Genomic DNA, 60,299 nt, shown 5'->3' with positions numbered 1-60,299 from the left:
ATCTAATTAGATAAAAATAAAAATAAAAAAAAATTAATGAGATAAAAAAAAATGAGCGTCGGAGCCCGTGGGCCCCACCGTCATCGCAGCCCATCGCGTCGGGCCCATCGCCACGCGGGGCCGCCATCAGGGCATGCAGCCCCCGCCGACCGTCTGTGGCCCACTGCCGAGATGCGGGGGCCGCAGACGGCCGGCGGCAAAGGAGAAGGGAGAGAGAGGAGAGAGAGGAGGGGCGCGGGGCCCGCCGTCGAGGTGCGCGGCCCGCCGTCGGGGCGCGCGGCCCGCCGCCAGCCGTTTGTGGCCGGCGGCCGAGGAGAAGGGAGAGAGAGAAGAAGAGAGAGAGGAGGGGGTCGGGGCCCACTGTCAGGACGTGGGGCGCACGGCCCGCCGCCGGCCGTCTGTGGCCGGCGGCCAAGGAGAAGGGAGAGAGAAAGGAAGAGAGAGAGAGAGGAAGAGAGAGACGAGGGGGCCGGGGCCCACCGCTGGGGCCTGCGGCCCGCCGCCGGCCGAGACCTCGCCGCCGTGCCGCCGGAGAGACGCCGGAGAAGATGAGAAGCGAGAAGGGAGAAGGGAGAAGGGAGAAGGAGAAGAGGGAAAAGGAAGGAGGGGAAAAAGAGGTTTGGGGAGGGGAAAATGCCATTCTCTTTGGCGTTTTCTCCTTTTTTTTTAATTTTTTTTAATTTCTTTAATTATCTATTTATAATCTTTTAATAAATAAATTTAATTAAATAATAAAAATAATAATTTAAATGATAATTTTTAATTTAAATTAAAATTAAATTTCTTTAAAATTTATTTTTTTCTAAAGATCAATTTACAAATTTTTTTCCATATTTTTTCTCATTTTTTAACTTTTTAATGTATTTATTTTTTGATCAAAATTTAATTCAAATTAAAATTTTTTAAGTCACATTTATAAAATACCCTAAAAAAAATTGTAATTAATTTAATTTCATTTTATTCTTTTATGAAATATTTTTTTATTTATAATTTTTTTAATTTTAATTTTTAATTTTTAATTTTAATTTTCTTCCATTTTTATCTTTTTGACATTCTATTACGTATTTTTTTTTCTTTATTTAAAATATTTTTTAAAAATTATATTTAAATTAATTTAGTTATTTAAAATATTATTTTTATATTCAATTATAATTTTAATTCTTATTTCTTAAAATTAAAAATTATAAACTTTGTTCTTCAATTACAATTATAATTTCTATTTTTTTTCAATTCTTTATCTTTTTATGAAATTTTTTTAGGTCATTTTTAAATTTTTTTTTGAAACTTTTTTAAATAAATTAATTTTAATTTGAGAAAATAATTTGAAAAAATATTTTTATTTCAATTAATCTTTAAAATTTTATTTTTTTTTAAATTTTAATTTATAATTCTTATTTTTTATGATTTTTTAAAAATTTTTATTTTTTAATGCTACATTTTATTTTATAAATTCTTTTTAAAATTTTTTTGACAAACATTTGAAATGATGTTTTTCAATTAAATTTTAAATTTTTATTTCTTTAATATTTCTTTCTCTTTTTTTTATTTTCTATGATATTTTTTATTTTTAAATTTCTTAAAAAAAATTTCACATTTTTTAAAAAAATTTTGAAAAATAAATATCTAAATTAATTTTTTTTTGAATTACAAATTTAAATCTTTATATTCTAAATTTCAATCAAAATTAAAATTTTAATTTATTTATTAATTTCAAATTAAAAAAAATTCCATTATTTTCTGATTTTTTTTTTTTTTGGTGGGAAAAATTGAAAACGCCATTCAATTGGCGTTTCTTTTTTTTTTTTTTTTTTCCGAACGATGCCATCGTGGAAAGCAGGATGACGTGGAAGGAGAAAAAACGTCATTCAAAATGACGTTTTAATCTATTTTGATATTTTATGCATACTAAGGCTTCTTTTATAGACAATTATGTCTTACTTTGTACGCAGGCTAAGGACTAAAATATAAATGGCCTTCTTAACAAGGGAATGCAAAGTAAAATTTTCATCACCAGACCTTGATTGATAGCAGTTTTGTAACACCTATGAAGTTTTGACTGTCACAGCAGATCAACCGTTATGCAACCAACCTATAAGCTTGCATAGCAGATTCATAGCACCTTAAACTTTGGAGCAAGATATATCTTTATATGTCACACAAAGTCATAAACGGGAGGGTTTTACTCATCTTAATTAACCATTTGTTAGGGAGGACATGCATGGACGCAACTTACGTTAACATCTGATTTAATAGCAAACATCGTTTTCTTTGCATTTTGATATAGTCAGCACACGGGTGCAAAATAAGGGTGGAAGGAATAAAAACCAAACACAAAGAACAAACCACATTACTGAGAAAATTTATCGTTATCAAGCCAAGCTAGTGGTTACAACCCTCTCCGGCGAGAGGAGGTTATGTTTGAACTTGGAGAGATCTTTGTCCCAGCATATGGCATGAGCAACTCCTTCCTTGATCATTTCTATTAAGTAATTGGCAGTCCTCTCGCCATTATTCTTGAAGTAAAAATAAAAAAAGCACATAGTGTTGGATAATTTTGTCATGAAGCAAATAACTTTTCGAATTGAAAATGGAATATTGATAGAATTGATTGGAAAGAAACGCAAACTTGTTGAAGTAGAACTATTTCATCGTGATGTCCAATAATTGATTGGCCGATAGGAAGAGCAACAGAGTTTAAGGGGTTCAGATGGGCCATAACATCGATGCCTTCTCCTGACCATATCGAGCTGCCTCTTTCGTCAAAGATCTTATGCTTGGAATGCGTTCACACTAGCATATTGTTAGAGGAAAGAAGCATTTGGGCACAATGGGACCAGAAGTAGACAGACATATCCAATATAAAACATAAAGACCAAATGCTCATCCCATCTTTCTGGCTTGGTCGGTTTTGATTTCACTATCTTGCCCTCAGGTGCAACAGCTCCTCTAAGACTTCATTGGACGTCTGTTTGCCAACTTTTAAATAATTTTAGATGGTTTCCTGTCAATTATTTTAATCTTAATTTGATCATCTCAATTTTGTTTCCTTCATATCCTAGCCTAATGATCTCAGCATCTACATCTTTGAACACACAAGCTTTTACAATAATCAGTCTTGCCTATGCTCCTAATCTATATTTTAACTAGAATAAACCCTATTTAGGTCCCTAATATTTTACATTTGAAAATTATGATTGGCACATGCCATGATGCATGTATAAGAAACAACATGGATGGCTATGAATATCAACTGACTAAACATGTCCTTTTATGCAACTAGTATATGCTTTCCTACCTTTTGTTGCTCCCGGAAAAAGGAAAATGAGGGAGGTTGGAGGGTGTGATGATGGAAAAAAAAGTAATCTGGCACATAAGACTCCTACCATTGGGAGGATCTTAAAAGGATCATACGTACATGACCTAACCCTACATGTGGAGAGGTTGTTTCACCTCCAAGTTACATGAAGCAATCTTACCCTTGCATCAAGACTCACCTTCTAAAATGTATGGCGACTAAACAAACCAAAATAGTGTCCTGGCGGCTTGGGCGCTGGTGTTCGAAGTGGCACTGGTCCTCTGGAGCTTCGACGGTGCTGGGATGACGTACTTACTCAATGTGGTGGAGAGTGACATACCTTTAAGTTCGAATCAAACATTCTTCACTGGAGAGAGGGCCCTTTGGGTTCGCTCGGAGAGGGTCACTACGCCGGTCCGCCCCCCTCCCCCCCCCCCTCCCTTTCTGTTATCCAAAAAAAAAAACAAACCAAAATAGTGTTGTGAATAAAAGATCATGAATTACCTCTTTGTAACATCCAGCATAACTCATAGGTGGGCAACCTTAGTCTGAATATTTGGTAAACAAAATGAAGGTTTCAAGGGTACAATGTGATGAAATGAGAGTCCAAGAATCTTACTTGGCAGTGCTAGTGCCAGACACCTGGGACAAATGTAAGGGAAAATATAAATGGTTATGATCATATAAGATGAATCATCCAAAACTCCCCCACCAAACACAAGAAAAGGTAATTCAACAAGCTAGCAAACGCACTCCAATTTTTTGGCCTGTGCATACTTTTTGTTTCTCCTTTAACAAAAGGAATTAAGCAGTGAGACTTTGATTTAAAATGACTAGTGATACAAACATTCACTTGAGGAAGCATCAAAGGCCGTGATTCAGCTTCTAACAGATGCCCGATTTCTAGCTGGAACATTCTCGTCAAGCAAATTTGCAAAAGAGAAAAGTAACTGGGACTCTATTTTCAATAAAAGGAGTAATGCATCAAGTGCCTCTTGTACGACATCCAGTAGCGCACCTTTTGCCACGGACAAAGGGTTATGGTCATGATCTTTAAACTTAATTTGTATCATTATAATTAAAGTATGGATTTAGAAGACATTGCTGAAAATTATGTAGGATTTGTGAATTGTACCGTCCATTTAAGCATAGTCTTATATCAATCAAATACCATCTAACCCAAATTTTGTTGAAAAAATACAAACTTTTTCACTACTGTTAGAATGATTGGACTGAAAATCTAATAAGATTCATGGATTAGACCAACACAAAATGCGCTAGCCTATATTCACAAGTATAGAGAAATAGCTTTAGAATGGGCTGACCCCAATTCTATAGGATAAAAAATCTCCACAGGTCTTTCCTTCTTTCTATAAGATTTGGATCAACACGTTCTAAAGTTATTTCTAGACATTTATGAATATAAACCTAGCTCAATTTATAATTTTATAATATTCTTGATTATATTGGTCCAATCTATAAATTCTATAGAATTTTTAATTTAATTATCCAAACAGATCTTAAATAATTTTTTGAATACCAAAAATAATAAAATACTCAGATAATAAAAAACCCGAATCTACATCGTGACCTAGCTGCAGGGTTTTGAAGGGCAGAGAGTAAAAAAAAAAAAAAAGATAATAGTTCTACATAACAGTTGCCAACTTGTTTCTAAGAAACAATTTTACAGCATTGTTCCATCGATCAGGACAGTGTGTCAACGAGTGACGAATTGAGGCGTTGAAGTCACAGTAACCTATGCTTGAAGAACTCCCCAATAGAATTTGATAAACCCTTGGTGGCTGGGACCCCAGAAAGCACTTCATATGGCGGAATGATAGCCGCCCAGACCATTAGTTCAACCAACCGCGCTGAGGCCTTGAAGACTCCCTTTATCTTTAATCACGATAGATTGCCAAAAAGAAAAAGCTAAAAAGAACAAAAGGAAATCATGTTAGTGAACTCCTCTGAGGATACATCATCCCCAACAGAGGCTTTTGGAAAAGTTTGTTTTATCAGAAGTTTTCATGCTGCTGCTTCAGCTAAAGCTACAGGGATGGCCCTTCAACCACTTAATGGATTCACTGCAGCTCAGAAAGATGGATTCTCCACCAGTGGAATTCATCAATGACATATTGTTAGGAGAGGAAATAAAATTATCATGATTTAAGCTAGAACGTTTGTCGAATTCATGCTTGCTTTCCTGATTTGATAAAGTAATTAGACATAAGTATCCTAAAGTTTTTGATAAATCAAAATCTTCTATTGGACACTTTGGACGGTAGGTCTATGATTAGTCGTAGTGCTATCCTCAAATGATAATCCAAGTGTCTTTGATCGCATAGGAGACTAATAAAAGTAGATACCATGTACGTGGCAATTTGACCAAAGCACATACATTAGGTATGCATCATATCTAAGATTTTCTATTGTTTAATAACATTTGTTTACCAGGGTCCAAGAAAGATTATATACTCCAATGAGTAGGACTGCAATGAGGAAGATTCCATGATTCTTTCATTGGAAGGTGAAGACCACATGGTATTTTAGCATTTAAAAAATGAGGGAAAAATCAGATCAACTTCCAGCTGATTCTTTTTCTTGTCTCTGCATATTAGAAAGAGTATCATATGAAATGAAAGCGAAAAATAGCCCACTAGAGCATAAGATTCACGCAGCCTTTGCGCGGTCTCCAAAATATTGATATGAAATTGCAAGCTTGGAGATGATTTTGATGGATTTATCGGAGAATCTATCAACTCATTTGGGACTGTAGCTGCAATCTAGACATATTCTTGAATTAAAGCATCAGAAGTTTTTAGCTATGTCTTGGCTATTGTGCACAAAATAATAGATATGGGGAGAAAAGCCTTTCTAAGGGATGAAAGCAGTTTTTGAGGTAGAGTTTGTTATTTCTGAGTACGAGTTAACTGAGGAAGGCAAACCTGTTGAACCTCAGCAAATCACTACTGTGAGGATGACCTGAATTCAAAACTATCTTCACGTCCGAACTGCTCTTGTCACATGGTAGCCTCCAATAATGCACTTATTAACTAGGCTGACTAACACCTGCATTTTATAGTTTTGTTTTAGTGAGACTATCACAAAATTTTCTTGACATTAAAGATTTAATTCCCCAAGATGGGTATGCTCTCATTGCATGCAAGACAAAAGTTATCTTAATACATCCTTACTATGCCATTGACTCCAATTGACTCCAGCTGTTATGCCAGCATTTTCCCAGAGTCCTACTGTCTTAATCATTCTTGTTATTTATACAATTGATCAATCACCCTGTTCAGAAAATTTTATGACTTTCTGCAACTAAGCGGGGCACTTCACAGATGGTATTATATCATTACTGAACAGAACTCATACTGTACCCTTAGAGAAAGATTTGTAATGAACCAATTTTCCCAACCGCTAACTTTATTTAAAGTGTTTGTGTTTGCTTACCATCTTCAGAGGATCTGTTATACATGATTACAAACTAAATAATCAACTGCATATCAAGTTTTTGAGTCTTACAACAAGATTTTTGTTGGCAAATCTTGACAGGATTCCCTTGAGGGAAGAAAAGGATGGCACTTTATACCGAGAACCATACCTCCAGTGCAAATTAAGACTTCTATTCCAAGTTTCCAAAAGGTTTTGTTGAAAAAATCTGGACAAAGCTGGCACTGTATACATGGGGACCACACCTACAGGGAGAAGTAAGACTTCTACTCGTACCTTTGCTTGTTAATGATTCAAGGATCAGGCTTTACCCAATCCTAGCCTGACGCCTTACTTTCCATGGATGCTTATTGCCAGGATGGGGCCATTTAAGTCCACTGCACCTGCAGAATGTGACTCCTCTGGACCACTAGACAAATAAAAGAATTGAAAACGCTAAATTTTGAGAGAACCAGGATGCCGACAAATCATGTCATCTATTTGAATAGTATTCAACTTCTCAGGACATAAGGAGAGCCTTTTTCATTTTTCTTGGTGTAGATCAATATCTTATGGTAGTGCTTGATCTTTCCTTCCACCATATATATGACCTTTTAAAGGCTTTCTTGGTGCTTTTGACATTCCTTCCGCTTCCCCCTACACTTTATGAATGAGGCATGCTAGTGGAGATGCTCCTATGGATGTCGACATTTTGCTGTTGCATAATTGCACTAAAGATAGTTTATTGTCTTCCTTCTTTTCAGAATTTGCCCACTTTGCTCCACACAAATCAAACACAGTGCGACTACTCGACGCAGAGATAGATAGCTTTTCCATAAGATTCCTTGCTGTTAAGTTTCTTTTCCTTCCACCTCTCCTTTGTTTGGCATCATAACCACCAAAAGCAATGGCTGAGGTTCTGGTGACCTTTCAAAATCTTCAACAGACACTTATCTAATTGGATGTAGGAGTAACTGCAAGAACTCAGTGACTTGAGCTCACAAATTTATTGCAACTTGTGACTCAGACTTGTTGAACCACTTGAGTCAGCTCACTTGAGATTCATTTGTACTGCAGAAGAACCAAAATTTGCTCTCCATGGAAAATTTTGCTTTGTTAGAAGTGTTGTTTGATCTAAGATATTTGTTTCTTGAGAACAATCAAGGACCAACCTCAAAAACAGAAGGAACCTAAACTAGAACAGGGTTTCAGCTTATGCCTCATATTTGGAGGCATAACCTTGTGGAAATTTTTGTAGAACTTCAGAAAGGATTTGGGGGTACTACAAACTGACAATCAAAAGCAAATTCATGGTCCCATGCCGACCATCATCCAGACATCGACCAGAGGACGTCTGAAAATAACTGATCCCTAACTACATACGACAAAAAAGATCATTAAGTTTTCTGAGACATCAGATAAAATTAAGGAACAAAAAAGGCTGTAGTCTTAAGCCCTAATGTTAAGAATTGGATATTTTAATCCTTGGACAGCAAATTCTTTCAGAAGTCATCTTCTCGGCCATCAAACATCATTATGCTCATCAACCAAAGTTCCTATTTAAATTCAACAAGTCTGCTCTGGAAGGTACAGAAGTTAAGAGTCAGGGTGGGCAACCAAGAAAATGAAAACAAGTGTACCAAGATTGGCTTTAGGCAAGTATATCATGCATCTGGAAGTGTGGATAATGGTTTTGTTGCACTAAGAGAATTTGTTAAATATAGATTTGAGTGCATTTGCAGGGTTTGCCAGAGTCCATCATATATTTCAGCAATTATTTATGTTAACCAATGTAATTTGCTTTAATTGCAAGGATCAATTAAAATGATGGGTGAGCACAAAGTAAAGCTGGAGGAAAGGGTTCCATTCATCAACCATCATGGAGATGGAAGAACCATCGCTGAAATAGACACAGTAAACCTGCAGATTGATTGAATCTCATCTTTAAAAGCTCTGTAAACTTCAGATGTTATATAGGAGGATGGACCATCAGGCACCAAGGCACAATTTTCTCCATTTCCCTAAAAGAGTCAATTACCCAGATTTCAAGCATAATTTTCCCCCCACATTAAGCCCAAGTTGTTGGCAATATACCATTTTTCTCAACTCTAGCAACATTTAGAAATAGTTCGTGACATATATTGGAACTTCACAACTTAGTAAGAACATTGTTGAGTTGTGCCTGTTTTTTAAGACCTTTCAAATATTTTGCACTCTCTCCTATCCGGAGTTTATTCTGAAATTTCATCAACTACAAGTTCTTGGACTACATATTAATCCCGAATCAGACTCTGTGACAGTGTTACCTAAAATCTCCAAATTTTAGGTTTTGTTGGAGACTTGAACTTTGAACACTCAACGACCTTGTTGACACTTCATACATCAAATGATAATGTCATTATCATCACATGCCTACTTTGGGCACTTCCACATGAAAGTCATCAAGTCTCATACTAACAGATACCAGATGCTTTATCAAAGTTATGAACCGAAGCAGCAGTAGTCCAGTTGCCTACATTAAGGCATATTTACAAAAAAAGATATACACAGATCCCTGTGTCTGATTTTTAAACATGCCAAATTCTTCTCGACACTTGGACACTCAATGCCAATATATGTGTCCAAGTAACATGACATTGCGATGGCTAAATACTTCAGTTGTAACGACAACAGTTTCAATTGATACCAACAACAGAGCTTATGAGAATATTCAAATAGCCCAAGGAAATCAACTAAACCAAATGGATATTAATAATAGTTAGCATGTTGTACAGTTGGGTGTACATTGTTTGCTCAAATAGACAAATAATAATAATAATTGTAACAACAATAATAATAAGCAATATACGTGGCTAGAGACGACATAAGCTTTATAGGGAGAATACAATTCAGCAGAGATGATATACATTACTACTGTTGGTGCAGTTTTTGCCTGAAGCATCCTTGTTAAAAGCAGGTTGACTTTTTGAAAGAATTCCAGAAAGCTTGGTCCCACATTTTGTGTTGGGCATGTTTGGTGCCCAAGAACAGTCTTGTAACTCTGTGTATTTTTTAGGAAGATAAGTATCATGATTTAACACAGAAGCCAGTACACAATCAACTTGATCGACATCAGACTGTCCACGTACGCTATCAGTACATTTCAGAAATGCAAACATGCAGTTAAATTAAAATGTGTCAATTTGTACCTTGTCTGCTTTTAAAAAAATGGCATTCCTTTTCTTGGAACAAGTGCATCAAGGAGACAACCAAAGGCAAGAAACATCAAAATATAGCATCATCACAAGAAATAGGATGGTAATCAGAATAATATGACAGCTAGATGATCTTCTTCTTCCAACCATTTCCTTGGAAGCTGGTCTGCAAGGGTCTTAACACCCCTTTAACATGTTGGCAAAGAACCTTGCAGGTACGAACTATAACCCAAAACGTGTGCATAATTCTTATCAGTCATCAAGGTTGTTGAACAAACTTACCAACCCGATTAATACTACTAATACAATTATTTTTAACTTTGACTCGTGTCAATAGCAATATCCTTGATATATTAACCAACAAAAACACTTTCATGACCTTAAATTTCTTGACGCACTATTAGACTATTAGAATAAGTGTGGGGCTGCCTGTTGTTTCATACAAGCCACAAACAAGCCTGTTTAGTGGTACACATAATTACCCTTGGTGCATTGGACTGTATTAATGTCATATAATCTTGATATGAGTTCCATGACATGCATCTTCTAGCGCGATAGGTGTAGTAATGGGCCAGCTAGGGCTAGAAATGGGCCGAGTTGGGCTGGGCCACATCCCTACTCAAGCTTGGCCCAAATTTTTTCAGGCTTCGGGCCAAGTTTAGGCTTAAAAACTTTTGAAAAAACTAGTCTTGAACCACCCAACCTGAGCCCCGATAGGGGCCCAACCCAAACTAGAGTGAGCTGGCCTGAATTAGCCTTTGTCAGCCCCGTGGGCAACTTCAAGACCCTTAGCACCCTCAACCTCCTCACCTCCATCAAATCCCTCATCTCCTCTCATGGTCACATTGTCATCGTTGCCATCCACAGGGCTCTTTGCATGCCCAAGGACCTCTTCCTCGATGACCAAGACACCAGCAGCACTACCTTCGGGTTCATTTCCTTCCTCAATAGAGCCACCGCCTTTGCAGCAGTGCCTGCTTCATCTCATGGCTGTCACTCTCCTCCATGCTCTCCTGCTGGGTTGACCATCATTGGTGGACCTAGGGGATTGGACTGCTCCGAGATGGGCACCTCTGCTCGAAGATAGGCGCACATACCCTGGCCCTCTGCTCTCACATCGACCTCCTCAAGGCTGTCCAGCAGTGGGTCTAGCTCCAACAATGGGGTGACATTGGAAGCAGCTTTGAGCAACGGAGCTAGATCCAGCAATGTGGCTCCCTCCATTGTCGCTACCATGGAAGAAAGGGGAACAAGAGGAAGAAAGGGGTGATGGAAGGGGGGCCTAGGTGCGTGTCCTCATGCTAGATACCAGTGAATCCAGGCTTGAAATCAGGCTCAATTTTCGGGCCTGGTCCGAACTTGGGTCCAGGCTCGGGCCAGGTCCAATGTCTATCTGAGCCCGGTTCAAAATATTTGCAGGCTCTACAAACCAAGTTGACTCGAGCCTAGCCATAGCCCAACCTAAAGTCAGCCAGATCCAAAGAACCTCAGGCCAGCCTGAGCCCACTTCCAGCTCTAGGGCCAATATGGATTGGATTCTACAATATTTCAAGCCAAGCTATGATTAAGGCATTTTTATAAATATTGGATTTACTAGATTCATTCCCAAACAAGTTTTGGCACTACAATGTGATTTTCTAGTAACATAAATCTCAATATATGTAAGGTAACAAATTAAACTTTTTCCAACATGTGCTCTAGCAATTCCATAATGTCAAAGCAAGAAAGCATCATCCATAACTCACCTTGCAAACTTCAGTTAGTTAATGTATGGAATATGCTCATTTACTGCCAATCTCCACCTTCAAATCAAGTCATCATCATTCTCATTTCAATCTCATACCTACATTAGAAGTACCCACCAAAAGACCCCCAAATTCACGGAAACTGTTGTCAGCCAATGGGAGCGAAGTATGTGTAAGATGGAGGAAACCATTGGACTTTTTTTTTGTATGAAAAAGTTCATATTTATAAACATATATGGACAAAACAAAAGGGTCTCAGTTTTTAACCACTTTCTTCTTCTTTGTATTTTTTCTGTTTACCATCATACTGATACTATAAAATTTGAGACAGATTCTTAGTTGTTTAGGATACGAGTGAGATTGCTGGTTGTTAAAATCAAATCACCACAATTGGTGCATCGTCAGATGAGCCCATCAACTAATTCATTCCACAAAACCCACAAAATCAGCAACAGAATAGAAGATTCAAGAGCAGGACCACAAGCTGAAGGTGGATCCTAGACCTCAACAAACATATTCAAATAAAGGAAGGTCAATATGGTGGAACAAGTTTCAACATGTTGATTGCAGCAGATGGTGAAGGCCATTGTTATCAAGATCAACAACCATAGTTGCACAAATGGTGGGAACACTTAGCCATGCAACAATGCATAAACAAGTAGGTAATTCTTTTCGTGGCTGAAGATGTTAACAATTCTGAGATTGAAGTTCCTCCTAGATACTAGGATGCAGTACACTACCAAAATCTCACTAACACGAAAGATGGACAGTATCAAGGAGAAAAATGTTAAGTATCAGCAAATGTCACTCTTGATTTTTCACAATAAGATGGATCATCTTGGCAGCCAAGGTACTGTGCCATTTAAAACAATGTTTCCTGTCTACCTCGTGCATCAAATATAAACATAAATCTGCAATTCAGTGGATAGGAGATTTGGTGTCACCATGTCAGACATGCTACATATCCTCAAAACTCGAAAATAGCGATATGGCATTATAAATGTACGTGTTAAGAACATATTGCATCAATCAACTACAAACGATTACGTCCTGCACTAAATAGAACTCCTGTTAAATAAACTGCCAAAACAACTAAGCACCAGTTCTAATCTTGTCATGTAATGAATACCTCTTTCTTATTAAAACCTTAGATTCCAAAAGACACGAGATGGGATGTCAATGACTTGTTATGTGTCAACATGGCAGCATGGATATGGATGTTGTTGTCTGAATAAAGAAATCATTGCTGATGATAACATTAGCATTGCATCCACAGTAATAAATTTACTTCGGAATGAAAAATGAACTTACCACAATAATGACCTTGGTGTCAAATGAAATCCTTCCTGGTCCCAACCTTCCTGACCTAGCCCACCGCCACTAGCTGAAAGGGCCTTATTTTCAATATCATTCAGAGATTCAGTATTAGAGGCATCCGGGTCTGCAGGTTTATCAGAATTGTTTACACAATACTTTTGCAGCCACCTATTAGTCTCCCAAAGGACATGCATGATGCTCTCTCTAGCAGAATAACCATGACTCTCAAAGGGAAGAATCACCAAACGACAGAGAGCTCCATGGCCTTTCAAAGCATTAAAAAAACGATCTGACTGCAATACATGCAAAAGAAAAACATAAGATGATTTGTAGTTAGCAATGATCTTACATTTTGCAAAAAGAACCAAATGATGACAAGAGATCTAAAGAGAAGCAAACAAAGGAAAATTAAGCACATAATATTAGCATTCTAGAGACAACAAACCTTGTTTGGCACATAGCATATCACGAACAATCAAGGAAGAACAACTAAGGATATGCAAATTATTAAAGGTCAGCTTGAAAGAAATAAACCATTTGTTTGTAGTAAATAATGTATTAATTTATTATATACATCACCACCTAACTTATTATACAAATGACAATCTCCAAGAAGAAAAAATTGTAGAAAAATTTAGTAGATATGCCATGCTACCTAGTGAAAAGTTTCTTGATAAAACAATAAAGAAGCAAACATGCAAGATGATGAGACCTTGGAGGTACTTCTCCAAGAGTTCGACATGGGTATTTCACTCATTTCTTAGAAATGATTGGTGGTGCCCTCACCATTTATGGTGAACAGAGCAAAGAAAGCCCTTACAGTAGAAACATGCAACCCAATGTTGACTAGGACCAACACAGATAGTGCATTTCCTTCTAAAAAGAGACAGCGGTCAAAAGAGAAACAAAAAACATTGTGATTGAGGAAAAACATGCAATACATGTGAACCAAAAGATAGGCAGGCTGTAAACTGATGGTTCATGGTTGTAATTGAGGGTGATCATACATGCCAAATATCATGAAAAATCCACCTATAATTGATTATATGTAACATTATATGGTGCCTCCCAGACTGATAGTGCAACCATTATTCTCAAATATGGTTATAACAGTTCAATAGAGTTACTGAAATGTCAAGATAGGTGTTATTTCTATTACAATGAAAATTACTGTTTTTGGCTATGGCCTGCTATTATGGGGGGACCTCCAGAAATGTTATAAGGCTGTTGTAGCTTCACAATGGCTATTAATTCAAACCTACTTCTTTTGACTAATTTATTGATCACAATCCAATTAAATTCATGTATTTCAAACTAGATCTCTATTACATGAATAAAAGTCGATACTTCAATTAATAAATGCTTGGTGGTGGCACATTATCTGAATGTAGTACGAGGAAACAACTTCTATGGGATTGTTTTTGAGAGGAAGAATATGAGGACAGTGCAAGAAAACTTTAAAAAAAGGGGTAAAGACCAGTGGAAGTGTAGACAAGCAATGGCAGTAATGATGTTTCAAAGGGCATGACGTGGAATCTGAATGTCAGGACAAAATGCAGAAAGGATGAATCCATGCTTTCTTTTAGGCATCAGATTCAATCGTCTATCAAGTAACAGACAATTATGCCACAAAGCAGTGAGGAGCAATCTATTTCTTGATCCACAATTAAATAGAATAACTGAATGAGGCCCTAAACCCTATTTCTGGATCAAATGCCAAACCTACATGTGTTTATTTCAGCACTGGAAATCTTCATATTTTCTGCAATAGACTTCCATTCAGACATATTGGATGTGTTCGAAAGCTTATTCAATAGAGAATCAGTTTAAAATTTATTTTTCCCAGTGAAGCTTTTCTTCAGCTGTTGATGCTGCAGGAAATGGCAATGCTTGCTGCTTTGGGTTTTAGAATGCGGCTCTTGATATTGGATCATTACTTTTACATCACTTTGAACCAATATTTGTCGAACCCTTAAAGGATCAACAAAATGAACAACTACAATCAAGTAGTGGCTGCAGAGAGGGACCCTGCTGGAGGGAGCTGAAGCATAAAAACTGAATGTAGAAGCACTAGAATTGAAAGAGCAGGTGTTATATAGTAATAGAAGAATAGATTCACAAATATCCTTATAAAGAAGACACCCCTACGATCAAGGTTTGCGGACTCGGTACCGGAACCCATTCTGGTGGCCGACCGGTATGGCACCATACCGTATCGGATATAAAAAAAATCAAAAAAAATCCCGCCCAACAACATTAAAAAAGAAAAAGAAAACCGAGCCGAATCGGATCGAACCGACCCCGAACCAAACCAAACTGCCCAGTATCAGGCAGTTCGGACCGATACCGTACCGAACCGACCGGTTCAGTCGGGTTCAGACCATTTTCCAAAAATCCAGCTGGAACCGAACTGGTTCTCCGATGATACGGTAGGGGGTGTACTGGCCGGTTCAGACCGATACGGTATACCACGTCTACGATATGTCAACGAGTTTCTTGATAAGCAATTTTACTGTCCTTGCTTTGTGCTCCACATGCCTGTAATGCTCTTCATATGATCAAAGGGATGGAACAAGAGACTGCCCAGAAGGTCACCTATGTAATCTTTACTCTCATCAAGTGAGTTGTTGAACTCTTTTATGTATCTATAAATTACCCTTTGTATAATATTTCTAAAACAATTACTGTAACAATTATTTCAAAAATAGATGCCAAGGAAAAAATAAAGGAACAAGTATTTCCAGTATGTAAATCCATAAATACATTAATACAATATAAATGGCAATATATAAATCTCTAGTACCTGCATTGTTAGTGTTCCTGAATTATTGTCTTCTTCTCCATGTATTAATAGAATCGGTTTTTTTATTTTGTTTGCAGACATGAAAGGGCTCATCTCAACATAAGTATTAGTGGCCTCCCAAAGAGTTCTGTCTTCATTCTACATGCACAAAGTGGAAACAATTAGATCCATGACTGGTAAGATATTTGCAAATTCTACAAAGAGGAGCACTTTTATACACTAGTAAACAAGAAACTGCTAGAAAGCAAGCTAGAAAGTCATCACAGGTACAGATGTCCCAACCTGAAAGCCAAAGGGAGTTAGAGTCCTGTTGTAAGCTCCAGAACGAGCAATTCCACAGCAGAAAAGATGGGGAGCATGGGCTAAGAGATTAGCTGTCATGAATGCCCCATAAGAATGACCTCCAACAGCAACTTTATTTGGGTGAGCCACCTGAAGAAGCAAAAGCAAATAAGGTGGAGATACACGTAGAAGAAAAACTATGTCAAGTAGATATAAAAGCCTGACCCCTCTACGTATCACTTCCTCAACTGCAGCCTCTGCACTAGCAACCAACTGCTCCACATACCTAAAAAATTGCTACCACATCAATCGAAGCAGAATACAAGACAACATTTCCTTCAGAAAATCAGCTAGCCTAATATTTTTTTTAAATCCAGAAAACAAAAATGTGTCTTTTTATTTTATCGTTGGGATTGATCTCATCTGATGCATGTTATAATCCACATTTTCTTGTTTGTTTTTAATTTGCTTTATATTCTATATGCAGTAATTCAAATTTATGTAATTAGAGAAAAGCCTGGAAGGAAGAACTCAATTTTATAGGAAGCAATTCTACATAATAACATGAAACCAACTATCGAAAGGAGATAATAAAAAGGAATTTTTTTGGTGCAACAAAATAGCAAATGCATGGTGAATCCATGGAATTGGAAGAGATACATAACCAAAAGTACTCAATTAGGAAAGTAAATTTGCAATCAAACTAACCAAGGAAAATCAATAGGATGGAGTCATTAATATCTGGTACGCTAAAGATATAAACCATGTCAACAAGCCATTATGGTGTTCAAACATGATTTTATAACCACAGATTAATACTACAGTTTCAAAAATGGAACACTATAAAAATATAAAAGATCCATATTTTACATGTTCCTGAAAGCCTAAACAGGAAGCATAGTAAGGATATCATGCTTCATTAATTAGCTTGCATCCAAAAATAATTAAAAAAAAAAAAACCAAGGTATTAGAAATAAGCCCATGTAAATGACAGATGCACAAATGTCAGATGAGCATAAGCAAGAGACAAATGGCAGGCAAATTTATACCATCAGTAAAAAGACATATATATATATATATATATATATATATAAAAGATAAAAGCTCAGAGCAGTCAATGCATGACATAGGCTCCAATACAAGTACCTAGAACTAGCAACAAAGTAGGTTATGATTACCTTTGAAAAACATTATCAACTATTTCCATTTAGATTTGCATACATACAATCCAAATAAGACGGTATAATTTTTCAACTAAACATGATGGTAGGAAGTTACCTATCATTTGCCTCTTCATCGCCCTCACCAATTATTGGAATTGTTGGTCCAGATAGGATTGCAAAGCTGAAGGACAGAAGCATTCACATATCCTCAAAAGTACTCAAAATAATACTTAAATCACAGACAATGATTTTATTTCAAATAAAAGAGCAGAAAACAAAAGGATCATCCACAAATCTGACCATGTATGTATAGCACATCAAAAAATAATGTATTTAAACTATCTCTAATATGAACAATTTTCCAAGCTAATCTCAGGGAGCACAACCACCAATTTGTTGTATGCTATTGTATATATAAAACATAATCTTCATCCACAAAAATATTTATAAATAAAATAATTCTAATGTTACCAGCCAAAATGATGAATACATGATTGTTAAGATGATTTAGACCAAAAATATCTAACAATCTGCTATTTTTCCTCGCCACTCATCTTAGTCATAGACTAAACCAACTATCAACCATGGTGGAAATGGATCGAACATAGATGGATCAAGCAATCAACCAACTATATAAAAGGCGTGAGCTCCAGCCAACCCCAAGAGGATCCTTGTTGCTCAACATGTACGCCCATGAGCTGACCTAACACAGCTGACTTGACGTCTATGTGGTATCATACTCGCAATTTCTCATTCAAAACATTCCAATTGAAAGAGATAAATAAAGCCCTCACTTCTAAATGATTTGTTAATATTTTCGTTTAGAGGAAGAAGAGTTCCATCCCATCCCTTCACGGTAAAAGCCACGCATGAATGTCTTCTTTGATCTTGCTCTAGTTCCATAGCACCAAAAGAATAGCCAATGGCTTATACCCAAAATAAGAGACTAAGCTAGAGAGAGGAGAGAGTAAGAGGTTGAAAAGGAGAAGAGTTTATATTCTCTCTTCCAAGAGAAGGTCAACTTGGCGAAGTAAAAGACATATCTACCACCAAGAAGATCCACCTACACTTAAACTCATACACTAATATTTATTGTCCCTTTTGTTCATTTGGCTTATACCTCTTAAACTAGGCAACAATATGGGTGCAACATTGAATCTTATTGATTTGACCTGACCACCCCCAAAATAGTAAAATGCAAAGAGCCATGAGTCATGAATCTGACCCGAACCCAACCCAAATCAGATAGGTGGGTTTAATAGGTTAGCTTGAAACTTGTCATTCCTATCACTCAAGCTTTTCTGTATCATTTTTACAACTCAAATTACCATTATATTTCATGCCTCTCCCCACTCTCCAACTCTTTTTTGACCAGAAAAAAATAATTCTCCATGGTGCAACAAAATATCTCTTATCACCTACTCGAATTGATTCTTTCTTTTCAATTTCCAAATGAATGTTCTAAACACAGTCAAGTCCTTTCTAGGGCCTCCTTGGAACATGCTATCTCATCTCATTCAATTAATTCTATGTTGCTTTATCCTCAATGATCCTTTCGCTTTTAAATATGTAAGTCAGCTTTCCCAACTTGTCAAACATACAGCTTGGCATTCTCGTCTTTGCATACTCATGCATACATCTAGAAATTCTCATTTGCATACTCATGCCATGTTCTCAATACTCATAGACAAACTTGCTGAATCTCATAAAGATGCTTTCCAATTCATCCACTCTAATCATGTTAGATCTCCCTCTACACCCCCACCCCAACCAAAAAAAAACAAACAAACAAATACCCCCGCTCCACCCCGCCAACCCAAAAAATATAAAAAAGAAAAGAAAAGAAAAAGAAAATCATCTCATGGCATCCAGTTATTACTGATGTCTCATTTTCATTCATGTTGCCAATAAGAATGTATATATATACTTTTTTTCATAAACTAATACTAAGCCTCTAGGTTATAAAAACTTTCTGCTATAGCTCAAATAATAATAACATTAGCACAGAAAATGCACATGGGAACAAAATAAAAGAAAAAAAAAATCATAACTTGAATTTTTATTAAAAAATAATGAAGGAATATTATTTCTACAATATGATGAAACTGCCGGTGCAATATGAAATAGATAGTCAGTTTTTACATGTTGTATAGCTATTTATTTAATAACTGAACACCAGGATTTAAGTATATCAATTTATGTTAACTTACAAATCAATTTTTGTGTACCATAAATGAAACATCATTTTTGCAAAGAAACATTTTAGTAAATTTTTTGCTTTGTTTCAAAAAGCATCATGGAATTTGTTAGTATATAAAACAGGAGTTAAGTATTGACACCAGTACAGTACAGGGGTGAAAGTGGTATGGATAATATTCGTCCAAATCCGTTCGTATCCGAATCCATCCAGATACAGACAGAAATTTGAGGATCCCACTAGCATCCATATCTATATCCGTATCCATCAAAGAAAACTGGATATCGATGTGGATAGACAACTATCTGATCTATATCCGAATCTATCTATAATCCTATATAATTTTATATAGTACTTATTAATTTTCAAGAAAAATATACGACAATATAAACATGTTATTAACTTGATTTATCTTTTATTTAGTAATACTTTTGATTTTGTAGTCATAAAATTTAATTATCCAACTTATATCCATACTTCCGGTATCCAAATTGTATCCGTACCCATTTAAAACAAATATGGATATGAATTTTTGCATCCAAATAATATCTGTATCTGTATTTGTATTCATTAAATAAAACAAATATGGACATGGATATGCTGGTATCAGATCCATATCCGATTGAATTTCGGCCTTAGTACCGTATGGTCTCAAGATTTTACGTCCTGACGGGACGGGGGGCATCCCGACCATTCCGTCCCGTTCCTATGAGAAAATGGGATCAACGAGGTCGAAACTCCGAAACCCATCCATACATAGAAAGAAGAAGAAAGAGGAAAGAAAGAAAAGAAAATGAAAAAAGTGAAAAGTGAAAGGAAAGAAGAAAAATGAAAGAAAGAAGGAAAGGGAGAAGAAAAAGAAAAGACAAAAAGAAAGAAAGAGAAAGAAGAAAAAAGAAAAAAAGTAAAGAAAGGAAGGAATAATAAAAAGAAAGAAAATGAAAGAAAGATAGAAGAAAATGAAAGGAAAGAAGGAAAGAAAAAAAACAAAAAAAAAAGAAGAGAGAGATGGAGGATATCTATCGGGATGCATGACCGAGACGATGATCGGGATGGGATGGGACAGTGGGGCATCCCATTCCATGTATATACCGAGACATCTCCGTCCCACGGGATTTAAAATCTTGTATGGTTTTGATACCGAGACACTACCACAAGGTATGCCTCTTAGCATCGGTACAGTAAAATAGAGGTGAAATAGCATCCCTCTATATGCTTTTGATATAAAAAGCTTCCTAATACAGGTACCTTATAGGTATGATCGTACATGGCTAGTACAAAGTGGTAGATATTGATATTCAAATACTTGACACAATTATTTGGAAAAAAAAAATAGATTGCTACAATTGTGAATGAAATCTCATAACCATGTTGGATAAGTGAGCATGCTGCTGATGTAGAAGGGGGGGTTATCTATGGATATTTCTTAAAGTGGAAAATTTAAAGACAGTTGATCAGCCCACCATGATTGAAGAAAATTAACATAAAATATTAAAGGATAAATTAGAGAAGAAACAAGTATTAAGTGATTGTATATGGAATTTTGTGTACCAGTTAGGATATTAGCTAATGAGAGACGAGTTATACCCTTTTATTCCATCTCCCCACATTTCTCTCTCTCAATGGAGAGTTTATAAAAAGTTGGAGCTTAGATTAAATCACACTCAAAAATAAAATCTTATTTGGATTGGAAAATCAGATCCAATTGAATTGAATCATTAACAATTGAGAAACTACCATGGGAATCTACCATGAAAACCGAATATGCTAACTGAAGTTAAGAATTTTTTGGGAAGAAACGTTGAAAGGTAAAATAATTCTAAAATATTTCTAATATTCAAATTTGCTTTTTATATAGAAAATGTATTGTTTACCCTTTTTTAGGAAGCATCATAGATTTTGTCTATGTACAAAAGCAACTGTTATTGGTGATGGTAACTTTATATGGCCTATAGGGTAAAAGAACACTGTCGATATAGGAGGTTTTTTTCCTTGGAAAAGGCATATGTCAAAGTGGAAAATCTAAAATAAGCATCAAGTTGTCCACGATAATTAAAGGGAATCAAAGGAAAGGAATTAACTAGATGAATGCATGTTAAATTGGAGGTAGTTAGGATAATAGTTGAAAAGAGAGGAGGCATATCATCTTGGTCCGTCACCTCTACCCACTTTCCTCTTGTGCATGAATCGTATTACTATAGCAAGTATTGGAGGTTGGATTACAGACCACCCAACATGGAATCTTATTTGCGTTGGTGAATAAAAAATGATTTGATTTGTCTTTAACAATTAACAAAAAGAAAGAAAAAACATAGGAGAGTAACAATCTTGAGCAGAGTCTAGCATATTTTAAGAACAAAAATTGACAACATTCCTACAACATCCTAAATTCTGAATCAAATTGTTTCTAACACAATATAGATATGAGTCAACCCTATCTATAAATTACCTATAACGTGATGAATTGACACCTCCAGAAATTTAATGACTTCCAAGTAACCTCTTCTCCACTATTCCTTCACAAATGTTCAAATTATACTCATCCACCATAATCCTTTTTGCTTTTTTATTTGAAGGGATCATAATCTTTCTTGCTGCCCATCAAATCAGCTCTAAAGGTAAACTACGCAATTACCCATGACCTCCCCGAAAAAGGCTAGCCGGAAGTTATTAACTAGGCACCTTGGCCTTGAAGTATCCAAGATCTACCAATGCATAACCAACATGGAACTAAACACTTGCTCACATGGGTCCTCACATACTCCCCATGCTCCCTAAGGGTCTGATCCTAAATACAATTACATACTCCCAGTGTTTAAGCTCTAAGGGTCCAATCTAAAACACAAAGACCACAACCAACTCATGGTCAGCCCCAAAGGGCCCGAGCTACAATATCCCTTCGCTACACATAGGCCATTGACCAAGTCTCCCCTAATACCATGAATGATCAAATGACTCCCCTAAAAAGGCCAGCGAAGAGATATAATTTGGGTTCCTTGACCCTATATGAGTACCAAGTTCTACCCAACACATAACTAATGTAAGACTAAATACATACTTGCATCGGTCCTCATAAATTATCTAATACTTTCTCTAAGTCAATGAAAATCTTGAGTAAGTTTTTCTTTTGTTCAACATTTTCAACTCATTTTCATGACCCGGCAAACTAGTTTCCACATCTAATCTTCCTAACCAAGGATTGCGGAACTGTCCCGAACCGCACTATTCGGGGCATACCATGCCATGCCCGTGGCGGATCGGCATGATTCCAACATTCGAAATGAGAACTGGCGAAGGAGGGGAGTGGGAGATGGAAAGAGAGAAAAATAGAGAGAGGGAGGGAGGGAGAGGGAGAGAGGGCTGCTAAGATTATCAGAGGACCAGAAGAGGGGATCCATCCTCAACCTGACCAAAATAGGGAAGCCACTGTTTATTTTTATGTTTTCCCGATTTCAAGTGAAGTTCGATCGAAATGGTATTGCCGACTTCACTGAAGATTGGGAAAATAAAATAAGAGACAGGAGCTTCCACCCTTCGGTTGGAAGGAGGGCAGCATCCCTCCTCCAGCAGCCCTCCAACGGCCTCCAGGTAGCCCTCTCTCTCTCTCTCTCTCTCTCTCTCTCACACACACACACATTCTTCCTCTCCCCGCCCTAGCTACTGTGTCAGTATAGGCTCCGCCAGCTTTAACCATCTCTCTCTCCCTTTTTCACTCTCCCTCTATCCCCTCCCCCTTTCTCCCTCTCTTTTCCTCTCTCCTATTCTCCCACTCACCTGCCCTCTCTACTATGTTGGTTTGGGCCCAGCATGGAATGACACGAGAGCATACTGAACCATGCTACGGACCAACTAGTCTGGACCTCAGTATCGATACAGTAAACCTTGTTCCTAACACAAACTAATTGGTTCGCATACATATCAAAAATAATTACATAATGCTCTCAAGCTTTAAATATGATTCCATATGTTTGTGTGATTCATATCTCCCCATTATTGCCAGAAACATTTTTCTTGCAATCATGTGGCATATTCCTACTTATCATTTGATATAGTAAAAGTTAGAAAGGTGTATACCAAATTGGTAGAGATATTTTGTATTTTGAAATAGTACAATAAAATACCAAATAACTTGCAAGATATTACACCAACTTTTTCCCATAAATTTAGTCTTGCAAAGTTAAACAGGTCGTGGAGATTGATATATGCTTACCAGCGAAAATTGCATAGCACATTAAAGAGAGTAAGTAGCAAGTGAAAGGCGGTCACAATCCTAAAATATCATGAAATATTCAATAGCATTTGAAACTTTATTAAATACATGGGCAAGAAATGTAGTATAGGAACTAAATGAAGCCAATTATCTATATAGACAGGAAAAATCAAGAACAAGAGAAGGATTTGACATTTAGAATTTACATGTTAACAAAAGCTATATATCAATATAAAAGTGGCCCTTCCTATTATTGTCAAGTTGTTCAATATATATACATAAACATAGAAAAGGGAAATCAAATGCAAACTAAAAAGTGCAATACCCTGCAGCCAACCAAAGAAGTGCTGATGTAGGACCTACGCCTGCAAACTCATTAGGTGAACCACGGACTTGCCCAGCAGCATCTTTGCTTTTAAACTCTCCTGGGTAAGACCAGAATAGACAGGGCAGAGGCCCATCTGTTGATGGGCTGTAACCTGGAGGCAAGTAAAGAGTTGCAGTAAGTTGAACACCATCCTTCCTCTGGTATTTGATCATCTCTTTTTGTAACAATGCCAGTTGAGGATAAGGATGGGGGAAATTTGTTATTTGAAATGCCTTCTTGTCGGGCCAAGTCAGTAGAAAGTATTGAGTATTTTCTGTTTTTGACTCTTTTGAAGTAAGTATCTTTAATTGATCAATGCATAGTTCACCATCAGTGTGATCTGACATTAATGCAACAACAGTTTCATAATATTTTTCCTTGTCACTTTCCCATATTCGCTCTTTATTTCCTGTATTTCTGGAAAAGGAAATGCATCATACCACAATATGTTAATGGATGAAACAGGCTTCCTTTGTATAAAAAGAAAAAGAACGTTGTATATTAGGAAGAAACCTACATGTCAAATAAATCAAGGAATGGAACATTCCCTTCTGGTGTTGCACCACTTCCATTAAGTAAAATGTAAGTACCTTCACCTTGCTTTTTAATCTTTGCAATAACATAGGTACCAGCAGCTGTTCTTCGCATCATTGGAGAACCTGGATCTGAGTATGCATCTTCTGACGATCTATCAAATAATATGCGTGGGCTTACATCCTTTTGGTCTGGAGAGATGACCCATGTTCTAATTCGGCGTGTTTTATACCAAGACTCATACACTAAAGCAAGGGAATCATCGCACCAAGAGATACCTCTGCAGACAAAGGATAAACAACAAGCAAAAAAAAGAAAAAACAAAAAAGAAAAATTAAACCATGACTTACAATAGAAGCAATTAGAAATGTGGCATAGTTAACATGCCGATGGCATTGCTTAATCATGGAAAGCATTGGTATTTTGCTTTATTTCCTACAATCTGAGATGAAAACAATCAAGCAGGAGAGACTTCAGCTTTTCCTGATAATTTTGTTGTTATTCTTTTTTTTCCCTGGACTTTTGGAAGTTTTCACCCTGACCTTTGGGCACTCCCACTAGCCAAGGTTCGCAATCTCAATAACAGCATTGTATATGTACATTACCGATTCAGTATGGTACAGGCCGGTACAGTACACAACTGTACGAAATAACTCTCAAACCATTTTTCTTACTTTTGTATCAGTACGCCTCTGTACGGGTAAATAGGCACCTCGGTACACCTCAGTACAGAACAGTATAGAGTCTGCACCAACCTGAATATAAGTTCCTATTTCAAACTGGTACAATACGGTACCCCTTGTACCGGGTAGTTCATGGCCGTACTCCATCCTACGCTCCCCGTTCTATCATCTAGCTTATGTTCTTCATGTAGCATTGAGACCGAATAACTCTATGAAATTACGTTGATACTTTCACGTATTATGGGTAACATTGGAGACATCTCTCTTGGGCAATCCATGCTACTAGCTCTTGACATCTTCTAAAAAAATTAGACTTGGTTCATATAGATCACATGCAAGGCCAAGTGTAGGCTATTAATATTGGAAACTCAATAGTGCAACCAAAATTATTTAAGGAATCGTAATAAAGCTATATCTCTCCACACACACACACACACACACACTCCATGAGAACAGTATGCCCTTCAACATACATTTTCTAATGCACAGCATATTAAAAAGTTTTTTTAATACTTAAAACATACGCATTACCTATTCAAATAAACAGTATAGGTTTTTTGCCATCTCTTGATTGCTTTATCGATCACTTGAGCATGGACTAGTCCTGAATCTAGACACTTGATCATCATGCACTGCATGCATGCAGTAACAAACCTTCTACTGTATATTAGCTAATGGTTCCAATATTCACACTCTAAAATCTATCTGAAGAGTAATCCTCCAAAATTGTTATTTGCTTCAGGTCCCTCACACAACTTTCAAATCCTAAGATACCCAAGAAAGCAGTTTAATATACATTGCCCATTTACTTGAGTTCAAATGTAACTAAGGAATAGATGGTTGACCTTAAAGAATGACATATTTTTTGTAAGGGTCACCACAAGGAACAGAGATCAAGTGACCAGCAAGATATACATGACTGTCACAAGTAAATCTGCCCAAAAAGCCCAAACTAACGAATCTGACAGATCATGTGGAACTAGCGGTAGTACCTAATGAGGTGATTTATAAGCAAAATGAAAATACCGCATGCCCAAGATTTCGAGTCTCCAGGTTGTTGCAGCACAAGCACAAGCAGAGATCCAGCAAATTGTGGAAACCAACACCACAGGACCAAATATACAATATGATAGGAGATTGCGGCACAATGTTAATGGGGTGTTTGCATGTTTGCATACAGATGCACACACACACACATGGACATATATATACATGACACAGAAAAATTATTTCATAAGTTTGTACTAGATTTGATGCTATATTGGTATTAAGTATCTGACACTCAATATTTTACATACAAGTTTAGCATCAGAAGTCAGAATAAATACACCAGCTGTCAGCAACTCGAGTACATACCCATATCGAAGATCAAGCTTATGTACAACCTCAGGTTGTTCACCATTTACTGCTTCAGCAGACTGCATATAAACTATATCACGTGGAGAAACTTCTACCTTTGCGTCTCCTCCATCTTGTGTTTCCACCCTGACAAACCAGCAACTTTAAGTGAGAAAATCAAAAATGTTAACTATGTCTCGATTAAAAGAATTGAACACACCTTGCACTCACATTAAACCAACTCATCAAGGCATCTTCTCTAGTCGTGCAACACATGAAATAACTAACAAATATATTTAACCAGTGATGTTGGTGATTTACTTTTTAATTATTATGTATGCATAGCTTAGACGAAATCAAATTCTAGAATCCATGAACGGCCAAAAGTGTTAAACCTTTAGTGGGAGCTTATAGGTTTCCAAAATAATGATACATTTTATCCCAACAATCAGTATTAGACCCTTAAGTCCTAGAAGAATTAGACATGTTGGTGTTTTCTTTTAATTAATTATATGTTTAAATGGATTAAATTTTTCACATGGATTTGAGAATCAAGTTTTTTTAGCTAGATCTATAAAAATAAAAGAAAAATATACAACATAAAGACTATTTGATAACTGATTATTATTTTTTCTTCAAAAAATAATGCGATGCTTCTGGTAATTGCTAGGAATTCCTTGAATTGCTCTTTCTTCTAAACACGTATGCTAAAGAAAGAAGAAAAACTTCAGCTGTTTTATTAACATTATCCATACCATTACTTATTGAAGGAATTTATCTTTGCTAACCCACATTACAAGGGAAGAAAATGGAATCACCTTGCAAGTTGGGTACCACTTGCATGTAGAAAAATTAGGGAAGAATTGGTCTATAGTGAATAAAAATCATGTATTAGTATTTGCAAAACCATGATTGCATGGAATCATTATAAACATTTTTGGGATTGGGGTGAGAGAAATATTGGATAAGTGTTAGGAATTTGAAGGGACATGGTTGCAACTTGCAAGTCTTATATGGTCAAGGGTCCACAGAGAATCCAGGATATGCTTGGTGACAAAATCAGAAAGTGGCTTGGTTTACACCATGGAGATTATTTAATCACTAAGTTTTCCAACATCTTTGGAATTGGATAGTGTAAGGAACCATCACGGTAAGGAATTGAGGAGGCTAACCACCTCCAATGAATTCTATACCACGGTTATAACATTTCAACCGCCTGTTCCACTTGGAGTTTTGTCATCATCCACTAACTACTCCTATCGAAGATGCAAATATAGGGCTCAGATCCCATAATGGAACCTTATCGTATGGTACATAATGGTACGGTATGCCACCATACTAACATATGGTAAAGGTGCTTAATCGGCACAATACCTATACCATGTGTTGGTACAGCTCCATATCGCACCACTGTACCATGCTGGTTCCCTTCTAGTTTGGTATGATACACCCAGTAATGGATTAGTACAGTCTGGTATGTAAAACTTTGTCAGATACTATCTTATGTTGGATAGGGAGAGTGAAAATATAAGGTTGCACAGATGGGAGGCCAATGGTCTCATTTCCATAAATTTCTTTGATAGCTAAATTTCAGAAAATAGATTTTCATTTTTTTTTTTTTGTAACATAGCCTATACCAAAGATCAAATGCAAGATCCAAGTCTTCATCCAGAAAAAATCTTCTGAAATTCCTTATTGGCTTGCAAAAAATGGAATCAGTCTCTAGAAGAAAACAACTAAAACATCAAACTATAACGAGAGGAAATTTCCCACAACAAAAGCCTGCCTTTGTATTTAGATATAACATTGTTAAAGGCCCTGAGATAGGAAAGAAGGATTTGATCTGACGAATGCAAAAATTGTGGGACACAACTCCACATACAAATGGTAGGTGGAGGAGCAAAATCACAAGATTTAATAGGCAAACAGTATGAACATGAAATAAGGATTCAGGACATTATTTATAATTTCATTATTTCCAAAGGAAGCATCTTTTTTTACAGAGAATCTATAGTGAGACCCGGTAGAACATAATAACAGTGAAGGGATGCAGAACCTTTGTTGCTGTGTTTTGGACCTTGGTTTTCTCTGCTATTCTGCATTAACTTGATTTCTTTGTTGGGCTTTTCAATTGAATCCTTTGTCTCAATTATTCTTGTATAAGACAGACATTACTTCGAATCTGATATTTTTTATGCTGGGAGACAGGTCTTTCTTTTTACGATCTCTTTGAAACCTGACATGTTCTCCCATGAATTGAAATAATTAAGGAAGAAACATGAGCCAGATCAATGAGAACAAGAGGTTAAAACAGGTCATAAAACATCTGTTGGAAGTTGGGATTTGTCACCATGAGAATGTACAAAATTACGAATGTAGAATTCCATAATTGAAACATCTAATAGCAATCAATACCTATTAAAAGAACACAAACTGATGGATCTATTGCCTACTGGTTACTGCTGCCGATATATGCTTAATGATTAAACTACAAATAGAATTAAATCTTGCAGTTATTACCAATATAATGTCGAAGGCTTGTCCGGCCTCCAGTAGATCGAACGCTTTCCTCTGCGTACACTGTTGAAGGCAATTGGGATATCCTCAGCAAGAGGCAAATCACAAATTTCTCTAACAAATTTCCCATCTGTTGTCCATAATTCAACTTTCTTTGGAAACCTTCCACAAGGCACAATGTAGGAGTATGGCCGGTGAATAGAAGTAACCAAAACAAACTTCTCATCTGGTGAAGGATCAATGGATGTATATAGAGCAGGAGGACCTATCAGCTGCATTGTCCCATCCAAAGAGACCAATGCTAGCTGCGATGTGGCATAATACTCAAACAAATCTTCATCATATTCATCTTTTAGCAGATCCTGGAAGGTCCTAACTTGAATAACATTTTGCTTCTCATTTGATTGAATTTTTGGGCCAGAAGGAACCAATGGCTTCTTTGGTGGAGATCCACGAGATATAGGAAGGATGCAAACCAATAATGTGGAAGCATTGACCCATACAAAACTACAGAACCACATGTAGAGAAGCATTAGCGCAAGGAAGGACATGCTTGCAAGCCAACAAGAAAGAAAGCTAACCCTCACCTCTCAAAAATTGCATTTAAGTAAATATTCGGCGACTGAAAAAGTGGCCTAGCTTTTCCTGATTCTACATCTGCAACCCATACTCTGAGCTTGCTGCTAACGCCATCCTCCTGGTTGAAAAATATCTAAAAGTCAGTAAAACATGATTTGCATTCCAAGTGATAAGTTGAAGCACCAGTAAATCACCTCATCGACTCTAACACTGAAGGATAAGTGTTGGCCATCTTGAGACCTGGTTTAGATGGAAATACATAATTATTATAACACAAGGATTATGTAATTCATGATTGTACAATGAGCAACTCTTTTTTTTGGGATCATAAATACACCCACAAAGTGTCAAAATAAATGAGACAGTATGTAACATCAGAGACCATCCAGAGTAAATAACACAAACAACTAAGAGAACTATTGTTAGGTACTCATCAAATCCCATCTACTGGAACTAACAGAAGAAACAAGTGTAAACCAATCTGGTGTACAATAACGACAAGAAAAACGGCAAATTACCAGCTAACAAAATTAATCTTAGCTCCATCAGGAAAACCCTGCACCTCTTTCTCTGGGCCCAATTTGCCATCATCCATTAATTCATGGATCCCTATTCCAGTATAGAAAGACCTGAGAAGATATAAGTATACAGGCGTCACACATGGCAGAATCAAGCGGATCAAGATAATCCTCTAATAATGTTTTCACCATAAGGTTAGAAAGCAAAAGTGGAAGGACAAACAAGAGCCTGCTGATTACTCACATCCGACTCCGTGCATTAGAGTTTCCATCAATCCGTACACCAGCAAGTTTTTCCTCTGGTCTCGCAAGTTCTGATAATGGTGGCAAAGCTCTACGCTTTAAAAATAGGATCTTATCCCTGTGAGGTGAAAATGACAACACAGGAAGTGGTGGTGCATCAACAATATCTCTGATTTCCTTTGGAGGAAGGTGATACCCACCCCCTAATGACAATTCTACACCACATGGAACCAAAGTTATTAAACCAATGGATTACAAAATATTTTGGACCCTTGATTTACATCCATTAAGAGCATCAAACCGCAAGAAATTTACAAACAATCAGTAGGTCAAAAGCATAATCAATATCTGCCGCGAAAAGAATCTTCTCACAGAGATATCTCAAAAGTTTTCTATTGCCTCTACAAATCAAGAAATCAAAACATTCAATGCGACAATATAAGAATATAAATTGCTGATATCCTTACAAATAGCATTTAGCATATCAATTACTTTAAAAGATACCTTCGACATATTTAGAATGCAGACACCCATAGTCACTGTTAAATGTGTATTTTACAGAAGAATGACTCATCTAACAGAAAATATTTTTTTTCTGAAAAAGCAAAGTGGCAACGATGACCGAGTTCATGTCCCTATAGACAGCAAAAATGAAACCAGCGCCAAAACATAGTAAAGACTACTAATACAACGGATCGGAAATGAGAACTTACAAAATCCACTAACTAAATCATAATCTAAGAGAAAAGTAGAGAAAACCATGATTTTTCTCATTAAAAAAGTAAAAAGTCGCAAATCAGGGACGCCCCTATAATGATGGAAAGAAAGAAAACTGCAATATGATTTTCTTGAAAGTCGGATATTTGCTCCAGACTCCAATTTCCAAAACATTAAACCAACACCAAGCGGGCACTCTCAAAAACCAACACCTAAATCACAATCTACTCCAAAAGCAAAGAAAGCTATGATCTTTCTTCAGGAAAATGAAAGACCCGAGTCAAGAAAAAGTCCACAAGAAGATGAAACCATGTTTAGTAAATTGAGGAGTGGTCTTCCTTGGCAACAATTACTATTTTAATGAAAACCCAGCTCTCAAGCCAAATCTAATCCAAAAATAAATAACGCCATCATCTTTCTTCAGAAAGAACGGAACCTCAAACCAGGAAAGGCCTCCAAGATGATCGAAAGACGAAAAAAAAAAGTTAAGGAACAACCCAAGCTTCGGAAAAAAAACCAGTCGCACCTCAAAGGGAAAAAAAAATCAAACCCTTAATGACGGTCTAATTCAAAAGCAAAAAGCCACGATTTTTTCTTTTCAAGAAATAAAAAATCGAGATCGAGAAAAGCACCGGGAGAAAACTAAGAATCGCGCTGTGCATACCTTCGTCCTCTTCGGGGCGGGAAGAGGGAGCACTCGACCCATTGGGATCCCCGGCGCCATCCTCCGCGGCCGAGGCGAAGGGGGCGAGCCTTGAGAGCCTGGAGGAAGCGGAGGCGCGCGGGAGGTCATAGGCTTCGCCGGCTTCTTGCGCGCGAACCGAAGAAGCCCAGGCGCGGGGATGACGGAACGGAGGAGAGGGAGCGGAGAGAAGTGGCGGCGAAGGAGGGGTAGAGGAGAGAGAGGCGATGACAGACTTTGGGAAGGAACATAATAGATGACGGCCTCTGGGGACCGGTGGCTTAGAAAGCACTGACACTGTTCTTCTCGGCTACTTTTTCCCTTTTTTTAAAGAATATCCTCGCAATAATTTCTTCTTTTGTTTCTTGGAGCCAATAAAGATTCTTACCGGAGAGGTCTGGACCAATGGAGGCACCTTTTATACAGAGATCACTTTTTCCCTGGGGGGAGAAAGTGGGAATCATCTATTTATTTTATTTTAATTTATTTTCTTACTGCTGTTCCTTTCACTTCAATACAGAGCTTTTATTAAAATAATTTAAAAAAAATTTATTTATATAAATAATATAATTTTTAATTTATTTATTTAAATAATATAAATTTTATAAAAATCGTTTCGAATGAAGTTTATAGTGTCCACCTCACCATTTTTTCCACATAAAATAGTAAATTAAAAAAATAAAAAATAAATTCATCATTGTAAATAGCATTTTTAAAATATCATTTGAAATGATATTTTTAAAAATATAATTTCAAATTACGAGTTTATTTTTTTATTTTTTAAAAAAAATAAAAATTATAATTTTAAATTTAAAAAAAATTCGATTTTGATTCAAATAAAAGTCAAATTGGTGTAAAAAAAATAAAAAACAACGTAAAAAAGAAAAAAATTGAAACAAAATAAAAATTATAATTTTAAATTTTAAAAAAATAAAAAATTTAAATTTAAATTCAAATAAAAAACAACATTTCAAATTACAATCCCTTTTAAAAATTATTTTTTTTAAAAAAATATCCCAAGAAAATACCATAAAAATTAAAAAAAAAAAAAAAACATAAAAAAAGAAAAAAATGAAAAAAAATAAAAATTATAATTTTTAATTAAAAAAATAAAATTTAATTTTAATTTAAATAAAAAACATCATTTAAAATTACTTTCCCCATTTCAAATTAATTTTTTTAAAAAAATATCTTAAAAAATTAAAAAAAATTAAAAATACCATAAAAAAAGGAAAGAAATGGAAAAAATAGGAAAAAATAAAAAATATAATTTTAAATTTAAAAAATAAAAATCTTATTTTAATATAAATAAAAAATATCATTTCAAATTACTTTACCCATTTAAAATTATTTTTTTAAAAAATATCCAAAAAATATTTTAAAAATTAAAAAATTAAAAAATACCATAAAAAGAAAAAAATGAAAAAAAATAAAAATTATAATTTTAAATTTAAAAAAAATAATAATTTTAATTCAAATAAAAAATATCATTTCAAATTATTTTCTCCATTTTAAATTAATTTTTTTAAAAAATATTCCAAATAAAAGAAAAAAAATATCATAAAAATAGATAAAAAAGATAAAAAAATTTTAATTTTAATTGAAATAAATTTAATAAAAAAATAAAAAATCAATCCGTATCATTTCCGTACCGACTTATAGCAGTCCAAATAGCATCGTATCGAGCAGTTGGTAAAAGCACCATAACGTATCAGAATCTTGCTGGAGATTAAGTTAAAGTTTTCTATCCGAAGATCAACTATATTGTGTATTTAAGTTGTATTATATAACAATATTGTGTTTAAAATATATTTCTCATAAAATGAATGGCTATCATATTTTTAATGCTCCAACACACTTGTGATAATATCATTATTTTAGATTCATTAGGTGCTATGGCTATCATTTTTCTTTTTTTTATGATATTTTTTTTTATTTTTTTAAATTATTTTTATTAAATTTTTTAATAAAAAAATAACCTAAAATAAGGATAGTAATTTGAAATAATAATTTTTATTTGAATTAAAGTTAAATTTTTATTTTTTTAATTTAAATTTATAATTTCTATTTTTTTCTAATTTTTTACTTTTTTATGATATTTTTATTTTTTATTTTTTTATTTAAATTATAATTTTTATTTTTTTATAATTTAAAATTTTAGTTTTAATTTTTTACCATTTTTACCCTTTTTTCTGTTTTATGGCTTTTTTTAGGTTTTTTTTCCTTTATTTGAAAATTTTTTTAAAAAAAATTAATTTTAAATGGAGAAAATAATTTGAAATGATATTTTTTTTTGAATTAAAATTAAAATTTTTATATTTTTAATTTTAAAATTATATTTTTATTTTTTTATTTTTTATGATATTTTTTATATTTTTAAATTTTTAAGATATTTTTTTGGGATATTTTTTTAAAAAAATTAATTTGAAATAGAGAAAGTAATTTGAAATTACGTTTTTTATTTGAATTAAAATTAAATTTTTATTTTTTTAATTTAAAATTATAATTTTTATTTTTTCCATTTTCTTCATTTTTTCCTTTTTAAAGTATTTTTTATTTTTTTAATTTTTTAAGATATTTTTGTTTGAAATTTTTTAAAAAAATTAATTTGAAATGGGAAAAATAATTTGAAATGATATTTTTTATTTGAAATAAAATTAAAATTTTTATTTTTTTAATTTCAAAATTATAATTTTTATTTTTTCTCATTTTTTCTCATTTTTTTCTTTTTTATGGTATTTTTTATTTTTTTAATTTTTAAGATATTTTTTGAGATATTTTTTTAAAAAAATTAATTTGAAATAGGGAAAGTAATTTGAAATGATATTTTTTATCTGAATTAAAATTAAAATTTTATTTTTTAAAAAATTCAAAATTATAATTTTTATTTTTTTCTATTTTTTTCATTTCTTTCCTTTTTTATGGTATTTTTTATTTTTTTAATTTTTTAAGATATCTTTTTGGGATATTTTTTTAAAAAAATAATTTAAAATAGAGAAAGTAATTTGAAATGATATTTTTTATTTGAATTAAATTAAAATTTTTATTTTTTTAAAATTTAAAATTATAATTTTTATTTTTTTCTCATTTTTTTCTTTTTTATGGTATTTTTTATTTTTTTAATTTTTTATGATATTTTTTAAAAATTAATTTTAAAAAAGGATTGTAATTTAAAATGATGATTTTTATTTGAATTAAAATTAAAATTTTTATTTTCTTGAAATTTAGAATTATAATTTTTATTCTCTTCAATTCTTTTCTCTTTTTTATGTTATTTTTTATTTTTTTTATATCAATTTTTTTCAGAGTTTTTTTAAAAATAATTTGAAATGAGAATACTAATTTGAAATGATGACTTTTATTTGAATCAAAATTAAAATTTTTATTTTTTTAAAAACTTAAAACTATACTTTTTAATTTTTTTTATTTTTTAAAAAATAAAAAAATAAACTCACCATTTGAAATGATGTTTTTGAAAATATCATTTCAAATGACATTTTTAAAAATATTATTTCAAATGACGTTTTCAAAAACACCATTTGAAATGGCGAGTTTTTTTTTTTTTTTGCTCATCGTCTACGTGAAAAAGGGGTAGTGAGGTGGACATTATGAAATACCATTCCAAATGACATTTTATAGGATTTGCATTACTTAGGTAAATAAGTTAAAAACTATATTATTTGTGTAATTATTTTTTTTAATTATTTTGGTAAGGACTCTCAATACATATGAGGTTAATTATTTTTACTCTTTTAGCCCCATTTTTTTTTATATTTTATTTATTTTTTTTGCTCTAGCATAAAGCGGAGAAACTTCAAATGGCAATGTACTCCTATCCTTGAGGTATTCAACCCGACTCAACCTCACTAAGACAGGTTCTATCCAACTCAAAAGCGATTCAGAGTAACGAGACAATGGTAAAGCTTACGTTGAATCCAACCTTTACATATGTAGCTCTTGTGAATCCTTTATATGAAAAAAAATTTGATAGTTTTATCTAACTCAATCTATCCAACCTGCTCCCACTATGATCTTGTTTGAGATTATTATTAGCAGTAGAACTTTTAGAATTTTTAAAAGTAAAACTTTTGAGAACTGGAGTTTTTATAAAAAATCTGTTTGCTATTTGGTAACCAAATTTATAAAGTACTTTGGAACTTTAACATGTGTTTGGTAACTAAAATAAAAAAATATTTTTCGTATGATAAAATGATAATAAAAATATTATATAATATTATATAATAAAAATTAATATAATATGATATTATAATTATTTTATATTAAAATATTATTATATTATATGATATTATTATTATGTAATGTAACATAATATTATAATATAATATAATATTATTATAATTATAATATAATTTATAATGTAATGTAATATATTAGTTATAATCTAATCTAATAATAGCCTATAATATAATATTATATAATTATATTATATTTTATTAAAATATAATATATTATTATTATTAAATATTATTATATCAAATTGTATTTTTGTACTGATACAATAATAGATTATGTTATATGTTTATAATTTATCATAATACTAATAATATATAATATAATTATAATTATAATATAATATATTGGTTATAATCTAATCTAATAATAGTTTATAATATAATATAATATATTATTATTAAAATATTATTAATTTATATTGTATTATTATTATTAAATATTGTTATATCAAATTGTATTTTATAATAATAGTATAATAGATTACGACATATGTTTATAATATATCATAATATTTATTTTATATTATATTATATTATATTTATAGTATAATAATATAATATAATATGATATAAAATGTAATTATGAGATTTGTTAGCAGGCAGTTTGGTTATTAAAAAATTTTATTTAGATCAAAACAACTTTGCGATATTAAATAGAAAGCACTAATGAGAAAAGCTTCAAAATGAAAAAATATTATTACATTATATAATATTATTATTATATAATGTAACATAATATTGTAATATAATATAATATTATTATAATTATAATATAATTTATAATATAATGTAATATATTGGTTATAATCTAATCTAATAATAGTCTATAATATAATATGTTATATAATTATATTATATTTTTATTAAAATATAATATATTATTATTAAATATTGTTATATCAAATTGTATTTTATACTAATACAATAATAGATTATATTATATGTTTATAATATATCATAATATTAATAATATATAATAATATTATTATTATTATATGATTTTTAATTTAATATAATATATTGGTTATAATCTAATCTGATAATATTTTATAATATAATATAATATATTATTATTAAAATATTATTATATTATATTATATTATTATTATTAAATATTGTTATATCAAATTATATTTTTATAATAATAGTATAATAGATTATGATATATGTTTATAATATATCATAATATTCATTTATTATTATATTATATTATATTTATAGTATAATAATATAATATAATATGATATAAAATATAATTATGAGATTTGTTAATGGACAGTTTGGTTATTAAAAAATTTTATTTAGATCAAAACAGCTTTGCGATATTAAATAGAAATCACTTACGAGGAAAGTTTCAAAATGATAGATCTTTTCAGTTTTCTGATAAGGTCAAAACATCTTTTCAATTTTTTACCAAATATCATTGTATCATTCAAAAATATTTTTGAGGATCAAAAAATTCTTTCCGATATTTTAAAAGCTTAATCAAATAGGACCTAACTCTCTTTATCTCGCTCAAAACTCTATCCATCCACTCCACCTCCAAGACAAGCTCTGATAGGTACAAATATTAGTTTATCCAATCTAATCCATTGCCATCTTTAACTCCATTTTTATCGATTATGTCCTAAAAATTATTTACAGCCCTTTTTGTGAAATGAAATTGCCCATTAGCTCCAATTCTCAGGTTTGTGCGTGAAGTCAGCATAATGTGCATGCTTTGCTTTATAAGTGGAGAAAATGTGTTCATTCAAGTCCACCATGAAGTCCCACTACCTGCATGGAATTGTTCCTTGGCAAATTATTCGCAAGTCCCCTCTGCACAATAAATTACCTATCAACTTCCTAGTTACGGTCTACTCATGTAGGGTATATGTTGAGAAAGAGTAATTCATTAGCCATGGTTAAATGATAAATTGCCTGGAACTCTATAATACAATCTTCATACAAAGTCAAAAATCAATAAATAAATAAATATAAGTGATGATGCCTTGTTTTTATTACCCCATAATCTGACTAAAATGACAACCATGTTCCAACCAGTCATGGCCTTGTGGATCTTACTCATGACTGCGATTATAAGTTGGCGAGAAGCCTAACAAAGATTAATAACACCAACCACAAATCCCATTGTCGCGATACTTGCCCTTTGACAGTTTAGGTGAATCTTAGTGGATAATTACTGTTTCATCCTTCTTCTTTTTTTTTTTGTAGTAAATATGAACTTTATTTATAATAAGAAAGAGATACAAGAGAAGACCAAAAGCAGGTTGCTGTATACCCAAAAGAGCAACCCTTAACAGGCAGCGAATGTGAGAAAAGATATATACAAAACCTGACATACATGATAACAATTTGCACAAAGTAATCAAAAAAAGTAGGTATGTATAGAAACAACAAATTTGTAAAAGATTATGGGAGATAAGTATTGATGAAGACACTGTACACCACTTTTTTTTTTTGTAAATGTGTAAACAATGAAGCAACAATATAGTAGGTATGACATCCGGTGGAAGAACATGAAGAAAATTCTATGCAGCAGTGAGCTTCATATGTGAATCTCATGAGATGAAGTATACAATGAGTAGAAACCATCATATGCAGCTGAAGCAAAAGTTCTAATGAAGCCCACGAGCAATAAATATATCCTTGTAATTGTGTAAAGCATAACAGAACAATGTAGTAGATTGGACTTCCAGTGAATCAACATCGGAGGAATTCTGTGCAACAACATGCTCCATGAAACAAAATCATAAGATGAATTCTATATTGGGTAGTGCCCATTAGTTGCAGCTGAAGCATAAACATTAATGAACAGCAGGAATAATACTTATATCCCATGATACCTAAGGTCGTGGAAGAACCGGTGTTGAACCCTTGTGCTATAAAATGCAATCTTAGCAATGCACTGTATAGTTGAGGTTGATGCAACCATGCTAAAAAATTCTGCAGTCTTCTTTTATATGGGACCTCCGTACAATGATGAACATCCAAAGAAATAATGAAGAAACAAGAAACGAGCCTAAATATTTAAGATCTTGTTCCCTGAAAACAAAATTGTCAAAAGCTCCAAGTAATTACATAACCTTTAGAATAATATCAGATGATTGTACACTGTATAATAAGATTCTTTGAAAGTAGTAACAATATGTCGAAGATGCTGCTGGAATTAATTGTAACAGTTGTGAATTGTAAATAGATTACCATACACTGTGTAAACAAAAATCTATCCATTGATAGAAAATCCTTGATTGCAGCCAAAGATGAGCCATGGTGAGGGCAATGTACGGTGATAATGCGAAAAGTGGTGAAGCCTGGCCAATAGAAGATCATATAATGGCAATAAAATGATGTGTCGATTCTGAAGCCGATAAAGCTGCAGCAAATGAAAAACATAGTGTCAATAGCAAAAATTGAGATGTGATCGATATTGTGTAGCCTTGGTTCTTGCCGGACTGATGCAGGAAAAAGTTAACAATCAGCCCTGCGAAACTGTATGAAGCACCAAGTCAAAATTAAGTCAAACAAGAATCCTCTGAAGAGTCCACAGGAAGCACTTGATCATTTGTTGACACTCATTCTCATACATACTACTTCATCCATTTCAAATTCATGGCAGGTTCTGTTTCAGAAGGCAACCACTCAATGACAAAATACAGCAACCTACTGAATCCTCCTATATTCATCAATAAAGGCAAACAACGTTGCCGCGAGTAAAAACAAAAATTTGTAATAAATCTAAAGAACTTGCTGAAATGATAGCAATCCTTGCCATTTGAGTAGGGGGCTGGTTCGGCTCCGGTTGGAGTAGCCCTCGAGAGATTAGGTGGGGTATATAAGGTGAGGATTAGCCTCTCCTCATCTCACAACAACAACCAAAAGAATAAACATAACAAAACAAAAAGCAAAAAAAGAAAAAAGAAAAAAGAAAACCTAAAAATGGACAATATAATATAGTAACTAGATTTTTACCAGTTTCATCAAAAAAAAAAAAAAAAAACTAGAATTTTTATAAAATTTTCTTTGAAATCCAATGCATATCCAAAATCTCAAATTCAACATAGAAAAAAAATTTGTTAAGCAATATTCCACCAAAGAACTTATAAATAAGACTAGTTGCGGTCAAAAGTTTATGGCTCGATATGTGAGATATTATCCGCTCAGATCTATAGGTTTCACGATTTTTTCCTTTAAAAGATGTCTCATGTGGAAAGAATAGTCTCCCCTATATAAGTCAGAGTCCCTATTGACTCAAAACTAATGTGAGATTAATAAAGAAAAAGCACCTCCTTTACACCACAATATAGCCCCAAGTCAAGAAGAACGGAGGTGCCCTCTTCTTTATTTTTACTAAAGACTAGTGTGTACTCCCACAGATTGGTATATGGGCGGGAGGAGCCCCACAGTCCGAAAGAGGTACACGGGCCCTCTGGTGATGCTAGATACGTGAGGTATTATTCATTCTGATCTATGAACCTTATGATTTTGTTCTTTAAAAAATATTTCATGTGATAAAAATGATTTTCGCTTATACAAATCAGAGTTTCTCTTGACTCACAATGTGATAATCCAGCCCAAAACCAGCCCACAAAGCCCACCAGGAAAAAAAAAAAAAAAAAAAACAGAGCAGGGAGGAAGACTCCCGATCGGAGTCTTCCTCTTCCCCATCTCCGATCAAAAATCGGAGTCCTAGGGCCATTAAAAGACCCTAGGACGAGCTCTATAAGAACCCCCTCTTCTCCTCTAAGTGTAGATCCTTCGGTCACCGACGATCGTCGGAGTTTTTCTCCGATTTTCCCGTTTGAAGCCGCGGCCCCTCGACCTGTGCTCGCCGCGATTTCTCGCCGGAAACCTCACCGAAGTCGAAGGTAAGCCCCGGCCCTCCTTCCTCTCTTCCTTCCCCTCCTTCCCATGGCTTCGTGCACCCTCGCCAGCCGTCGGGTTCGTCGGAAAATCCACAAAGATCCAAGATCATGTTTTGCTCTGTTCGGCCGAGCAATCTCCCTCCCTTTTCCGGCCACCAGCGCCGCCGTCCATGGCGCCGCACCCCTAGGTTTGGACCCCCACCCCTCTACCTATCTTCTCCGAAGGTCATGGCCGCCGGTGATCGGCCAATGACCGGAGAAAATTCAAGGAAAGGGGCGGTCTCCTATTTTTCCATTTTTTTTCTAACTTCCCACTGGCCGAACCTCGTCGCCGGCCATCTCCGGCTCCATCGCCGTCGGTCGCCGCTGCCGGACCACCGGTCGTGCCGCCACAGCCGCCGGACCACGAGCAACGTCCCTCTAGTCCTCCCCTGTTCTGGCCAAAGAAGGCCACGGGGGAAAAAAAAGAAAAAGAAAAGAAAAGGAAAAAAAAAAGAAAAAGAAAAGAAAAGGAAAAGAAAAAGGAAAAAGAAAAAGAAAAGAAAAGAAAATAGAAAATAGAAAAAAAATAATAAGAAAAGAGAAAAATTTTCTCTCTCCCCTCTTTCTCCCTCTTTCTCTCTCTTCTCTCTCTATTTTCTCTCTCTAAAAAGAAAAGAAAAAGAAAAAGAAAAAGAAAAAGAAATATATATATATTAATAATAATAATAATAATAAATACATGTGAGAGAAAGTTTTTCTCATCTCTCTCTAAAGTCTTTCTCTCTCTAGAATTGAACTTTCTCTCTCTATCTTCTCTCTATATTTTCTCTCTCTAGATTTTCTTCTTATTTTCTCTCTCTAGACCTTTCTCTTTCATTATGGATTTCGTCTCTCTAGGGTCATTCTCTCTCTCTGATTACATCACAGACCCTAGGATAAACTTGAGATGAAAATATGATGATCTGGGACTGCTCCAAAATTCGTGCAGTAGATCGGATCCCGATCCGATTCTTTTTCGAAATTGATAATATCAATCATGGTCAATCTATATTAAGTCACCTTGATATGATCTCTGATGATCTCAATCATGATTGTCACTTTTAAAGGATATGAAGATTCTCTCTTCACTTTCTCTCTCTACTTTCTCTCTCATGATCGACTTTCTTTCTCTAAAAAAGATCTATGAATCCTGTATCGAGTCATGCCTTTATCTTTTAGAAGCTCATATTGACTCTAACAAGATGATCTGAAGTTGCTTTGATATCCGTGCTGTATGTCAACCTCATCTGATCGTATCAAAGATCTTTCAAATTTATTATTAAAGAACCCTATTGATTGATCTTGACTTTAATTCGATCTGTACCTCACGATTTCTTGATCAAGTCACTTGAATCTGACTCTCAGATAAAAGATCCTAAATTGCCCTGGTATCTGGATGGTCCGACACATCCAGTCAACGATCCTCTTTCCTTATGATTTAATCTTATTATATTTATGGAATAGAATTTGATAATGATTTGATATTTTAAATAGGATTAGCTGATTCTTCTAACGAAGTACGAAGATCTAAGATGAACGAGGTAAGTAGATCCTATGCTCCTTATTTATTTTTAAATGATCATATTTTTATGCAAAGAATTGCTATTGATGAAATCATAATTTTTCATAAAATAAGGATCGGCATATGTGATATGAAAAAGCATGTTTTATTATGAGCATTGATTTCATGAATATGTCTTATGAAAATGCATGATTATGAAACATGAATTTCATTGTTTTTCCATCTATGTATATGTATGCTTTAAGAAAAAGATATAATGATTTCAAAGGCTCTCAGATGGCTATGAATGAATCCCTTCGGGAAGGTCGACATCCGGAGCTAGCATCCACACGAAACATGGCCCTGCCAGCGGGTATAAAGTTGGCACATGAATTAAAAACTCTGTCGATTAAGAAGCATGGCCCTGTCACGGGTATAATAGTGACCTTAGCACGAATATCTGTGAGCAATGTTTTGAAACATGACATGAATACATTATGAAAATGATTTACGATTCATGATTGTGAAATATACATGATTTATGCATGCATGATGAGTTTATAACTTATTTTGTTATATGCTCTATGAAATGCTTTATTTTGTATTATCTGTTATTTTCTAAATATTGCATTATCATGAAAAACTTATGCTTGATCCGGTAAGGAAGCGGAAGTCTACTTACTGAGCTAGTGTAGCTCATATTCTTTTTGTTTTCTTTTTGTTTGAACAGAGAAATAAGGTTAGGATCGGCAAAAAAGAATCCAAGCTTGAAGATCGGCATAGCAAGCTGAAAAATTTGACAACAGAAGTTTAATTTATTTTATAATCATGAATTTGTAGTTATTTATGAATGTTGAGATTCGGATTAGTACTTGCTTTTGGATTTAGATGCTCTGAACCCATATTGGTTCGATTATTTGATGAATAATAGAATTGAATCTTTTTATTTGACGGATTTTAGATGATTATGATGAATTGGCTTCGTGTTATCGTGGGTTCCATCCCTCGGTAGCATGGCCGTGTTATGTCCCGGATTTGGGGCGTGACATTTTATGGTATCAGAGCTTTGGTTTAAGATCATTGAGATTATAAAGTGATATCAAAATTTTATGTATGATCAATAGGATGTGACCGAGGGAGTATAATGGATAACATCAGAGCTTAAGATTATGATCATTAAGGACCTGATCGAATGATATAAAGTTTAGGTAATGATCACTAGAGAATATGACTTAAGTGGTATTTGAACTTAAGGTTATCATTATTCGGGATTGTGACTTTAGTGATATTTGAATTTGAGGCTAAGATCATGAGGAACCTGATAGATATAAAAGAAAGGATTCAATAATTTGATTTCGAATCAAAAGGTATTATGATGAAATTTATGCATAAGTGGCATATGATGTCTATAATAGAATTGATGAGTTATATCTTAGATTTCAATTAGCAAGGTTGATCTGAGTACGAGAAGTGTTGACCCTAGAATGAAGTGGGAGGTATTGATATATTATGTTAGGTATATTTGATGACATTGGAATGCTAAACCAATATGGATAAAGGACATGATAACTTTGCTGATTTTGATGTTAATTTCTTTGCAAAGAAAGGTTGGTTTGGAAGTTGTCTAAATGATTGTAAGGTAAATCGAAGGTTAACTCAAATTAATTCTAGACATATTAGATTCTTGAGGAGTGGTGAAGTTTATGTAACAAGTTCAAACATAGAAGGTGGATGAAAAATTTAATTTTGATGTGCTATGTCTAAGAGATAGTAATAACAAGAAAATCTTAAATTTTACCCTAAATTGTATTTGAAATCTGAAAGTTGAATTATCTTTGGTTGATTTAATATACAAAGATATTTTTTATTTTTGATAAACTTAGATAATTTGGTAAGTTGAGATCAGAGTGCGCAGCAAAAGTGTGATGGTCTGAATTGATTAGAAATGTTAATCCTTTAAATCAAAAGATATTATGAAATACGTTAGTTATAAATAAGGAAGGATTTTACTAATAATAGATAGATGCTAGAGAGAAAATCTATCTGATCAAGGAAAGACTCAAAGCAGCACAGGATAGACAGAAGAGTTGGACAGATAGAAAAAGAAGAGAATTGGAATTTCACTTTGGTGATCATAATTTTCTAAAAGAACCACCTACAAAAAGTGTCATGAGGTTTGGGAGACATGGCAAGTTGAGTCTGTGATATATTAGAACTTTTGAAATTTTAAATCGAGTAGAAGATGTTGCTTACGAACTAGCCTTACTATCAGATTTATCCAAAGTGCACAATGTCTTTCATGTTTCACTACTGAGAAAGTTTGTACCTGTCCAAATAGTGTGATAAAGTATGAGCCATTGCAAGTTCATGAAGATTTAACCTATGAAAAATTTTTTCTTCGAATTATTGATCGAAAAGAGCAAGTTCTAAGATGGCGCATCATTCCGTATGTAGAGATTCATTGGAGTAATCATGAAGAGAGAGAGGCTACTTGGTAGCTTGAAGACGATATGAAGATGAGATATCCATACTTATTTGAAAATGAAGGTATGTTAAATTTCGAGGACGAAATTTTTTTTTAAGGAGGGTGGAATGTGATAATCCAGCCCAAAACCAGCCCATAAAGCCCACCAGGAAAAAAAAAAAAAAAAAAAAAAAACAGAGCAGGGAGGAAGACTCCCGATCGGAGTCTTCCTCTTCCCCATCTCCGATCAAAAATCGGAGTCCTAGGGCCATTAAAAGACCCTAGGACGAGCTCTATAAGAACCCCCTCTTCTCCTCTAAGTGTAGATCCTTCGGTCACCGACGATCGTCGGAGTTTTTCTCCGATTTTCCCGTTTGAAGCCGCGGCCCCTCGACCTGTGCTCGCCGCGATTTCTCGCCGGAAACCTCACCGAAGTCGAAGGTAAGCCCCGGCCCTCCTTCCTCTCTTCCTTCCCCTCCTTCCCATGGCTTCGTGCACCCTCGCCGGCCGTCGGGTTCGTCGAAAAATCCACAAAGATCCAAGATCATGTTTTGCTCTGTTCGGCCGAGCCATCTCCCCCCTTTTCCGGCCACCAGCGCCGCCGTCCATGGCGCCGCACCCCTAGGTTTGGACCCCCACCCCTCTACCTATCTTCTCCGAAGGTCATGGCCGCCGGTGATCGGCCAATGACCGGAGAAAATTCAAGGAAAGGGGCGGTCCCCTGTTTTTCCATTTTTTTTCTAACTTCCCACTGGCCGAACCTCGTCGCCGGCCATCTCCGGCTCCATCGCCGTCGGTCGCCGCTGCCGGACCACCGGTCGTGCCGCCACAGCCGCCGGACCACGAGCAACGTCCCTCTAGTCCTCCCATGTTCCGGCCAAAGAAGGCCACGGGAAAAAAAAAGAAAAAGAAAAGAAAAGGAAAAAAAAAGAAAAAGAAAAGAAAAGGAAAAGAAAAAGGAAAAAGAAAAAGAAAAGAAAAGAAAATAGAAAATAGAAAAAAAAATAATAAGAAAAGAGAAAAATTTCCTCTCTCCCCTCTTTCTCCCTCTTTCTCTCTCTTCTCTCTCTATTTTCTCTCTCTAAAAAGAAAAGAAAAAGAAAAAGAAAAAAAATATATATATATATTAATAATAATAATAATAATAAATACATGTGAGAGAAAGTTTTTCTCATCTCTCTCTAAAGTCTTTCTCTCTCTAGAATTGGACTTTCTCTCTCTACCTTCTCTCTATATTTTCTCTCTCTAGATTTTCTTCTTATTTTCTCTCTCTAGACCTTTCTCTTTCATTATGGATTTCGTCTCTCTAGGGTCATTCTCTCTCTCTGATTACATCACAGACCCTAGGATAAACTTGAGATGAAAATATGATGATCTGGGACTGCTCCAAAATTCGTGCAGTAGATCGGATCCCGATCCGATTCTTTTTCGAAATTGATAATATCAATCATGGTCAATCTATATTAAGTCACCTTGATATGATCTCTGATGATCTCAATCATGATTGTCACTTTTAAAGGATATGAAGATTCTCTCTTCACTTTCTCTCTCTACTTTCTCTCTCATGATCGACTTTCTTTCTCTAAAAAAGATCTATGAATCCTGTATCGAGTCATGCCTTTATCTTTTAGAAGCTCATATTGACTCTAACAAGATGATCTGAAGTTGCTTTGATATCCGTGCTGTATGTCAACCTCATCTGATCGTATCAAAGATCTTTCAAATTTATTATTAAAGAACCCTATTGATTGATCTTGACTTTAATTCGATCTGTACCTCACGATTTCTTGATCAAGTCACTTGAATCTGACTCTCAGATAAAAGATCCTAAATTGCCCTGGTATCTGGATGGTCCGACACATCCAGTCAACGATCCTCTTTCCTTATGATTTAATCTTATTATATTTATGGAATAGAATTTGATAATGATTTGATATTTTAAATAGGATTAGCTGATTCTTCTAACGAAGTCCGAAGATCTAAGATGAACGAGGTAAGTAGATCCTATGCTCCTTATTTATTTTTAAATGATCATATTTTTATGCAAAGAATTGCTATTGATGAAATCATAATTTTTCATAAAATAAGGATCGGCATATGTGATATGAAAAAGCATGTTTTATTATGAGCATTGATTTCATGAATATGTCTTATGAAAATGCATGATTATGAAACATGAATTTCATTGTTTTTCCATCTATGTATATGTATGCTTTAAGAAAAAGATATAATGATTTCAAAGGCTCTCAGATGGCTATGAATGAATCCCTTCGGGAAGGTCGACATCCGGAGCTAGCATCCACACGAAACATGGCCCTGTCAGTGGGTATAAAGTTGGCACATGAATTAAGAACTCTGTCGATTAAAAAGCATGGCCCTGTCACGGGTATAATAGTGACCTTAGCACGAATATCTGTGAGCAATGTTTTGAAACATGACATGAATACATTATGAAAATGATTTACGATTCATGATTGTGAAATATACATGATTTATGCATGCATGATGAGTTTATAACTTGTTTTGTTATATGCTCTATGAAATGCTTTATTTTGTATTATCTGTTATTTTCTAAATATTGCATTATCATGAAAAACTTATGCTTAATCCGGTAAGGAAGCGGAAGTCTACTTACTGAGCTAGTGTAGCTCATATTCTTTTTGTTTTCTTTTTGTTTGAACAGAGAAATAAGGTTAGGATCGGCAAAAAGGAATCCAAGCTTGAAGATCGGCATAGCAAGCTGAAAAATTTGACAACAGAAGTTTAATTTATTTTATAATCATGAATTTGTAGTTATTTATGAATGTTGAGATTCGGATTAGTACTTGCTTTTGGATTTAGATGCTCTGAACCCATATTGGTTCGATTATTTGATGAATAATAGAATTGAATCTTTTTATTTGACGGATTTTAGATGATTATGATGAATTGGCTTCGTGTTATCGTGGGTTCCATCCCTCGGTAGCATGGCCGTGTTATGTCCCGGATTTGGGGCGTGACATTTTATGGTATCAGAGCTTTGGTTTAAGATCATTGAGATTATAAAGTGATATCAAAATTTTATGTATGATCAATAGGATGTGACCGAGGGGAGTATAATGGATAACATCAGAGCTTAAGATTATGATCATTAAGGACCTGATCGAATGATATAAAGTTTAGGTAATGATCACTAGAGAATATGACTTAAGTGGTATTTGAACTTAAGGTTATCATTATTCGGGATTGTGACTTTAGTGATATTTGAATTTGAGGCTAAGATCATGAGGAACCTGATAGATATAAAAGAAAGGATTCAATAATTTGATTTCGAATCAAAAGGTATTATGATGAAATTTATGCATAAGTGGCATATGATGTCTATAATAGAATTGATGAGTTATATCTTAGATTTCAATTAGCAAGGTTGATCTGAGTACGAGAAGTGTTGACCCTAGAATGAAGTGGGAGGTATTGATATATTATGTTAGGTATATTTGATGACATTGGAATGCTAAACCAATATGGATAAAGGACATGATAACTTTGCTGATTTTGATGTTAATTTCTTTGCAAAGAAAGGTTGGTTTGGAAGTTGTCTAAATGATTGTAAGGTAAATCGAAGGTTAACTCAAATTAATTCTAGACATATTAGATTCTTGAGGAGTGGTGAAGTTTATGTAACAAGTTCAAACATAGAAGGTGGATGAAAAATTTAATTTTGATGTGCTATGTCTAAGAGATAGTAATAACAAGAAAATCTTAAATTTTACCCTAAATTGTATTTGAAATCTGAAAGTTGAATTATCTTTGGTTGATTTAATATACAAAGATATTTTTTATTTTTGATAAACTTAGATAATTTGGTAAGTTGAGATCAGAGTGCGCAGCAAAAGTGTGATGGTCTGAATTGATTAGAAATGTTAATCCTTTAAATCAAAAGATATTATGAAATACGTTAGTTATAAATAAGGAAGGATTTTACTAATAATAGATAGATGCTAGAGAGAAAATCTATCTGATCAAGGAAAGACTCAAAGCAGCACAGGATAGACAGAAGAGTTGGACAGATAGAAAAAGAAGAGAATTGGAATTTCACTTTGGTGATCATAATTTTCTAAAAGAACCACCTACAAAAAGTGTCATGAGGTTTGGGAGACATGGCAAGTTGAGTCCGTGATATATTAGAACTTTTGAAATTTTAAATCGAGTAGAAGATGTTGCTTACGAACTAGCCTTACTATCAGATTTATCCAAAGTGCACAATGTCTTTCATGTTTCACTACTGAGAAAGTTTGTACCTGTCCAAATAGTGTGATAAAGTATGAGCCATTGCAAGTTCATGAAGATTTAACCTATGAAAAATTTTTCCTTCGAATTATTGATCGAAAAGAGCAAGTTCTAAGATGGCGCATCATTCCGTATGTAGAGATTCATTGGAGTAATCATGAAGAGAGAGAGGCTACTTGGTAGCTTGAAGACGATATGAAGATGAGATATCCATACTTATTTGAAAATGAAGGTATGTTAAATTTCGAGGACGAAATTTTTTTTTAAGGAGGGTGGAATGTGATAATCTAGCCCAAAACCAGCCCACAAAGCCCACCAGGAAAAAAAAAAAAAAAAAAAAACAGAGCAGGGAGGAAGACTCCCGATCGGAGTCTTCCTCTTCCCCATCTCCGATCAAAAATCGGAGTCCTAGGGCCATTAAAAGATCCTAGGACGAGCTCTATAAGAACCCCCTCTTCTCCTCTAAGTGTAGATCTTTCGGTCACCGACGATCGTCGGAGTTTTTCTCCGATTTTCCCGTTTGAAGCCGCGGCCCCTCGACCTGTGCTCGCCGCGATTTCTCGCCGGAAACCTCACCGAAGTCGAAGGTAAGCCCCGGCCCTCCTTCCTCTCTTTCTTCCCCTCCTTCCCATGGCTTCGTGCACCCTCGCCGGCCGTCGGGTTCGTCGGAAAATCCACAAATTTCCAAGATCATGTTTTGCTCTGTTCGGCCGAGCCATCTCCCCCCTTTTCCGGCCACCAGCGCCGCCGTCCATGGCGCCGCACCCCTAGGTTTGGACCCCCACCCCTCTACCTATCTTCTCCGAAGGTCATGGCCGCCGGTGATCGGCCAATGACCGGAGAAAATTCAAGGAAAGGGGCGGTCCCCTATTTTTCCATTTTTTTTCTAACTTCCCACTGGCCGAACCTCGTCGCCGGCCATCTCCGGCTCCATCGCCGTCGGTCGCCGCTGCCGGACCACCGGTCGTGCCGCCACAGCCGCCGGACCACGAGCAACGTCCCTCTAGTCCTCCCATGTTCCGGCCAAAGAAGGCCACAGGGAAAAAAAAGAAAAAGAAAAGAAAAGGAAAAAAAAAGAAAAAGAAAAGAAAAGGAAAAGAAAAAGGAAAAAGAAAAAGAAAAGAAAAGAAAATAGAAAATAGAAAAAAAAATAATAAGAAAAGAGAAAAATTTCCTCTCTCCCCTCTTTCTCCCTCTTTCTCTCTCTTCTCTCTCTATTTTCTCTCTCTAAAAAGAAAAGAAAAAGAAAAAGAAAAAGAAATATATATATATTAATAATAATAATAATAATAAATACATGTGAGAGAAAGTTTTTCTCATCTCTCTCTAAAGTCTTTCTCTCTCTAGAATTGGACTTTCTCTCTCTACCTTCTCTCTATATTTTCTCTCTCTAGATTTTCTTCTTATTTTCTCTCTCTAGACCTTTCTCTTTCATTATGGATTTCGTCTCTCTAGGGTCATTCTCTCTCTCTGATTACATCACAGACCCTAGGATAAACTTGAGATGAAAATATGATGATCTGGGACTGCTCCAAAATTCGTGCAGTAGATCGGATCCCGATCCGATTCTTTTTCGAAATTGATAATATCAATCATGGTCAATCTATATTAAGTCACCTTGATATGATCTCTGATGATCTCAATCATGATTGTCACTTTTAAAGGATATGAAGATTCTCTCTTCATTTTCTCTCTCTACTTTCTCTCTCATGATCGACTTTCTTTCTCTAAAAAAGATCTATGAATCCTGTATCGAGTCATGCCTTTATCTTTTAGAAGCTCATATTGACTCTAACAAGATGATCTGAAGTTGCTTTGATATCCGTGCTGTATGTCAACCTCATCTGATCGTATCAAAGATCTTTCAAATTTATTATTAAAGAACCTATTGATTGATCTTGACTTTAATTCGATCTGTACCTCACGATTTCTTGATCAAGTCACTTGAATCTGACTCTCAGATAAAAGATCCTAAATTGCCCTGGTATCTGGATGGTCCGACACATCCAGTCAACGATTCTCTTTCCTTATGATTTAATCTTATTATATTTATGGAATAGAATTTGATAATGATTTGATATTTTAAATAGGATTAGCTGATTCTTCTAACGAAGTCCGAAGATCTAAGATGAACGAGGTAAGTAGATCCTATGCTCCTTATTTATTTTTAAATGATCATATTTTTATGCAAAGAATTGCTATTGATGAAATCATAATTTTTCATAAAATAAGGATCGGCATATGTGATATGAAAAAGCATGTTTTATTATGAGCATTGATTTCATGAATATGTCTTATGAAAATGCATGATTATGAAACATGAATTTCATTGTTTTTCCATCTATGTATATGTATGCTTTAAGAAAAAGATATAATGATTTCAAAGGCTCTCAGATGGCTATGAATGAATCCCTTCGGGAAGGTCGACATCCGGAGCTAGCATCCACACGAAACATGGCCCTGCCAGCGGGTATAAAGTTGGCACATGAATTAAGAACTCTGTCGATTAAGAAGCATGGCCCTGTCACGGGTATAATAGTGACCTTAGCACGAATATCTGTGAGCAATGTTTTGAAACATGACATGAATACATTATGAAAATGATTTACGATTCATGATTGTGAAATATACATGATTTATGCATGCATGATGAGTTTATAACTTGTTTTGTTATATGCTCTATGAAATACTTTATTTTGTATTATCTGTTATTTTTTAAATATTGCATTATCATGAAAAACTTATGCTTGATCCGGTAAGGAAGCGGAAGTCTACTTACTGAGCTAGTGTAGCTCATATTCTTTTTGTTTTCTTTTTGTTTGAACAGAGAAATAAGGTTAGGATCGGCAAAAAGGAATCCAAGCTTGAAGATCGGCATAGCAAGCTGAAAAATTTGACAACAGAAGTTTAATTTATTTTATAATCATGAATTTGTAGTTATTTATGAATGTTGAGATTCGGGTTAGTACTTGCTTTTGGATTTAGATGCTCTGAACCCATATTGGTTCGATTATTTGATGAATAATAGAATTGAATCTTTTTATTTGACGGATTTTAGATGATTATGATGAATTGGCTTCGTGTTATCGTGGGTTCCATCCCTCGGTAGCATGGCCGTGTTATGTCCCGAATTTGGGGCGTGACACACAATCAATATGGGACTAATAAAACTTTGACTTCTATACCACAACAAAACCCACCTCAATTATTGAAGATTCTTTAGCTCAATCAAAATACATCCAAAGAATTGTAAAGTTCTGTAGTTGTGAAAGACTTCCCGCCAAATCACCAGATTTCACAGTGAATCACCAAACCATCATGGTTGCAAATTTTTGGATGTTAAGACATATGGTAACGAGGTTGTTTTGTAAACTTCTGGATATTAAGGCATACAGCTACAAAGTTGTTTGTTAACCTATGATCTTAAAATGTTGTATTCGATAATCAGGCAATTATATTTTTACTTTCCAACATGTAATTAAAATAACCTTATGTATCTTTAGTGGCCTGATGTATTATTAATGATAAATCCGACATAAAATATATTATTCAACGCTATTGCATAAATAGACCTCCATGCGCAACCACCCCATGCTGGTCGCCACAACCATATCAAAACTCACTTTAAATTTTTGCAAGCATGCAAAAACCAGTAGCTCATCACTCCAGAATTCTCCTTTCTAAAAATCACTCAAACCGCAGTCCACTCTCTCAAAACACCTTGTCATTAAAGTTAATTTGCTCAATGGGCAACAAAATTTGGCTATTGAGATATTCTATTTATTATAATTTAATTATTTTATTATTGTATTGGATTTGAAAATTAGAAAAAAATGGAGAAGAAAAATGTACAACATATGCCTATCATACTCCAGTTAAATACAATCAATAACAATTCAGTTTTTACATAATAAAGAAAATATTTATCAAAATTTAAATTAAAAATATTAATTAAAGTATGTATAAATATTTTTATTTCTCAAAAAAAAAAATACCAACGTATGAACCCAGGCTTGCCTTGATGGCAATACCTTTTTTTTTTCCACCAAACAACAAGATTTTAATTTTGATTATTGTTGATAGTGCGGAAATTGGTTAACAACCACATCTATCTACTTTTGTGTCAAGTATATGCCATCTACCTCTAATTCAATAACACAAAATAATGACTCATCGCATGAAATTACTTATAATCATTGAGGATGCATTTAGTTGATCATTAAAAAAAATATATTTTTTTTATTTTATAATTTTTAAAAAATAAAAAATAAAATAATTATTTTATATGTAAAACAAAAATATTTTATTTTTTAAAATTTATTTTTCTGATTTTTTTGTTTCTCCACATCTAAAACATCAAACCAAAAAGTAAAGAGTCTGAACCTTTCTTCCTTATCGAGCTATTCATTTCTCCATCTTTTTCTCCCTTCCTTTCCGAATTTTTTTTTCTCCTGTTATTTTCAAACATTATTTTTTACTTTATAGCGATGTATTTTTTTCTTCTTTATTTTCTTTTTGCTTCTACTCAATAGTAAATATCAAAAAAAATATTTTTAAAAATTAAAAATAAAAATTATAATTAAATATATTTTAAATTAATTTTAAAAATATAAAATATATCAATTTTAAACCAATTCAAGTTCGCTTGAGTTTGGATCAATTATAACACATTTCAAATATAATTCAAATTATGATGATCTGGTATGGACTCAGATTATTTTTAGATCGACGAACCTAATCGATCAAAACCACTTACAGCCTGGTCTACCGACATGGACTTGGTTTTATAACAACCAACCCTAGTTTCGGTTGGTCGTCACCCTTCTGAATGATTCCAGACTTCCAGTTCATAATTTAATCCTTACGTAAAAAATAAATAAATAAATAAATAAATAAATCACGCGGAACGCTTAGCCTCTCACGTCTAGGGGAACCCCGACCATAGGTCGGTAGCAGGAGACTCTCGGAAGAAGACGGAGACCGATGGAGGGCGGAAACCTCGACGATGGGAGGGGGAAGACCGCCACGTGGATCGACCAGTACCGTCTGATGTATGATCGGGCGACTCGGCACCCCTTCGTCCTCAGTATCCATGACGGAACCGTCGACATCTCCGCCTTCAAGCGATGGCTCGTAAGCTCCGCTTCTTCTTCTTCCCTTTCTAAAGGAATAATATATGTTCTGAAACTTATAAATCATCACAACTTATCAAAGTTTATTTTTTCAATATTTTCGTATTAATTTTTTCGTCACCCAGTGCGCTGGATCAGGTTGTTCTTTCCACTGCATCATCTCAAAAAAAAAAAAAAAAAATGATGACTTGGACTTTTATTTATCCTTATGTTCTGTTATATTGTCGAATTGAGTCTGTTCTATGGATTGAATTATTTGAAGAGCTTTAACTATGTTTGGAATTTGCTCAGAATTTACTTTGTTAAGAAAAAATTACTTTTGGATCGTTTCAACTTGATATCCATGTTCGTTTTGACCCGGTCCCACGTGAACTTGAAGTTTGAATTGCTTAAAGAGGGGAAACTGTTGGTGGAGTTGACGTTACCAATTGGTTATGTTTTGATTGAGTGCATTGAGATTGAAGGTTTTCTGATGGGAGTATCCGTACTAGATCATTTTCTGTTACCTTATATCGCATTTAGGTTTAATAGGTTGCCGTGTGAGGAAGATAGAATCCATAATTTGGGAATTTTGAAGTTCTCGATCTTCCTTTTTGTGTGCAAAAGTCCTTGATGCTCCTCTTGCAAAGAGTTGTATATCATCAAGTGTTTGCTAATTGTGATTAGCTAAGAACTATAGTTCTTTTCAAAGTAATGTGTCATGAGCCCTCTAAATGTTTCTTATCTTAAGCAAGGGAAGCATAATAACACTTGCATCAAGAATATGTTGTGGGTGGAGCACCAAAACCTTAGGTGTCAACAGTACGTAATGAATCTCCGTTAAGTAGCGAACAATTATTCTAAATTTTTCTGTAACAAGTTTAACGTAGGGTAAGGTTTCTGCAATCCCCTTTTTGTGTCATGGAAGAAGATTCGATTTCAAAAGCACAACTAATAGATCCTGTCTTTATTTTTTTTCTTTTCCATTTTTTCTATTAAATTTGCAACTTTGATCAATCCAAGTTTTTAATAAATTCTTTTCCGCAACTTCGATATGAGCTTGCTTCTGACTTCCTATGGTATGTTCGTGTTATTCACAGAAAACAAGCCTCTCTTGGACATGATTACGTTGCGTTGCTTGATTCTCCAATTCATTGTCCAAAGCTTCCACTAGCATAAGTCATTTTTTGCTTGATCTTTCTTGTTTTTACGTAACATTCCCCGCAAGAATCATGTTAATGCTATGTTCGATTTTTTTTTCATAGCTTTTCTTTATCATACAATTTCAGATTTAACACATTCATCTTTACTTTGATATTTATACTGCAACAATCCAGAACCTCATCTAAAAAAACTAGTCAGAAGGCGTTATTTGAGTTCTTTGACCTATATAAGTATCCAAAATTATTTCAGTGAATAATCTATTTGGGACTAAATAGATACTCGTACGGGTCCTCGCATACATTCTCTGTTTAAGTCATGGCATCCTCGTCAAGCTAAGGATCCAAATGTATGCATCATTCATAAACATCACGATCGGTCCTGTAATTAGTCCCAATAAATCTGTGTTGCAGTATCTACTAATTCACATAAGCTATGGATCGGATCAGCTTTAATGCCATTTTGTAACAACCCAGAACCTTACCTAAAAAGGCTAACAGATGTTATTTGGATTCTTGACCCTATATAAATATCCAAAATCTTTCCGTGAATAACCGATCCAGGACAAATATATGCTCGTACGAGTCCTCACATATACTTTTTTGTGAAGACTTTTCATATAATGACAAAAAACACATAAGCGGTCTTTCATTTGATCCATCTTACTCCAATAGTGATGAATTTTTCCTCTAATAACTATTTTTTCTTCGATCATAATAACATCTGAAATCATTCAATATGTCTACTGCACTTCAGGCTGGGTAAAGAATTAATAATTACACATGTTCCACATCATTGAATTCCAATTTGCTATGTTTTGGTTTAATTTTGTGTTAATGAATGAAAATTTTATCTGAGTCTTAAATCACACTGGTGCTTTTCTTATTGTAACTTCGGAAAAGGATTGGAATGTGGGAAAAAATTGGACAAGAGTTAAATCTCTTTTGTCTCATATAAAGGCAATGAAATAATAATGGCAAGGATGTATGCAAATGTGCTGAAGGTAGTGAACTTTCCAAAGTATTAGTGCACATTGGACTTTCAGTTTTCCCTATAGCTAGGTTTTGAAATACAAATATGTTATATTGGCCCACTCAATCTGTTCTTTGAGCAAGAAGTAATGCAAGAGCTTCCTAGATAACTAATATCTGTATTTTGGAATACATGTTGGAAGACAGTTACATCCACTGCCCTTGGGCTGATACATGGAGAACTAACCGCAATAGTCTTTCAATTGTGTCCTTATTGAAATCCAGAAACGGATATACACCTTTTTTATATCATTAGACTTTTTCTTTGAGTGGTGGGAAGAATTGCCTCTCCTCACACAAGGGTAGAGCTGTATACATCTGACCCTCCCCAAAGCTCAGAATGGTGGGAGCCTCCTGAACTGAGACATCCTTTTTTTTTGCTAGTGGGAAGAACTGCTGACCATTTGTTGACCCATGAGCACTTCTTTTTTTGAAGATCATGGACATTGAAAAGTCAGCGCTTTTAATTATTTTCTGACTGTCTCTACTGACTGTTCATCTCCCCAACAAGACCGTTTGAACTCTGACATACTGAACGTGTAACCATAATCTATTTATGTTTTGCCCCCTTAATGGTTGGTGTATCAAACTTATGATAATGAATGTTTTATTCTGTGCTTATCCTAGTCAGTGGCTTGCATCCAATGATAGGTTTTTGGGTTCCAAGGTGATATTTCTTGTTCTAGTTAGCTTTTGACATTACTTTATGGTTGGTAAATGTTTCAAATTTTCTTGTTCTTCATTAATAGCAGAGTAGCAGTTCTTTCTTCAGACAGTAGACATCTGCTTGTAAGAAGTCACACTCTATCAATGGGCCAAAGCCCATTAGGTTGGTCCAGGTGGAACAGCTTCATCGTGTCTTATTCACTGAATCAAGTTACTATAAAGGGTCCGTGTTCTAATAATATCATCCAATAAGCATCTTGTGAACTGTCTGCAGTGGAAACTTTGTGCATTTAGGACTGCATACAAATATATTTGCAAAAACCTGCTTGTGGAATTCCATAATCACTTTGGGGGTTCATTTTGTTCCTTATATGGGATAAATCTTTAACATTTGCTTATACTAAAATTTATTGTGTGGTGACAATTAGTCTTCATATAAAATGTGCAGGGCCAGGATTATATATTCGTCAGGGAATTTGTCCCATTTTTAGCTAGTGTTCTGTTAAAAGCTTGGAAGGACTCAGATGATGATTCAGATGTAGAAGTAATCTTAGGTGGAATAGCTTCTTTGAATGATGAATTGTCATGGTTTAAAAAGGAAGCTTCTAAATGGGATGTTCATCTAGGTGGTATCACTCCTCAAAAGGCAAATTTAGAATACTGCAGGTACCTTCTTATGCATAAGTTATATGGGTCCATTGGTAGAAGCATTGTAGTAGATATTGTTACCTTTTATAAAAATAACTCTTCAACATGGATGCATGAATGTGATTGCATCATATTACTTGTTTGAGACACTAAGTGTCTAGTTTTCCATCGCAGATTATTGCAAAGTTTGATGCTACCAGAGATCGACTATGCTGTGGTCATCACTGTCTTTTGGGCCATCGAGACTGTGTATCAGGATAGCTTCTCTTTTGCCTAGAAAGTGGTTCCAATACCCCAGCAGAGCTTATGGAGACCTGCAAAAGATGGGGTAATGCCCTCTTCGGGAGTATTGTTGTTCTCTTCAAAAAATTGCAGATAGATGCCTCGAGAAGGCACCAGGTGATGTGGTCAGAAAGGCTGAAGAGGCTTTTATATCTGTTCTTGAACATGAAATAGGCTTCTGGAACATGAGCTCTGGTGAATCTTGAGCATCATATGCTGCAATGCAAATAGGTTCATGGATTTTATATGTGAAAGAACTCTCTTTTTTTTGATGCAAGTTATGTCAAAGAAAGATGAGTTTTGGAAATGGGGACATGTGAAGGAAAATACTGTTGAACTAGGCTATAAATATGAATTTGGTGGCAATATTATATGGCTTGATAATACTGCCAACTGTTTAGGCATGGAGAACTATTGGATGGTCATTTTTATTCAGATCTTATAAATAATCTTGCTGATCGTGCTTTTACTATTGCACTAGTTTGGGACAAAGAAGCCTTCACTTTCTAGTATGTTCCTTTCTGAAATAATAACTATGAACAAAATTTTTCTCATAATGTGGCTCAAAAATTAAAAATAGGCTAGTGTTATAGCAAATCGGGCAAATATCAGAATTTGGCAAAGGATTTCTCAGTGTTGTGAAGGTATGAAGTAATAAAATTGATATTGTACTTGGATTCCAATGCAAAAGTTTATGATCGTTGCAAGAGCTTGAAGCTGGTAATTAATAACTTCAACTTTGTCAACCACCCAAGAGCTTGAAGCTGGTAACTAATAACTTCTGCTTAGAATGCTCTTAGTCGACCATCCAAGAGCCAGAGAACCTACTATGATGATAATGAAATTTGGATGCCTCCCATGGTTCGGTGGCAACCTTTGTAAAGGAGAAGCTCACACCGGCCGGAGTTGTTGTTGTAGCTATCTCCTGTTGTTGGTAGGGATGTCAACTTGTGTGATGAAGTGCAATTTGGACAACGAGGGAGATTGGATAAAATTGATACTTGGGGACACGTCTGGTTCTGATCATCCTGCTAGCCAATGGGAGGGTTCCATTGGACTCATTGTTCAAGAACATAAAAAGATCTTCAGCAATCACAGCATGGAATATTCATCCATAAGCCAGAGGTTAGAAGAAGAAGAACCATCGCAGAGTGCCCTCTTGTAACTTATAACAAGGCAACTGAGCTGCTTTTTTTGCATAACTGGAAGATTCAAAACACTAACCAAATAAAAATTATGACAAAAAAACTAAAAGAGAGAATAAAACGTGTTGCTTGTAATGCATGAGGTGCTGTAATGGGATGCAACATGAGGCCTAGCATGAGCAAAACTTAAGACCCCCTCAAGCTTCATAAATTTGACCCCACCAGGCACATCGGAGAAGGTGGCGGAGGGCATAAAGAAGGCGGAGGAGGCATGTGAAGGCGACGCAGAGAGTGGGGAGTGCGCAGCGGCATGGGATGAGGTGGAGGAGCTCAGTGCAGCCGCGAGCCATGCACGCCACAAGCTCAAGGGCTCCTCCGACCGCTTCGAGAATTACTGCGAGGATAACCTCGAGACCGACGAGTTCCGCATCTATGAGGACTGATCAAGGACCACTAGGAAGAGGAAATAATCGTCCGTTAGTAGTAGTGGTAAGTAATAATCTCAAGGAGAAGAAAGTGGCGTTTGTGCATGCCTTGTTTGATGGCAGGGTGCATGTAATCTTTAGCAGGTGGCTTTTCTTGGAGGGCTAAATTGTTTCTTTTGTGTGTGTTTTTTTTTTTTTTTTTTTTTAATTACGATAACATGATGGTCTATGGTTGATGGATGATTCATGCTATTTAGTGATTAATTAAGTTGAATTATATGACACACTGTTGACAGGTATTTTTGTGTCTTACGTTCTAATTATTTGGTTTGGCAGCTAGCATGATCTCATTCGTCAAGGTAGGGAGTATGTCCAGCCCACTGAACAGGCTAACTTATGGTGTGTTCTGCAGTTTGAGAGGTCTGAAAATCTCTTATCTAGTTTGGGCTAAAATGAAAGGATTCTGAGACATCCTGAAGATAGACATAGATATCAAGCCTTATTAATTTGGGATCTTTAATTATTATCCAGCTGCATGATGTGGATTTTTATACTTCAAGGTCACTCTTTCTTGAATAAAAATTCTAGCTAACATGGTGACAACATCCTCCGAACTATCAAACATTGACTTGTTCTCC

General features: G+C 34.7%; 2 protein-coding genes and 1 long non-coding RNA gene across 3 annotated transcripts; 1 reads left to right on the top strand and 2 right to left on the bottom strand.

The window, feature by feature from the left end:
- Positions 1-4,841: 4,841 nt before the first annotated feature.
- On the bottom strand, positions 4,842-8,164 carry LOC140853740 (uncharacterized). Its single transcript, XR_012136852.1, has 2 exons — positions 6,241-8,164; positions 4,842-5,224 (listed from the first exon to the last, which is right to left on the bottom strand). It is a non-coding gene; the product is annotated as an uncharacterized lncRNA (long non-coding RNA).
- A 1,294-nt stretch (positions 8,165-9,458) lies between these two features.
- LOC105057354 (probable glutamyl endopeptidase, chloroplastic) lies at positions 9,459-32,085 on the bottom strand. Its single transcript, XM_073248695.1, is given in 16 exon segments — positions 9,459-9,859; positions 12,981-13,279; positions 15,790-15,927; positions 16,072-16,357; positions 17,350-17,415; positions 23,967-24,425; positions 24,526-24,822; positions 26,582-26,710; positions 29,084-29,587; positions 29,668-29,777; positions 29,854-29,899; positions 30,178-30,288; positions 30,422-30,635; positions 31,802-31,918; positions 31,921-31,989; positions 31,992-32,085. Coding segments are annotated over 16 exon segments (3,165 nt in total). The 5' UTR covers positions 32,071-32,085; the 3' UTR covers positions 9,459-9,618.
- A 22,004-nt stretch (positions 32,086-54,089) lies between these two features.
- LOC105036375 (bifunctional TENA2 protein) lies at positions 54,090-58,563 on the top strand. Its single transcript, XM_010912146.3, is given in 5 exon segments — positions 54,090-54,325; positions 57,610-57,827; positions 57,984-58,075; positions 58,078-58,140; positions 58,143-58,563. Coding segments are annotated over 5 exon segments (678 nt in total). The 5' UTR covers positions 54,090-54,175; the 3' UTR covers positions 58,298-58,563.
- Positions 58,564-60,299: the final 1,736 nt, after the last annotated feature.

This window comes from Elaeis guineensis, chromosome 14 (genome assembly GCF_000442705.2).
Source record: "Elaeis guineensis isolate ETL-2024a chromosome 14, EG11, whole genome shotgun sequence".
In the NCBI taxonomy this organism is placed as follows: Eukaryota; Viridiplantae; Streptophyta; class Magnoliopsida; order Arecales; family Arecaceae; genus Elaeis; species Elaeis guineensis.
This window is presented reverse-complemented; position numbering and strand designations above follow the sequence as displayed.